General features: G+C 48.6%; 1 protein-coding gene across 1 annotated transcript; it reads right to left on the reverse strand.

Moving 5' to 3' along the window:
- Positions 1-4,542: 4,542 nt before the first annotated feature.
- Positions 4,543-50,260, reverse strand: LOC138504970 (uncharacterized). Its single transcript, XM_069625344.1, has 4 exons — positions 49,516-50,260; positions 45,742-46,668; positions 35,641-36,648; positions 4,543-4,550 (listed from the first exon to the last, which is right to left on the reverse strand). Exons 1-4 carry the CDS (start codon positions 49,787-49,789, stop codon positions 4,543-4,545), a joined length of 2,217 nt encoding a protein of 738 aa, XP_069481445.1. The 5' UTR covers positions 49,790-50,260.
- Positions 50,261-72,089: the final 21,829 nt, after the last annotated feature.

Here is a 72,089-nt window from a genome sequence, read left to right on the forward strand (position 1 = left end):
CCCAAGCATTATGAGCCCGGCGCTTCCAGCGCTGGGACTGGGCATATTTATGAGCCTGGTGCCGCTGGCGCCAGGACTGGGTCCAAAAGGTCCCAATTGGGACTGGTTGGCACTCGGAACCTGGGTTATGGATCTGCTTCCAAGGGAGTTGGGAAAACCCTGACCTCTTGGAAGCAGAGATCATGACAGTCGCTCCCAGAAACAGGGCCACCTGCGACGGCACCAGGTGGGACTTCGGGTAGTTTATGGCGAATCCCAGGTTTGTGAGTAGCTGGACGGTCCTCGCAGTGTGTTCGACGGCGAGTTCCCTCGTCCTTGAGCGGATGAGCCAGTCGTCCAGGTAGGGGTAGACGTGAATCCCCTGTAGGCGCAGCCGCGCCGCCACTGGTGCTAGGCACTTGGTAAAGACCCTGGGGGCCGACTTCAATCCGAGCGGCAGTGCTCTGAACTGGTAGTGGCGTCCCTGGACGACGAACCTGAGGAACTTTCAGTGACTTTTGAGGATGGGAACGTGGAAGTATGCATCCTCCAGGTCCAACGACGATAGAAAGTCGCCTTCCACCAGCTGTCCCAGTACGTGCTGGAGGGTGACCATCCTGAACTTTTGTGATCTGATGTATTTGTTCAAACGACGAAGGTCCAGGATGGGGCGCCAGCCGCCCGTCTTCTTCCTGACGAGGAAGTACCTTGAGTACACCCCGGAGCCCCGGAGCCTCTTTGGGACAAGCTCGATGGCGCCTTTCCTGAGCATCGCCCGTACTTCCAACAGCAGTTGCGGGACGTGATTTTCCTTCCTGGCCACAGGTGGAACGTGAGGGCACTTCTTCAGGAATTCGATAGAGTGTCCTCTTGCCAGTGTATCCAGCACCCAACGGTTGGTGGAGATGGACTTCCACACGCCGACGAAATTCGTCAGCCGGCCTCCCACCGGGGTGCTTCAGTGGGTGCCCGAGACCACGGCCGGTTCAGTCCTGCTTGGAGGTGGTGGCCTTGCCGCCCTGGCCACCTTGCCGACGGCGGCGAGGCGCTGCCTGCTTGCCGCGACCCCTGTAGGCCTCCTGAGACGAGGAGCGTGCCGCCTGGCGGTAGGACGACGAGCCACCGCTGGATCCCTTGGAGGCACCCTGTCTGCCTCCGGAGCTCCGAAAGGGCCGTCGTTGCTGAAGGGCTCCTAGGGCGCGGGCCGTCTCCGTGTCCGTTTTTATGGCTTGGAGGGATTCGTCCACCGCCTTCCCGAACAAGTTGCTGCCGTTGAACGGCATGTCCAACACCCTGGTCTGGACGTCCTGACGGAAGTCGGTCGCCCGGAGCCAACCCCGTCGTCGTAGGCAAACACCGTTGCCCAGCTGGCGGAACCCGGTATCGGCAATATCGGTTGCCACCGTTATGGCGTGGTCCGACGCCACCTCGCCCTCTTGCAGTATTTTCAGAGCCTCGGACCTCTTGTCGTCCGGCAGGAAGTCCAATATGGGGGCCAGCTTAAACCAGAGCTCCCTGTTGTAACGGGCCACGATCGCCAGGGCGTTGGCCGCTTTGATCGTCGTCGCCGCCGACGAAATGACCCGCCGCCCCATGGCGTCCAACTTCTTTCCCTCGCCGTCCGGCGGGGAATTCGACGTCGAGGCTCCTGACCCCGCCGCTTTCTTCTTCGCCGCCGCCGAGACGACCGAGTCTGGCGTTGGCTGGGCCCTGAGGCACAGGGGAGCGGTTTCGGGGACCCGGTACTTCTTCTCGTACCGGTCCCGTTTGGCTGGTGCCGTGGAGGGGTTCTTGAGAACCGACAGGCCCTCCTCCCAGATGTCATCGATTAGGGGCACCGCGATGACCGTCTTCCTCTTGGCCTCCCGGCGCTGATAGAGGAAACCTTCCTTTTTCTGCTCCTCCGGGCAGAGCTGGAACAATTCGGACGCCCTGGCGATCATGGCGTGGAATGAGCCAATCTCGTCGGGCGGCGAGGCCCGTGCGACGGGAGACCCGTTCCGTCGCCCTCAGAACCCGTCGTCGAGCCCAACGCACCGTCATCTCCCGACTCGTGGGAGGATGAGGAGGGAACTGTAGGCCTTACGGGGGCGAGCGGAGGAGAGGGTTGGGTCCTCCGTCGTTTGTTCTGAGGACTTCCCGACGGGCCAGGTTGCGGGTCCTCCGGCCTGGGCCGTGGGAATCTCGTCCTTATCTCAGAGCATAAGGACTGGATGGCCGACAAAATGCCGCCAAGCCATCCTGAGGCCTAGGATCCGGCTGCACCGGAAGGGAAGGCCGCTCTTCCTCACCATCGTCGTCTTCCTCGGTTATCTCCCGAGGATCTTCCTGACGGGATCGAATCTTCTCGAATTGGACTTCGAGGTTCCTCACGGCCTCGGTCAGTTCCTCCTCCGAGGTTGACTCTGAGCTGGAGGAGGGCACCGTGCCCCCCCCTCGCTTCTTCCATCATGGCGGCTACGACGATGGGCTGAAAAGAGGATTCCCTCCTTGGCTGCAGGGAAACTCTAGTCCCGGAGGCGGTCTCCGCTGGCGGTGTCTCTGCTAGCTTGGCCAGAGTCGCCGCGATAGAGGCCTTCGCCTGCTGGGTAGGGGCCTTGACCACCTTAGGTGCGTCCCGGGCCCTCTCCTTCGGGGGAGTGGCGACGCTTCGCTCCCCCTCTTCCGAGATCGGACGGGGCTTCTCCCGAAGCTTACCCGGGGTCTCGGACTTCCTCTTCCCCGAACCGGAGCGTTGGCTCGTGGTTGACGGTGCCGGGGAAGGTGCGCCCTGCCTGGCGACCGAAGAGCCCGACCTTTCGGCGCTCCCGGAGCCAGCGGACTCGCGGCGCTTGGCCTGGTGTTGGGCCCCCGTCGCCGGGGCGCCCGCACAGGACTTAGAAGCCCGCTCGGATCCTTTCTTCTTCTTCTCACCCGTCGAGCCCTTCTCCAACCAGCTTGCGAGACGGGATCGACGGTCCCTCATGGTCCGCTCCGACAAGTTCTTGCAGAACTGGCAGTCCTTCTCTACATGAGTCTTGTCCCCATGAAGACAGTAGAGGCATCGCGAATGTTCGTCTTCCTTAAACACATTCTGCAGCCCGCATCTAGGGCAGCTGCGAAACAGCTTGGGACCGGGTGACGAACTCGCATCCTGGGCCATCTCGAAGTAGGCCGCAAATCTTCTGGAATCCTCCAAGAAGTTGATTCGACGAAATCTTCACCCTTGAGGGGCGTAGGAAAATCCTGCAACGGGTAGCCATTAACGGGAGTAGAAACGGTGGAGCTTGAGGCTCGATTAACCGAAAAAATGTGAAAATTCACCTGAAAAAGCGCGAAACACGCAGTAAAAGCTCGAGAGCTAAGCACGAGGACTCCCAACACTTGAACGTGCGGTAAAAATCTGAAGATGGCTGCCAGAGGCGGGGCTTAGGTAGAGGGCAGTCATTGGCTGTGGTCAGTATGACGCAGAGATCAGTGATTGTTTACTACTAGGAAAGACAGATCAGAAACGAAACCGATACTGATTTTTTCTTTACCGAGGATTCCCAGCCTGACGACGGGGAATATTCATGAGCATGTGAATCCATGCCAGACCCCATGCTGGAGAAACAGTTTCCAACAGCACCCAAAAAATGTAATCATACCAGAAGCTACTTGAAAAAGTTCCCGGATAAAAGCCTAGGTAGATTACTCCTGAGATTTTGTTTGAACCAACTTAAAACGAACGAAATACAGTTAATAAAGAAGTGTTCAACAACGAACAAATGCCGATATTGCAAATCCTTGGAGAAAGTGGAAACAAGTCGCCACCTCCTCTTAGAATATGAAGGAACACAGCGTGCAAGATCATATTTCCTAGGAAAAATAATGCAATCATTCATTACTTTAACCGAGGACAATTGGTGGACGGACTTCAACGAAGGAGAGGACACAAGAAGTGTGTTGGCAGTGGCCTCTTTCTTTAAAAACATCGATCTGGACAACAAAGCTAACTGAGCACCGGGAAGATCTCTCTCATTGACCATAAATGTACAGTCGAAGAGTCCTAACTTGAATTTGTCTAATCATGAAATTCAATGGATTTACAAAGACTGGTTTCTTAAAGATGGATAAGGACAATAATCTGTGCTCTGGAACGTTTGAATTTCTTTATTTTGAAAAAATTGTAGATACAATTAAATCAAATATATATATATATATATATAAAAAAAAATTAAAAAAGCATATACATCAAGGACTCGGTTTTAGAGCTAATGGATGTATGCAGCATTATGATCCAATTATTATTGATCTAAATCTGAAGATTGCAAAGGCAATGACATGTTAGTAAAAAAAGGAGATTGTGGCAGCCGGACTAGTAAACCAATGAATCATTGTTATCTAAATACGTAAACATTTAAGAATATGTGAAGTTCCCAAGGAAGTTTGATTATCCACTGCAATACTTGCTAAAATGTCCATGTAGGAAACATAGAGCTCCATATATGAGATTAAGATTGAATGTTTAGTGCACTTTAGATAGCATGGGTTCGAGATGATTGATACAAAACATACTACAAACCCACCCTTTATGTAAAAAAGTCAACCATCTGGAAACAGTAAAACATCTCATAATTTACTTTAAACGTTTAAAGAAGGCGCGTTTTTTGACTTTTAAACTATTTTATATAACCCAAGTTTTATTTCTACAGAAGGGCTTTGGGATAGCATTATGATGGGTACACAAATATAATTAATTATTGAAGTAAAAATGTATGATCTATTTTCAGAAATGTATGTGAGATTTTGCATTGAGACTTAAGAAACAAATGGAAATATATATGAAAACTGAATATACGGAATGTAGGGATTATCATCATAAAAATCTTCTTCGACATTAGTCTTTAGCATAGTCCAGCCACGTTTGCAAAAGAACTTCATAAAAACAATGTACAAGTGATAAGATTTGATATTCGACAACAGCATGACAGTACTAAACTTAGATTAATTAAAGACAGAACATATATTCAAATTCTTAAAATAGAATATAAAAATACAGCTATGCAAAATCTCATCAATAATTCATGTAACAATGAAGATTGCCCAGGCTTAAAGCGCAGGGTAGTCTGGATTCTATTAAAGACAATCAAAGCTATCAATCACTCTATTAGCTATCTGCGAAACAGGCTTAAAATAGAAAGCCTTAAATGGGGATTCATTAGACCAGTCAGCTGATTTCATGATATCTTGTAAAGCTACCCCTGCTACAAATGCTCTAGACGCCATCGATACCCCTCGCTGAGTGCGTGCCAAACTGGGATAAATCAATACCTGCCCAGTGCATTACTTCTCTTACCCATCTTGTAATGGTGTCTGTCGCAACTGTATGGAAAGGCTTCCTGCGTGCAATTAATAGATGGGTGGCCCCTCTATGCCTCACTTCTGCTGTGGCTATCTCATAGTCTTTAATAGATTGCACTACGCACAGCTTAGCATTATTTGCAAAGTATGGATAAGAAATAATCGTTGAGTCAGATTTAGTTCTGTTTGCCATGTTAAAGGCTTTGCCTTCTGGGTAGAAAATCTTCCTGTCTATCTCCAGTGCCTTCCCGTCTGAGACTCTCCTACATGTCATCAGGCATAAAAGCATGGCTAGTTTTCCTGACAATTGGGATCGCGACAGGTCCTTGTTGTCAGGCCAGGCCAAAAATAGTTGAAATACTACTTGCACGTTCTAGAGCACAGAATATTTGGGCTCGGGGGGGTTTACGCATTCTCAATCTTTTCAGAAGGCGCAGTACATCTGGGTGCTCCATATCGGCTTCCCTTCCACCTTGTCGTGGCCCGCCGATATCGCTGATCTGCACACCCCTATCGTTCTGTAGGCGCAGCCTTCACTAAACCTCTGAGCTAAAAAGTTCAGCATGTACACTACAGGGGCCGAAACGGAATTAACACTGAAGCTTGCGCAGTAGGTGGTCCAGCGCCTCCAAGCGGCACCATAGCTCCTGATGGTGGAAGGCGCCCAGAATACCGTTGGCAGCGATCTGCGAAATGCCTGGCAACTGCCATCGTTGCCTGAAACCCTGCAAGCCATCAGGCGCAGGGTGCCCTCCACTACGAGCGGGTGAGACTGGCCGTTCGGTTCCCGAAGAATGTCCTCCCTGTGAGGAAGCACTCTCGGGAAATCCATAGAAAGTTCCACCACTACTGGAAACCACGGCTGGGACTTCCACATCGGAACTACGAGCACTAGCTCTGACTGCTAACTCCGCACTTTCGCTAACACTCTCGTCAGCATGACGAACGGAGGGAACGCGTAGTGAACCGCTCCCGTCCACTGTTGCAGGAACGCATCCGTCCCTGCTGCCTCTGGGTCTATGCTCCAACTGAAGAACTTGGAGGTCCGGGCTTTGACCCTGATATGATATGATATGATATGGCATTTGTAACGCGCCTATACACAAGGGTTTCAAGTGTTTCAAGGCGCAAAGTAAATAGGTCGATATCCATGGGTCCCCAGACTTGTTGAATCTGACCGAAGATGCACGGGAGTAGCCTCCAGTCCCTGGAGTCTACCAGATATCGCAAATTCCAGTCCGCCACTAAGTTTTGAGCGCCTGGTAAGTACTCTGCTGACACGGATATCTGCTGTCGCAGACAATGATGCCAAAAATCCTTTGCTAACTCCGCCAACATCCTCGAAGACGTTCCTCCCAGTTTGTTTATATAGCAAACAGCAGAGATGTTGTCCATCTTGAGAAGGACGCAACAGTTGGCTCGGTTTCTGGTAAATGCTCGTACGGTGAAAGACCCTGCCAGAAGTTCCAAACAGGTTATGTAGAACTGGAGCTTCTCCTTGGACCACTTCCCTCCTGTTTCTAGTCTTCCGCACCATGCTCCCCAGCCCAGTTCTGCTGCCGTCCGACTCTATTACTAAGTCTGGGGTGTCTCTGAAGATTGCCCTGCCGTTTCAGGCTTCCATGTTTTGCAGCCACCAATGCAGCTCTGTAATAGCTTCCTGATCTAGGGTAACAAACTGGTGATAGACTAGTCCTCCCCTGAGATGTCTGAGCTTCAATCTCTGAAGAGCTCTGTAGTGTAATGGCCCCGGAAAAATTGCCTGAATCGAGGCCGCGAGAAAGGCCACTATCCGCGCTAGATTGCGAAGAGAAATAACCTTTTTCGCTATCCCTGCCCTCAGCTCCTTCTTTATCATTCTTATCAACTGTGCTGGCAAATCCAGAGTGGCCTTTTTGGGTTCTATAACGAACCCTAGGAACTCTAGTCTGGGAGGGTCGAAGGTCTGACTTTTCTGCGTTTATGACGAAGCCGAGGGAGTACACTAGGTTGCATACCCATGTGGCCTGATCCTGTAGCTGAGCTGCGCTCTGTCCTAATAGGAGGATATCGTCTAGATAAATTATTATCCTTATACCTCTCTCGCGAATGGCCGCTGCCACTGGGCGCCTCATTTTGATGAAGGCCCATGGGGCAGACGCCAGGCCAAAGGAGAGACATGTGAACCTCCAGACCTTCATGCCCCACTTGAAACTGAGATACTTTCGATGCTCTGCCACTATCGGGATAGTCAAGTATGCATCTTATAGGTCTAGTCGGACGAACCAATCCCCCGTCCTGAGTAGGTCTCAAAGAAGGTGTATGCCCTCCATCTTGAAGTGTCTGTATACAACCCATTCGTTCAGACTCTTAAGATTTCTCAATGGTCTAACCTTCTCCCCTCTGTGGACAAGGAACATGTTGCTTATGAAACCTGGATCCTCCTGCAATTCCTGTTCTATTGCCCCTTTGACTGCTAGACTGCGCAATTCGCTGAAGAGTAGCGCTTGCTCGCTTTGCGGCATGAACATCAAGGCTGGTTCCTGCGCTTGGGAGGGGGTACCTATAATTTCTACACGCATGCCTGATACTGCTTGTAATACCCATGCATTGCTGGATAATTCGCTCCATACTTGCTAAAATCAGATCGTCCTGCCCCCCACTTTGGAGGTTGACGCCATTGTACTTACCCCCTGGCACGTTATGCTGTCTGTAGGCTCCTCTCCCCATCCTGTTTCTGGGGAAACATGCTCTATCTGGGAAGAAGTTATCCTGCTGGCGATTTTTCCAGTATTGGGCACTTGGTCCTTGGGGTCTTCTTTGTGTGCTAAAACAAACAACCACCCGACCCCTCAGCCGTCCGGTCCCGCCCAATCTGTAGATTTAGGATGCTTTATCGCCTCTGGGTCAAACATGTCTCTTAGACCCTCTTCATCTGGAGGCTGCTTCGATACCCCGGGTTGTTGAGGGGTTCCTCCTCCTCCCCGCTTTCGTCGTCCAGAGCATATCCGGCATCCTATTCTTCCCCTGTATTGTACACCCCTGGGGCAGGGTGTCGAGAGCCTGGCTAAAAAGGCTTCCTTCAGCCTGCTCACTGGGCCGACTGGCTCTTGGGGTCCCAGGTCTAACCTGTATGGATGGCTCAGGGGCGTCATAGAGTTTTTACTTTTCCGAGCCTTCTCACTGCCCTGTTGGTCAACCCCTGATTCGGGGTGTCGTGCTGAGGTTTCCTCGCCAGGGCTGAGCGCCCTCCTCTTCCTGGACTTTTCCTGTTCGGCCTTTTGTTTGTTCAGCATGGCTTCCAATTGGTCTAGCCTCTGTGTCAAGGGTAAAACTCCTTCAGACACAGCCTGTGATAATGAGTCCCCCAGGATTCTTTTAAAACTGAGGGAGAGGTTCTGATCCTCTCCTGTGGGTTCCTCTGCCCATTCATCTGAGCTCCACTCAGGGGATGTGCTTCTTGACCCTCTGGGCTGTTCATAATGTGCCATAATACAAAGGTGTTGTGGAACCTCAGCTTTGATCTGCCCATGAGATGTCTGGATAGGGAGCTGCAGATATCCTTACTATCTCTCTTCTTATTCTTATATCAATAGTTTGCGCCGTGCCGTTACAACACTCGCACTCGTGTGGTAGCGGTTCGTATGAACGTGATGGCTGCTGGGGCGTGACTGCTGTGAAAATTGCTCCCACGGGGTCCTAATGCCCTGCTGGGAGAAAACACTCATGGAGCTTATCAGTATAAGGAGGCGGTGCCGGCTGCCCTGCGTGAGCGTGTTCGCCTGTGGCTCCAGCCCCGGCTCCTGAGGTGTAAGTCAAACGAAAATGAACGCTGCGGAAAAGAATGGGACGCCGCTGGAGCGAGCGAAACAAACATTTGCTCTCACGTGTATATGCTAATGCTTCTGAGGTAAAGTAAACCTGTAGCGTATATCTAAATGGGCATTAACACGCCGAAGGCTCTATGAAATATAAACACGGGTGCGTTGGGGCTTGAATAATATAAATGCGTGCGCGTTCGCACCCTATAACATTTGTATCCCTCAAATAGAGAGCAAATACGGCAGTATCATGTCATCTTAACGTTACAAAAAAAGTACTTATCTTGTTGGAGCAGCAACAAAGAAAGAGGAGTTGAGCTTCTAAGGGGTCTCTCTTTTAGGTATGATCAGAGCCTGATTGGGCAAAGTGGACAGACCAGGACTACTCAAGCCCAGAGGATTATAGGGACTAGTAGTTTATGAAGACATTTTCCTTCAGTTTTAGAGCTATGCTACCCCCTGTTTGTGTTTGACCTCCAGAGGACCTGGGAGGAAACAAAAGATGTGTTATCAAGTTTTAAAGAAAGAAAAAATGTTTAAAGTTGAATTGCTGTGGGATTAGTAATAAAGAAGTAAAGCATAATAGTTGCCTCCTGTCTCGACACAGAATAGGACAAGATTGTTATCATTCATCTCATTTCCACTTCACTTGCGTTAGCTACAATATACTGTATAGTTCTTGATCTCTTGATCTAGGCATAATGAATAAGTTTAGCAACGTAATGAACTACGTTGAAATCAGTTGTAGCTTTGCAAGCTTTATTGCATCTTCCAAGCGACAAATATGGGAATTTCTGAATAACAGGTACAAGTACGATTATGGTTACGCCATGAACTTGTGAACTTTGCCACCTTTAATGTGTTCAATCTAAACTCAATATATAAGGCGCGTGCATATGTAGATAATGTCTAGATAAGCCTCAAGCCTGGTCCCTGCTTGGCGTCCAAATACAGGGACCCAAAGCTAAATGAGTAACAGGACTCTATTGTCCTGCCCCAAGATAAGGAGTGAGCAGCTTCCATTACATCACATTTACGATAAATTGAATAGCGCCAGATGCTGCTTGATATGAGCGACCCACGGAAGGGACCGTCCGCTTACACTTCAAATAACATATTTAGGAGCTTCCCTATACTTCCCCAATTCGGGAGTTGCCCAACATCTGACCCAGTACAAAACTGGTCTAAAGGCCACTTGATCGATTATTGGCCAGATATCACACTCCAAGTACAATGAGGCATCTGGAATATTCCCATATTTCTGCACTGTAAAGTGATGATGGCAATAATTGGATATTATATATCTTTATCGCAGGGGTCTCTACCCCCCACCCCTCTCATGCCGAGCATAACATTTCCTCACCCCTCCACAATTTCTTTCCAGAGTAGATGATGATTTGGAGAATTGGGCCGACCAAAAACCACTTTCAGAAAAAAACTCCCAAATAATTATAAAAGGAAAACTGCTCCAGCATTTGACCATCCACCTTGATCTTTAATTTTGAATTTTTGCCAGATTTCGGTCTGAACACAATACCCTTTGTTTTACGCTTGTTGAGCTCAAGACTCAGCTGTTTCCATTTGTTGATAAAACAACTTGAAGTATAGTTCAGAATCATAGGAGTAGTGGAGAGAAGTACTGCATCATCAGCAAAATATAATGCTGGGAATACATCACCCCCCAGTTTAGGAGAGTCAAAAGAGTATCTAGAGCAATTATTCACTAATTCAGTGATGAGATCATTAATATGTATGCAGAATAGCAGCGGGACAAGGTCACTCCCCTTCCCAAATCGAATGATGCCATTGTCTCGCCTGCTAGGCCCCAATGCACAAGGAACAAGTTACTTACCTGTAACTGTTGTTCTCCAGCATGGGTCTGGCATGGATTCACATGCTCATGAATATTCCCCGTCGTCAGGCTGGGAATCCTCGGTAAAGAAAAAACCAGTATCAGTTTCGTTTCTGATCTGTCTTTCGTAGTAGTAACCAATCACTGATCTCTGCGTCATACTGACCACAGCCAATGACTCTACCTAAGCCCCGCCTCTGGCAGCCATCTTCAGATTTGGTAGCCCGTGAAGTGGCAGTATGACCAAGTGAAGAGCCGCAGAGGGGTAGGCGGGAGGGTTCGCATGTGAATCCATGCCAGACCCATGCTGGAGAACAACAGTTACAGGTAAGTAACTTGTTCCTTCTCCAGCATGGGGTCTGGCATGGATTCACATGCTCATGAATAAAGAATACATAGCAGTACACACATGCACAACCACGGGAGGTGGCAAAGGCTCAACATTAAGCATTACATCAAACTCAACATTAAGCAAATCTTACCTCCTCACCAGGCTCACCTTAGGCGAACAGGTTGCGCAGCACTGCTTGGCCGACCCTGGACTCCTCCCTGGAATCCCGATCGCGCAGTAGAATTTCGTGAAGGTGTGCGTCGACCTCCACGTAGCAGCCCTGCAGATGTCCAGCAAGGGCACACCAGATAGGAACGCCGTGGTAGATGCGATCGCTCTGGTGGAATGGGCTCTCGGACGGCCCGGCAGCGGTCGGTTTGCCAACCGATGACAGTACATGATACAGCCGGAGAGCCATCTGGAAATGGAAGCCTTCGAGAGAGCCTTCCCCTGATTGACAGGTCCAAAGTTCACAAAGAGTTGTGACGTCTTCCGAAAACACTTCGTGCGGTCCACGTAGAACTTCAGCGCTCTGGCCACATCCAGCGAGTGCAAAGTCCTTTCAGCCGGCGACGAAGGCGACAGGAAGAAAACAGGCAACACCAAGGGTTCGTTGAGGTGGAAGTCCGACGGCACCTTGGGCATGAAGGAGGGGTGCGTCCTGAGCACTACCCTCGTGTCGTGAAAAGTCAAGTACGGGAGCTTGCAGGAAAGGGCCTGGATCTCTCCCACCCGTCGTGCGGAGGTGATGGCCACAAGAAACGCTGTTTTCCACGACAAGAACTTCAACGGAGCCGAGTGCAGAGGCTCGAACGGAGGTCCCATGAGCTTGGTCAGCACCACGTTGAGCTCCCACGCCGGGGCTGGAGCCTTCACCGGCGGGAACGATCTTAACAGTCCCTTCATGAACTCTTTCACCAGACGATGAGACCACAAAGACGTCCGTCCCGTGGTTCTGGTGTATCGGGAGATCGCAGCAAGATGAATCTTGATGGACGCGTGCGCCAGTCCAGCTTTGGCCAGCGTCAGTAGGTACGGCAGTACTTGGGGAGCCGTAATCCGTAGAGGGTTAATCTTCTGTGCGTGGCACCAGACAGAGAACCTCTTCCATTTGTGTCCGTAGCATTTAAGAGTTGAGGACGCCCTGGCCTTTGCAAGAACCTCTCTGCAGTCGGCCGGTATGTCGTATCCTCCAAACTCTAACGCTGCAGGAGCCAGGCCTGCAAGTTCAGCGACTTTGGGTCGTGATGGAGGATGGCGCCTCCTTCCCTGGAGAGAAGATCCGCGTCCACTGGCAGCTTGATTGACGGGGACGCTGACAAGTCCAGAATGTCCGGGAACCATATCTGCCTCGGCCACACAGGTGCGACGAGGATCATCCTGCACCGTGACCTCTTGAGCTGGTTGATGAGCCGGATCAGCAATGGCAATGGAGGGAACGCGTATAGAAACAGGCCCTCCCAGGGGAATGAGAAAGCATCGCCCATGCTCCTCGGCTGGGGAAACCTGCTGGCGAACCTCCGGCACTTGGAGTTCGTCGCCGTCGCGAACAGGTCGATCTGGGGTGTGCCCCACCGTCGGAAGAGGCGGTCCACTAGATCCTGTCGTAGTTCCCACTCGTGGCACGAGCGCAGCTCCCTGCTGAGTGAGTCGGCGATGGTGTTTTTTATCCCTGCCAGATGAAACGACACCAGAAACATCCCTTGGGCGACGGCCCAATGCCACAGATCCTGCGCCTCCCTGGACAGGGCTGGGGACCTGGTTCCGCCCTGTTTCCTGATGTAGAACATGGTGGTGGTGTTGTCGGTGAAGATCCTCACCACCTTGCCCTTGAGGGACGGAAGGAAGGACCTGAGGGCCCAAAACACTGCACGGAGCTCCAGGACGTTGATATGGAGGGACTTCTCCGTCGGGAGCCAAAGGCCTCTCGCGTGCAGATTTTCGGTGTGCGCTCCCCACCCTTCCAGGGAGGCATCCGTGGTCACTGTCTCCTGGTGGCCGGGGGTCTGGAAGTCCATGCCCGCCGTCAGATGCGCGCGGGTGCCCCACCACCGGATCGCTCGTCGGAAACTCTCGTCGAGTGTGATCCTCTCCTCGAAGCTGCCCGTCGTCTGGATCCAGCGCGCGTCCAAGAACTCCTGCAACGGGCGCATCCGGAGTCTGCACAGGGGGATGAGGTAAATACAAGAAGACATCATTTCGAGGAGGGACTTGATGGACCTCACTCTGGCCGCGTCCGCAACCAGCATCCGCTGCACCTTGCCCAAAATGGCCCTCGTCCTTTCCTCCGACGGAGAGGCCAGAAGCGACACCGTGTCGAGCTTCGCTCCCAGAAACAGTGCGTTTTGCGCGGGCACCAGGTGGGACTTGGCGTAGTTTATGGAGAATCCCAGGTCCGTGAGAAGTTGGACGGTCCTTGCCGTGTGTTCCACAGCGAGCTCCTTCGTCTTCGCTCGGATGAGCCAGTCGTCCAGGTAGGGGTAGACGTGGATCCCCTCTCGGCGCAGCTGCGCCGCCACCGGTGCGAGGCACTTGGTGAACACCCTGGGTGCCGACCTCAGTCCGAAGGGAAGGGCTCTGAACTGATAGTGACACCCTTGGACCACGAACCTGAGAAACTTTCGGTGTCCCTTTAGGATGGGAATATGGAAGTAGGCATCCTCCAAATCCAACGACAACAGGAAATCGCCCTCCTCCAGCTGACCCAGGACGTGTTGGAGGGTGACCATCCGGAACTTCTGTGCCTTGATGAATTTGTTCAGTCGTCGTAGGTCCAGGATGGGACGCCATCCTCCCGTCTTCTTCTTCACGAGGAAGTATCTTGAGTAAACTCCGGAGCCCCGAAGCCTCTTTGGGACGAGCTCGATGGCGCCCTTCTTGAGCATCGCCTTTACCTCCAAGAGAAGTTGAGGGACGTGATGATCTTTCCTGGCCACAGGGGGGACGCGCGGGCACCTCTTTAGAAACTCGAGCGCGTGACCCTGGGCTAGGGCGTCCAGCACCCAACGGTCGGTGGAGATGGACTCCCACACGCTGACGAAGCTCGCCAGCCGGCCTCCCACCGGGGTGCTTCGGTGGGGGCCCGACCCCACGGCCGGTTCAGTCCTGCTTCGACGAGGCTTTGCCGCCTTGACCTCCTTGGCGACGACGGCGGGGTCCGTCTGACTTGCCTCGTCCCCTGTAAGCTTCCTGCGATGACGAACGGGCCGCTTGACGGTAGGTGGAAAATCCGCCGCCGGAAACTTTGGAGGCACCCTGTTTGCCTCCGCCGCTCCGAAAGGGCGGCCGCCGTTGCTGGAGAACCCCAAGAGCCCGGGCCGTCTCCGTGTCTGCCTTGATGGCTTGAAGGGAATCGTCCACTGTTTTCCCAAACAGGTTGTTTCCGTCAAATGGCATGTCCAAGACTCTGGTCTGCACGTCCTGACGGAAGTCAGTAGCCTTGAGCCATCCACGTCGCCTAAGGCACACGCCGTTGCCCAACTGGCGAAATCCAGTGTCAGCGATGTCTGTCGCAATCGTAATGGCGTGGTCCGACGCCACCTCTCCTTCCTGCAAGATCTCTAGGGCATCCGCCCTCTTGTCGTCCGGTAGGAAGTCCAGCAGGGGGGCCAGTTTGTACCACAACTCCCTGTCGTAGCGGGCTACGATAGAAAAGGCGTTGGCCGCCTTAATCGTCATCGCTGCAGACGAGATGACCCTGCGTCCCATCGTATCCAATTTCTTTACCTCGCCGTCCGGCGGGGAGGTCGACGTAGAGGCCGCGCCCCCCCCGCTTTCTTCCTGGCCGCCGCGGAGACGACCGAGTCCGGGGTCGGCTGTGCCCGAAGGAACAAGGGGGCCGCGTCCGGGACCCGGCACTTCTTCTCGTACCGATCCCTTCTAGCCGGCGTCGTGGATGGGTTCTTGAGGAGGGCGAGGCCCTCATCCCAAATGTCGTCCAGTAGAGGTACGGAGAGGACCGTCTTCCTCTTGGCCTCGCGCCGTTGATAAAGGAAACCTTCCTTCTTCTTCTCTTCCGGGCAGAGCTGGAAAAGCTTGGATGCCCTGGCGATCATGGAGTGAAACGATCCAATCTCGTCGGGCGGGGAAGCCCGGGTGGGAGGTGACGACGACAGATCCTCGTCGTAAACCTCGTCGTCCGTAAGCATCGCGGCCGTGTCAGTCCCCGTATCATCCCCACGAGTCGTGGACGGGGAGGAGGGCTGAACAGGGCGCGATGGCTGAAAAGGAGGTGGAGGATGAATCCTTGTTCTCTTAGGGGGAGGGCTCCCAGAAGGGCCTGGCTCCGGGTCCCCCGTCGGGAGCGGTTCCTCTGCTGGTGGTAATGGCAGTCTCGTCCTTATCTCCAAGCATAAGGACTGTATAGCCAACAAAATGGCCGCCGAGTTGTCTTGCGGCACTGGTTGAGGGGAGTCCGACGGGCGGTCAGGGGCCCCGTCGGCAACCTCGACGTTATCGTCGTCTCCTACGTCGGGGTCCCTCCCGACGGGCTGGTCTTCTTCCACGCCAACGCTGTGGCTTAAGACTTCGATTAGCTCTTCCTCAGAGGTTGAGGCCGAATCCACGATGACCTCCTGCCCCCCCTTTTTCTTCTCCGTCGGAGGTTTCACGGGGGTCCTGTCGATGGGCATAAAAGAGGACTCCCTCTGCGGTGGCAGGGAGACTCTGAGCCCCGAGGTCGCCACCACTGGTGTAGCCTCCACAGGCTGAGCCAGGGCCGCCGCGACTGTCTCGATAGAGGCCTTGGCCGGATGGATTAAGGCTTTCACCACCTTAGGTGCGCTCACCGCCTTCTCCTTGGGGGGAGGGTCACTGCCTCGCTCTCCCTCCGATGGGGCCTTTGAGCTCGACCGGGGCCTCTCCAGGAGCTTCGCCGGGTGCTCGGCCTTCCTCTTACCCGAACCAGAGCGTTGGCTCGTGGTTGATGGTGCCGGGGAGGATGCGCCCTGCCTGGCGCCCGTAGAGCCCGACCGTTCGGCGCTCCCGGTGCCAGCGGTCTCGCGGTGCTTGGCCTTGTGTTGGACCCCCGTCGCCGGGGCGTCCTCAAAGGTCTTAGAAGACCGCTCGGATTTCTTCTTCTTCTCGCCTGACGGCTCTTCACTTCCAGCCAGTTGGCGAGACGTTGATGGCGGTCCTTCATGGTCCGCTCCGACATATTGCCGCAAAACGCACAGTCCTTCTCCACGTGCGTCTTGTCTTCATGTAGGCAGTAAAGACAAAAGGAGTGTTCGTCCTCCTTAAAGACATTCTGAAGCTGGCATCCAGGGCAGACCCTGAACAGCTTTCCGGGCGTCGAGCTTCCCTTCTCCTGGGCCATGTCCGAGATGGGCCTGAGAAACTTCTGGAGTCCTCCAAAAGCGTGGCTCGACGAAATCTTCACCCTTGAGGGGCGTAGACGAATCCGACACGGGTCCCCGTTGATCGGATGAAGAAACGGTGGAGCTTGAGGCTCTTTTGACTGAAAAAATCGAAGTTTTTGAGAAAAAAACATGAAAAATAGCACTAACGCTCGAGAGCAATAGCACGAGGATCCCAACACTTGAACGTGCGGTAAAAATCTGAAGATGGCTGCCAGAGGCGGGGCTTAGGTAGAGGGCAGTCATTGGCTGTGGTCAGTATGACGCAGAGATCAGTGATTGGTTACTACTACGAAAGACAGATCAGAAACGAAACTGATACTGGTTTTTTCTTTACCGAGGATTCCCAGCCTGACGACGGGGAATATTCATGAGCATGTGAATCCATGCCAGACCCCATGCTGGAGAACTGTGTTACTGCTAGAATATAGCTGTTTAATGATCGTAATTAGATGGTTTGACGCCCCTCTCATTTCTAAAATGTGCCAAAGTAGATTTCTCGAGACTCCATCAAAGGCAGTCTTGAGATCTATGCAAACTGCATAGATCATAACTCCCTTTAAAACAGCATAATTCTGTAGAAGCAGAAAAAAGCAGAAGCACTGGTCCAAGGTGCCCAACCCTAGCTGAAACCCTGCCTGTAAATGATTGATGGGCCCACATGAGAAGATACACACACCTGGAGATGGTCCAAAATGATCTTGGAAATGATGTTCCTTGCCCCATCTAGCAGGGATATATTTGATTTGATTTATTTATTGTATTTAGTTCTAAAAGAAATTTTACACACAACAAAAGGATTTTAAAATGTCCATCAATAAAAGAAAACAGAAACATGTATTTACAATTTACAATTACACGTATATTTAGAGCTGAGATATTCCATGGATCGAGATATGTTTTAAAAATGCACTTTAAAATACACTTTGAAATTCACTGTAGTTAGACACGGACACTAGCTTAAACTGTTAGCCTGCGCTTATTCATCAAATTCATTCAAATAATTACAAAACATTTCCTTATCCAGGCCTCTACAAGCTACGCGTGTCTCAATGCTAAATTTATTTAATCTGAGAGTTTTAAAACAGTGTAGGATCTAAAAACTATCAATCTAAAATAAAAAAACAGGTTCATTATTCCGCACTATCAACTATTAAAAGTTTCAAGATTGCACGCCATAATCAATACAAAGCAATGTGAACACTTTCCGTTTCGGTGTTAAAACAATAGTTCCGGAAGGACTCATGTTTGATTGCATCAGGGTTATGGACATATTTGCCAAGGGTATTACCCAAATTGACCTTTTACAATTGACCATTTGCAAAATTGACCTAATTATAGTGGTCCTAATTGACCTTCTGCACAATTGGCCCTTATATTATTTTAGTTATTTTATATATGTATTGGGTTGGTTCTGGATTATAAATAATATAAGGGGATTGGGTGGGGGGTTGCGGGGTATTTTGGATTGGGTGGGAGGTTGCATATATGTCCTAATTGACCTTCTAAATTATGTCAATTCTCCCGAGGTCAATTGTGAAAAGGTCAATTAGAATACAACCTTGCCAAGAGTGGTCATATACACTGGGCCCCGTTGTTTACACATTCAGTGAATACATGCTTAGCGGTTTCAATGTTCCCTGGGATTTTACATATTTGACAGACCCTGTCAGTTGGGGCGGGGGAGTCCTAATATAGGAACCCTTAAACACCCGTAGTGGAAGTTGGTTAGTGCGTAGTCTAAGCATCACGTTACGCACTACCAGTTTGGGACACCGTAATAGGTAATTTTGTGTTTGAAGGTATCTGTGTGTGATGTTTGAAACATATTTATAAGTGCTTAAGGTCAAATGATGTACATCATTGTTAAATTGTTACTCCAATCCCACTGCATCAATTTGTGTTTAAACATGCATTTCAAAGTAGCAAACCTGGTTCCACATGCAAAATCGGGATGCCAGTTAGTATAAATGTATGTTTTATTATTCAAGCAATTGAACTCTGTACCGCTATGCTCTAGATCTGGTCCTCTGGTACCTTCCGCTAAAGCTAGCATTTGGCTTTTGGGGTGTGAATTAGCGCTCTTTGCCAGGCCAACAGACTACTTCTAAGGGAGACAAGACCTAACTCCAACCTCAGGTGCTCAACCGGGGTCGAGGAGGGAAGTTTCAGTAGCCTTTTCAAGCAGTAGCCTTCTAGATTATCCAACCAACTGAGGGACTGCATAATCAGGGCCTCCAGTCCATACAAGACCATGGGACAGAGAAACTGGATTATACTCTCCAATGAGAAGCCTGCCGTTTGCTTGGCAAATTGCTCAGTCAGTTGTGTCAAACGACGAGCTTTAGTCATTTTGGTCTTGTTTTTGTAAGGGTATTTCACGACGTAATCTAATTGCCACAAACAGGTGGTAAAGGTGGGGGGTCTGACCCTCTTAGAGGCTATCAGCATTACCTTTGTCTTCTCCATATTGATGGTTAGATCACTGTCTACTGCATATGAGACTAGCGTATCAAACATTATCCTGGCTTTCCACGAAAGGTGTGATTGAACATTACCAGGTCATCCACGTAGAGCATGCATGGTAATGGCTGTCCACAAATTCTGGGACAGCAGCTGATGACCGAGGAGAAGCAAGGAGGAAGGTCCGCCATGTGTAAGTTATAAAACAGGGGGGCCAATGAAGATTGTCCAGGCTTACAGCTCAGGCAATCTTGATTCTATTAAAGACAGGGAGGCGAGCATTATGCTTTACTTCTTTATTACTGTTCCCACAGCAATTCAAAGAAAAACTTTATATATACGGATTTATTTATTTATTTTTAACTTTGTAACATTCTGTTCCTTCCAGGGTCTCCTGGAAGTGTAGGCATCCAAACATAAGGTTAACACAGTTTGAAAAAATGTCCATAACTTATCAAAACCTGAAAGAAAAATGTCTTTGGACTACCACTACCCATAGTCCTGTGGGTCCCCTGTAGTCCTGCATCCTCCTCCTTAACCAATCCAGGCTAACCTGCCCTTATAAAATGGTCTTGTCACCTTCCCTACTCCTCTTTCTTTGGCCGCTAATCTGTGCCTGAAAGTCTTTAACTGATAACTTGAAAACCATTGGAACCACAACTGCAACTGTGCATCTCTCCCGGTGGATATTTGGCTGTACTCAAGACATCTTCTGATCTTCCCCTGCAATCAATAGAGACATGATCATAAGGGTGGGTCCTTACTTGACACATGGTCATTATACAACTCATGACTTAAGCCAGGACAATCTTCATTCTATGACAAGACGGAGGTGAGCATTATGCTTGTTTGCAATTTGAGAGACAGGCTTAAAATAGAAAGTCTTAAAGGTACATTCATTGGACCAATTGGCTGCTTTCATAATAGGAAACGCCTGCTGCAAATGTGCTGGATGCCATCGCGCCTCTCGCTGAATATGTGCCAAATTGTGCTAAATATACTCCAGCCCACTGCATCACTTCTCTGACCCATCTTGCTATGGTGGCTGTCGCTACTGCATGGAAGGGTTTCCTATGCGCAATTAATAGCTGTGTCACTCCTGCAGGCCTTAACGGTGCTGTAGCTTTCACATAATCCTTGATACACTGTGCTATGCATAACTTTGCGTTGTCTGGGAAGTACGGATACGAAATAACTGTTGAATCAGATTTAGTTCTATTTGTTACATTGAACGATACTCCATCCGGATAGAAAATGTTCTGATCTATCTCAAGGGCTTTGACATCTGATACTCTCCTACACGCTATGAGACATATAATCATAGCTAGTTTGCCTGATAATTGTGATCGTGAGAGATCTTTGTTCTCTGGCCAATCTGAGAATAACTGAAAAACTTTGCATATTTCCCAGAGAACCGAGTATTTGGGCTCGGGTGGCTTCCTTATCTTAATACCTCTCAATAGTCGGACTACGGCAGGGTGCTCGCCTATCGGATGACCCTCTAGTTTGCCATGTCCTGCTGAAATTGCGGACCTGTAGACTCCTAACGTTCTGTAGGCGCATCCATCTTCGAACCTTTGCGCTAAGAAATTTAGCATGTGCACTAGAGGGGCTGAAATGGGATGAACACCGATGGTCGCGCAGTACGACTCCCATTGTTCCCAAGCGGCACCATAGCTCCTAATGGTGGAAGGCACCCATGAGCATCTGATGCAATCTGCAGCGAGCTGCGAAATTTCTGGCAGCTCCCAACGTTGCCTGAAACCCGGCATGCCAGGAGGGTGAGTGAGCCCTCCGCTATGAGCGGGTGAAACTGGCCGTCGGGGTTCTGTAGAATGTTCGTCCTATGAGGAATCACTCTCGGGAAATCTGTAGAAAGTTCTATCACTACTGTAAACCACGGCTGGGACTTCCACAATGGGATTATGAGCACTAGCTCCGCTTGCTCTCACCTCACTTTCGCTACTGTTCTCGTCAACATGACGGATGGGGGAAATGCATAGTGGCGAGCTCCTGACCACTGTTGCAAGAACACGTCCGTCCCTGTCGTCTCTGGGTCTATCCTCCAGCTGTAGAATTTGGGGAACTGGGTGTTGAGCCTGCTGGCGAACAAATCGAGATTTAAAGTACCCCACATTTGTCGGATGCGCTCGAAGACGCTCGGGAGCCGTCTCCAATAAGAAATAACTCTCTTTGCTAAAACTGTCCTCAGTTCCTTCCGAATCTCTCGAACTTTCCGAGCTGGTAGTTCTAGAGAGGCTCTTTTTGTGTCTATTATAAACCCCAGGAACTCTATCCGCTGTGCGGGATGCAGGTCCGACTTTTCCCCGTTGATGATGAAGCCGAGGGAGGTCACTAGGTTGCATACCCAGGTAGCTTGCTATCGAAGGAGCGCCACACTCTGTCCTAGAATCAGAATATCGTCTAGGTAGATAATCATTCTTATTCCCCTTTCCCGAATAGCTGCTGCTACGGATCTCATGAGCTTGGTAAACGCCCACGGGGCGGACGCTAGTCCGAAGGGAAGACATGTGAACCTCCACATCTCCGCGTTCCATTTGAACCGAAGATATTTTCTGTGATCATCTGCAATAGGGATCGTAAGATAGGCATCTTTGAGATCTAGGCAGACTAGCCAGTCTCCTGTCCTGAGTAGATCCCGTAGAAGGTGAATCCCCTCCCTCTTGAAGTGCCTGTACACCACCCATTTGTTCATGCCTTTCAGATTTATTACGGGCCTGACTGTCTTATCTGTGCACCAGGAACATATTGCTGATAAACCCTGGTTCGTTTCGCGTCTCTCGCTCTATCGCCCCTTTGCTTGCTAAGTTACATAACTCGCTGTGAAGCAGTGTTTCTTCGCTCTGCTCCTTGAGCATAGGGCTTGGTTCTAGCGCTTGAGAGGGGGTACCTATGAACTCTAAAGTCATGCCTGACACTGCTTGTAGGACCCACGCATCGCTGGATAAATTGCGCCATGCATGCAAAAAGTTGGCTGTCCTGCCCCCCACTTTGTGAGTTACATTCCCCTTACTCACCGGTTGGCGCGTTTTGGTGCCTGTAAGCTCCTCTTCCTCTCCTGTTTCTTGGAAAACGGCTTAGTGCCGGGAAGAAATTATCTTGTTGTCGTGTCTCCCAGTACTGGGACCTCGGCCCTTGGGGTCTCTTTGAGCGGCGAAGCAACTGGACGTCCGACTCCTTTGACATCCGGTCCTGGAAAAAACAGTACCGGGAAAGATTTTTCTGATGGAAGATTGGGCCTTCTCCAGGGCGGAGTACGTGCCCACAAACTGACTCATCTCTTTGGCGAACGCTTCTCCAAAAAGCATGCTTTTGCGCCTTCCCCTTCCTCGTACGAGGACAGGTCGCTCAATTTGCTGTCTATTTTCAACAGCACCCCGCGTCCCCTCTCTGATGAAAGGGCGCAATTCACGTTTCCCAGAAGGCAGACTGCACGCTGGGCCCAGTTGGCCAGTTCTTAGGGATCTGCTGGAGTGCCTGTATCTATAGCGCTTTCGGCTAAGTCCATAATGTTCGCCCAGGGGGCCGGAAAGGTCTAAAAGCTTATCTTGACACCCTCGCCAAGCTCTGTCAACTCCTTTTCTTCTGTCCTTGGCGGATTTCGTGACAAAAGTGACCATATTAGGGCCGAGATCTGGGGTTTCAGTGACTTTACCTGGCAACTCGGGCCCAGGGCATTCCGCTCTCATCTTTGACCTGATCTCTCAGTCGAGGGGTTTTCTTATGTGGAGGGTCATATATTGGGCCACCCTAGGTGATGGTACCCAGTCTGTAGATCTTGGATGCCAGATTGCCTCCGGATCGAACATATACCCCACATTCTCATCTTCTGGGATCTGTTCTATCGGCTGATGGGGGGGTACTTCTTCCTCCCCGCTTTCCTCATCTGGTGTGTAGCCAGCATCCACTTCTTCCCCCTCATTGTACACCCCTGGGGTCAGGGGTCGGGAACCTGGCACCGTTGACCTTTTTAAGAAGGCTTCCTTCAGCCTACTTACCGGGTCAACTGGCTCTTGGGGCATCAAACCTACCCCTTCTGGTTGGCTCAGGGGCATCCTAGAGTCTGTACTCTGCTGAGCCTTTTTACTGCCCTTGGGTTCAACCCTTTGGTTAGGGTGTCTTGCTGAGGTGCCCTCGCCAGGGCTGAGCGCCCTCTTCCTAGATCACTCTTGCTCTGCTTTTTTGCGAATTCAGAATAGCCTCTAGGTGGTACAGCCTCTGTGTAAGAGAGAGCACACCCTGTGCCACAGCTTGAGAGAGTGAGTCTCCCAGGACCATTTTAAAGCTCTGCGAGAGATCTTGTTCACTGTGCGTGGGTTCTTCCACCCATTCATCTGAACTCCATTCTGGGGTAGTAGACCTAGACCCCCTGGGCTCTGTAAACTGTGCCATAATCCTTAAGGGCTGGCTCCTCAGCTCTTTTATTAATATTTTTATTTTTTTATTTACGCCCAGTTAAACGTGCCTTTTATAAGACCTCTCCACTAGATATTTATCAAACCAGTCACTTAATAGTGTGTATTCTGCAGCTTCCCATATACAGATGGTCTGACTGCACCGATGCTTCTCACGCGCTCACCGGAGCGAAGTCAATATGCTGAAGCACTGAGGCGAAGAGCCTAGCTGCCGCAGTTATTTCCTTAGGTAATTGCTTTCGAATGCTGATTGTTCACGTTGCACTCCACCGCTCTCGAACTAATGAATGGAATAGTGGTTGAGCGTGCGCGATGCCTTCAGGGGCGCGATCAGCGCCTGCTGGCTCCCGCTGGGTCCTAGCTCCACCGAGCAGGCATCTGCAGGGCTATTATCTCATAGCGCGAGTAGGAGGAGGGGCCGGGAGCCTAACGCGAGTGCGTTGGCTCGCAGCTCTGGCCCCTTCCCTTCTTTCTCTCCTGAAAGTATGCGCTGAGTAGGGTACGGTCGCGGAGTGACAGCGCCTAAAAATGTTACTTCTTGAGGTAATGTTCTAAATCACGGCTTGACTACGCGCGCATGCGCAATGGATACATAATTTAATGTATCTAAAATGTTGAAGTAATGCGCAACGCTTCATACACTGTCTGACAAACAAGCTATTAACGTGAATGTCAAAGGTACTTATCTCTGGGGAATCAGCAACAAAGAAAGAGGAGTAGAGAAGGGGACAAGACCATCTTATAAGGGCAGGTTAGCCCAGATTGGTTACAGAGGAGGATGCAGGACTACAGGGCATCCAGAGGACTATGGGTAGTGGTAGTCCAAAGACATTTTTCTTTCAGGTTTTGGACATTTTTTCAAACTGTGTTAACCTCATGTTTGGATGGCTACACTTCCAGGAGACCCTGGAAGGAACAGAATGTTATAAAGTTAAAAAAAAAAAATATATATATATATATATATATAAATATATATATATGGGATACATTACTCACCGTAATCGTATTTCTGATGCTTGTATCTGCTTAGATTCACATGCTGTGCATAGGCCGACATCTAGTGGAAGCTGCGGAGTATTACAGTTTGTTTTTCGAAACTCGAAAATGGGCGTCGACACAGGCGTGCCAGTAATACTATCCCTAGTGTGACGTCCACTGTACCCAAGATCCCTCACGCGTCTAGGATCCTCAGATTGTATTTTTTCTGACATGAGGAAGCATGAGGAGTAGCGTGAGTACAGATAATCCAAGCAGATAGACAGAAAGGTAACACTACAAGCAATCATGCGCCTTCTCTCGGAGGGGAGGAAGGGTGGGTCGCATGTGAATCTAAGCAGATACAAGCATCAGAAATACGATTACGGTGAGTAATGTATCCCTTCTGAGGCTTGTGGAATCTGCTTAGATCACATGCTGTGCATAGATTAGCGAGCACTACCCGAAGAAGGAGGTGGGATGTGAGAAGGGTCATGAGCAAATAGGTGTCTTAGAACCGCTTGTCCCACTTGTGTATCTGTCTTGGAATGAGTGTCAATGCAGTAATGCTGAGTAAAAGTGTGAATAGAGCTCCAAGTAGCTGCTTTGCAAATGGTGTCGAGAGGAACATTTGCAATGAAAGCCAGAGTGGCCCCAATGCCTCTAGTAGAATGGGCCCTTGGCGTAAAAGGCAGAGTTTTTTCAGAAAGAGAGTAACACAGCTGTATACAGTTGATAATCCACTTCGAGATCGCGCCTTTAGAGACGCGATCCCCCTCTCTGCCTGTAGCTACGGAGACAAACAGTTGATCTGTTTTCCTTAGCGGTCTGGTTTTATTTACATAGTAGAGGACCGCCCTACGCACATCAAGGGTGTGTAGTTTCACCTCAGCCGAGCTTTGCGGGTTCTGGAAGAAAGCCGGAAGCTCGATGGACTGGTTTACATGGAACTTAGATATAAATTTAGGTGAGAACCTAGGGTGTGTGCGTAAAACCAGTTTGTCTTTGTGGATAGTAAAGAAAGGATCCTGCACTGACAGAGCCTGAATTTCACTAACCCTTCTTATAGAGGTAATGGCTACTAAGAAGGCCGTTTTATAAGTCAGGTGTTTGAGACTACTTTTATGCATGGGTTCGAAAGGGGGGCCCATGAGCTTAGCTAGCACCACATTGAGGTCCCATCCTGGCGGTGGGTTCGAAATAGGAGGGTGAAGTCTCTTTACTCCTTCCATGAAGGCTTTAACTACTGGTACTTTCCACCACGATACTCTGTTATGGGATGTGGTGTAAGCCGAGAGGGCTGCTAGGTGTACCTTCAGAGAGTTAAAAACCAAACCTGCGTCCAGCAGGTGGAGCATGTATGTTACAACGTTAGAAGGAGTGCAATCAACTGGGTTGATTTGTTTATTCTGGCACCAAATAACGAATCTCTTCCACTTGTTAAAGTAACAGTGCCTTGTGTTTGGTTTCCTGGATTCTTTTAGGATGTCCATACACCTCTGTGGTAAATTGAGATGCCCAAACTCTATGACCTCAGGAGCCATGCTGCCAGGTTCATTGAGTTGGGTTTCTGGTGCACTGTTTGACCTTGTTGCTGGGACAGAGGTTGTACCAGGCTGGGAGTTTGATGGGCTCGCACACCGCCATCCTGCGTAGGTGTGGAAACCATGGTTGTCTCGCCCACATGGGAGCAACTAGGATGAGAGTCATCGATTCTTTGTTCATCTTGTACACCACCTTCCTGATGAGAGGAGTTGGTGGAAAAGCGTACGCAAACATCCCTGACCAGTTCATCCACAGGGCGTTCCCTTGGGAGTCTGGCTGGGGGAACCTGGATGCAAATCCTAGGCATTGTTTGTTTTCGCTTGTGGCGAATAGGTCTATAGTGGGGAAACCCCACTGAGAGAAGAGATCTTCTACGATATCTCTGTGAAGGACCCATTCGTGTTCTTCTGGGAGGGAGTCTCTGCTTAGGGCATCCGCTAGGGAATTGAGCTCCCCTGGAACATGTTGTGATGATAGGAAGATGTTCCGTCTGAGTGCCCATATCCAGATTTTCTGGGCAAGCTTGGACAGATTTGGCGAACGAGTCCCTCCTTGTTTGTTCAGATAGAACATGGCTGTCGTGCTGTCCGTCCGGATCTGCACCGACAAGTTTAGCAGATGGGGCTCGAACGCCTGAAGCGCTCGGAATACTGCCAGAAGCTCTAGCAGGTTGATGTGGTTCTTGGCTACTGAGTGAGACCAGAGACCCTGAGCTGTGTGGTGGAGATGGTGAGCTCCCCACCCAGTTAGGCATGCATCTGTAGTTACCACTGCCTGTACTTCGGGATCGTAAAAGGGTTTTCCCCATGCGAGATTCTCTCTTGTCCAGCAGTGTAAGCTCTGTACGAGTGTTGGCGAAACGACCACTAGATCGTCCCACTGACCACTTGCCTGAGACCACTGTTTCGCCAACCATTCCTGCATGGGACGCATGCGCAGACGCGCGTGGGGGACGAGGTAAATGCATGACGCCATCATGCCCAGTAACCGCATTGCTTTGCGTACCGTTATTTGTTGACCTGACTGATAATGTGGAATTTGCAGTAGTATATTCCGAATTCTCTCTTCCGAAGGGAAGGTCAACCCTTTCTGAGTATCTAGGATTGCTCCTAGGAACTGTTTTGAGGTGCTTGGCACCAGACTTGACTTCTTCTCGTTGATAGAGAAGCCTAATTCGTGGAGGAGGTCGATAGTCCTCTGAATGTTTGACCTGCAAATTCCTGGGGTTTCCCCCGTTATGAGCCAGTCGTCCAGATAAGGGTACACTGGGATTGCCTCCCTGCGTAGGTGTGCAGCTGCCACCGCCAGTACCTTGGTCAATACCCTTGGTGCTGAAGCTATCCCAAAGGGCAGTACCTTGAATTGGTAGTGGCGACTGTCCACCTTGAAGCGCAAGTATTTTCTGTGCGCTGGGAGCATGGAAATATGAAAATAAGCATCTTTCATATCCAAGGTTGCCATGTAATCCCCCTTTTTTAGGAGGGGGATTACCTCTTGTAGCGTGGTCATACGGAATTTTTGGGGCTTGACATACTTGTTGGCAGGCCGTAAGTCCAATACTGGGCGCATTGTCAAATCTTTCTTTGGCACAAGGAAGTAAGTTGAATAGATACCCTTGTTTACCTGGTGTCCTGAGACGAGTTCTATCGCGTCCTTTTCTAGCAGAATGGCGATCTCCTCGAGAAGGATCTTCTGATGTTCTAAGGAGTGTATTCTTTGTCGTGGAGGGTGGTTCCGGGGACGCTGCAGTAATTCTATACAATATCCTGTGGACACTGTTGACAGCACCCATCTGTCTGAGGTGATCCCTTCCCAAGCCTGGGTGAAGTTGGAAATGCGTCCCCCTACTGGGGTTGCGTGAGAAGGGACCCTGAACTGAGCGTCACTGCTTTGGTGGAGGCGTGCCACCTCCCTTGTTGGGGCTGCCTCTGCCTCTTCCACGACCTCTCTTGTTACCCCTGCCGTAACTCTGGGTAGACTGCTGGTTGTTGTTCCATTGTGTACCCTGTCCTTGGGCATAGTTGCCTCTTTGTGAATTTTGGCCGCGTGGGCGACGAAAATTACTGTTCCCCCTCTGGTTAGGGGGTTTGTTGGTAAGCTGGCCAAGGGATTTGAGAGTCTCGTATTCGTCCTTGGCATTCTTAAGTGCGTCTTTGACCGCTTTCCCAAACAATAGATCGGGTTCCACCGGCTTGTCTATTAATGAAGCCTGGGTTTCTGTTTTGAACCCCGACTGCCGTAACCACGCATGTCTCTTGATAACAGTACCTTCTGCTATCAATCTTCCTGCGTTGTCCGCGGCGTCGAAAGTTGCTTTCAATATGCAACCAGACACGGCTCTCCCTTCTGCCGAGATCCGAGCCAACTGGCCCTTTAACGGTTCAGGAGCAGAGGCTATGAGCGCCGCGACCTCTTCCCATTGATGGCAGTTGTAACTTGCCAACAGGGTGGTGGAGTTTGCAATCCTTGCTTGGTAGGCGGACGTTGAGGCTACTTTCCTGCCAAACCCGTACAGTTTTTTGCTCTCCTTGTCGGGAGGAGCTTCTGACGACGATAAGGGTGTCCCAGCCCTCTTCCGAGTGTTGGTAACCACTAGGGAGTCGGGTTTAAGATGTCCTCTTATATAAAGAGGGTCAGACTGGGCTGCCCGAAAAAGTTTTTCGACTCTGGGGTTGACGGCTCTGGTGAGGTTAGGATTCACCAGGGATGGATCTATTCTACGTTGGATGGATTTAAGGATAGGGATGGTCTGAGCGACCGGCCTCCTCTCTCCCACCAACTCTTCTGCGAAGTCCCTTTCCTCCTGTACACCGTGGGTGTCGATGTGAAAATGTTCTGCTGCGCGAGCGAGAACTTCATTAAGGAGGGGCTGGTTATCAACTGGCGAGTCGGTAACTGGGGCTTCGCTCTCTACCGGGGAATCTACTCTGTAAATTTCCTGCTCATCTCCTACCTCCTCCAGGTCCTCATCATCCGCATAGTATTCAGTCCCGGTTTGTTCCTCTATAATTTCAAACTCCTGGTCCCCTTCAGGGAAAGGCTGTCCTTGGTATCTGGGGTGTGCAGTAGAGTATGGAGTAGAGTAAGGCTGCACCTCGAAGGGTTCAGGTCTTTCGAACCGGGCCTTTTTACTTAGGGGGATAGGATCAGAGGAGCCTGAGGGTGTGGCCCCTTGAGGGTCATACGAGAGGAAATGTTCAGGGTTTTTGTCATAAAAATCAGCTAAGGAAGACATCCTTGACATGACCCTGTCTATGTCTTCACTGGACCATTCTTTGGAACAGGGTATGACTTTAGTAGGCAACTTAGGGGACTTATCAAGGGTACCCTTGCTGGATGTTGATGTCCCAGTAGATTTGTGTTTGTCTGTCTGCTTAGGGTGGAAGGATGGTCTTACAGGAGTGGAAGGCTGTGCTTTCCGCTGTTTCCCCCCCTCCCCGTGCGTGGAAAAATGTTTTCCCTGCGCCTTGGAGGCCCCAGAGACTTTCGACGCCTGGCGTCGAGGGTCGGGAGAGGTATCTGTGTGTTTCGAGCGTGGGGCCTCGCTGGTGTTAACTGCGGCCTCGGTCTCCTGGAGCGCGGCCTGGGGGTGGAAGTCGTCTTCGTCTTCCGACGATCGAACTTCCGTTAATCTAGGGAGCGAGGCACTCTTGGCAAGAGTGGATGATTGCCTTGCGTCATGAGGCGATCTCGATCGAGAGCGCCCAGAGGACACCGAGTCGGACCGTTCTATCTGTGCCTCTTTCCGAGAAGTCGACGTCGTCGAGGTTCGGTTGGACTTAGTGTGCTTAGTGTGTGTAGGGTGTGTAGCGCTTGCGTCGCCGGGGGTCTTCCCCATAGCCGCCCTGCCGGACAACCTTCCGAGGTCGGGGACCTGCGCTCGGCAGTCTTTCGACACCGTAATGCCCTCGCCGTCCGAAAGTACGGCGTCGCTGCAATCGCTGAAGGCGCCCTCCGCTGCCATGGCCGCCTGCCTGGCGTGGTGGGCCCAACGCTTTGTCGAACGGTCCTTAAGTGTCTTAGGCTTAAACCTACTACACGCTCTGCAGTTCGCTTCGGGGTGGTCCCTCGGCAAGCAGAGATTGCACGTGGCGTGCCTGTCGACCCAAGGGTATTTGCGGTTGCACTTGGGACAGAATTGGAAAGGGGTACCCTCCATACGCACCTTGAGGCAGCGGGCTGGTAAGTGTAGGAAATATATAAGGTGTACCTATATACCAAGAGTGAAGAGTATGTACCACCCCCCACTCTCCCTACTTGCAGGGCCGAGGCCAGCGGCCTACTAGGCCCGGGCCGAGGCCAGCGGCCTTCCGAGGCCCAGATCCGTCGTGCAGCAGCCGACGGTCGATGTCTTCTCCAGCCGTCGTCGAGTGTCGAGGGTCGACGTTGGGGTGGGGAAGGATGTCAATAAATAATTTTAAACTTCAATAATTAGCAAAAGTATGGCTAAGGCCAGGGGACTCCGCAAGATGCTTCCGACCAGTATGGCGGAAAAAAACAATCTGAGGATCCTAGACGCGTGAGGGATCTTGGGTACAGTGGACGTCACACTAGGGATAGTATTACTGGCACGCCTGTGTCGACGCCCATTTTCGAGTTTCGAAAAACAAACTGTAATACTCCGCAGCTTCCACTAGATGTCGGCCTATGCACAGCATGTGATCTAAGCAGATTCCACAAGCCTCAGAAACATATATATATGTATATATATATATATAAAGTTTTTCTTTGAATTGCTGTGGTAAAGCATAATGCTCGCCTCCGTCTTGTCATAAAATGTACATCCCTGCTTCACCCCTCCTGTACTGTGGTGCAGACCCATCGATATACACATCAGCCACTTAGGGCAACCCCAGCCTTCCATTTTGGCCCATAGTTTTCCCCGATTCACACTATCAAAGGTAGCTCGAAAATCGACAAATATGGTGTAGAGTGCTGACCCACCTCTTGCTGAGGTCCTTCCAAACAGGGTGTTCATTACCCTCAAGTTATGAGTGGTGGAACTACCCAGACGAAACCCTGTTCGAGTGAATTCAAGCAACTAGCTATCGTCCACCTATGACTGCAAAGTCTTTAAAACAAGGGTGGAGAAGAATTTCCCTGTGGAGTCCAGAAGTGACAACAGTCTATAATTGTCCAGTATAAGCCTGTCCCCCTTTTTATAGACCAGCAGGAGAACAGACTGCTGCTACAAGATCAGAATTTCCTGGGCAATACACACTCTATCAAAGAGGATTTTTAAGATCATGGCCCACCTGCTGGGATCTTGTTTTAGAACAATATTGGCAAGCCCATTAGGCCCAGGGGCCCTAGAATTCTTAAGCTTCAAGATTAGTGCTTCTATATCTTCCTTGCTGGCCAACATACGCCAGCCCCCCAGGATATACTGCAGAACCGTCCCCCTTATAGAATTATGGTCAATATCTTTCAGATTCTGAAGCCAGGCGCTTTCATTTATCGGGTTTAAGGTTTGCCTCCTGCTGTCTGCCTTAGCATTTGCCAGTATTCCCCAGATATTTCTAGACTTGCCAGTGCTCAGTGCGCTGATCATTGCTTGCCAGTGTTTATATACTTTCTTTATTGCCACTATCTGAGAACATTGCACCTGGGCACTGCAAACAGACCTGCTCATCGCTCTCAGTTTCCATTACATTTCTCTCTTAGCATCACGGATGGTGCAATCGAATTGGTTAGTATGTTTTCCAATCATCACTGGGTACCTTGCTGGGAGAGCTCCGATTAGGGAGGCTAGTTCTTTTAGCCACGCTTCGATTTCAATACCGTTTAGCCTACCCAGATGTTCAAAATCGCCACTGGTGAGCAATCCCACCGTTACGCTTGCCTTTTGGACATGCCTACCCGTCCAATGTATGGAGCTACCAGCTTGATTTACTTGTATACCGGGGCAGCAGGGAGGAGGATTTACCCCCATGGTTACTAATAGTGAGGGCCAAAACATTATGGTCACTATGTTCATTGGGCTTCACCTCGAGTTCTGATACTGCCATGAGGCATGCATTATTACCAAAGAAAATAACGTAGGGTTGCTCTACTATTGTTTGCAACACATGTATATTGCCCCGGGATATCACCTCTAGTTCTGCCATTCAACTGAAGTCCCAGTGTCTCTGGAAATGTATCCATTTTGAACCCTTGCAATTAGTAAGGTTCTGGACCATTTCACGTTTTTTGGTTATGTTTCGATAAGAGGCCCACCGAAACTCATCGGAACATTGGCATTCAGGTCGCCACCCAACAGTACTAATTGGTTATGTTGGGGGCCCCCCGTGTGCTGCAAAGATTTCATCGAGTTGGGAATGGATTTTTTCCAAACAGGACATTTCAGGTGGGTTATAGAGGTTTATTAGTAGTGCCTTCCCATCCTCTGCTTTCAAGTATGGCCATAGTTCAACCGCTTGAACCATGCCCTCACTGAACAGCACCTCCACTTGGCTAGAGTCGCTTTCCTGTCTCGCTCCAATAATTAACCCCCCACGTGGTATGACCCTGAGCCCATACTTGGCCATGACTTGGTATAGGTGGCACACGTCCACACAGAGGGGAGAGTCAAGCTAGGTTTCCTGGAGGAGGAAGATGTCATAGGTGGTTAGCATTTGCATTGACCTTTCACTCTGTATAAGGTGTCTGTGTGCCTCATTACAAGTTTGCATGGTCTGGAAACAACGGTACCAGTACGCTTGCCGGTACAGTTGTTTCCGGACAGGCAAACTACGAGTTCTGCGAGCAGGTGCCTTTCAGCCCGCCAGGTCTGACCTGGTGAACGGAACGGCACCCGCTCGCAGACCTCGACAAATGCACTGGCACCATTCATGAATGGTGCCGGTGCATCCGTCCTCCCCATTCCCTCGAATGGGAATGGGAAGTAATATTTTCCGGCACCCAGCAATGGGGAATTACTGGGACCACTGGGGCTGTAATGCCCCGGTAAGTCCCCATTGCCGGGTGCCGGAAAGAAAATACTGGCACGGCTACCGCCAGAGTCATAATGAGGCCCTATGAACCCTGGTGTTCCAAATGGCAAACCTATACATCAATTTCCTCTAGTCAATTGAACCCTAGGTGGCATGTGTAAGGAAGGCATGGAATCAACAGTAAGACAGACACAAGTGACCACAGTATAAGGGTTTTTATTGAACTTCAACAAAGGGTTTGATAAACGCCTATCTAAACCTAAATCTACCGATGGGAGCAAGCTACGACCATCAAATTATAATAACGCAGTCCTAGTGCTGTCTTGTCAAAATAAATGGGCCTATAGTAAAACAATGATTGCCAATCCTTACCTCTAAATGCAAATAGTGTGGGGAACAATGTTATGAAAAGAAAGAAGTGTTCAAAATGACATGTCAGGTTGTTCAGGCCATTGGCCTCCCTTCCCCAAGTTTTCAGCACAGGATAAGACGGTTCACTTGAGCATAGCACAGTCTCTGGATGCTTTAGTGTGTGAATACAGTTAAAAAAATAATACGTTTTATTCCTTCGATTTGCACAAGTATTCATTTCGGGTAACTCACCATTCACCCCAGATCCCCCTCAACCGGGTTCAGATCCCTTTTACAAAATGTTCGTCATCTTAGATCCCCCTCATCCGGGCTCAAATCCCTTTTCACAAAATGTTTGTCACCTTAGGTTCCCCGAATCTGGGCTAAGATCCCTTTGACAAAATGTTCGTAGTATATTCTTTTTCTCGAATGACTCACGGCTTACCCCGGATCCCCCTCAACTGGGTTCAGATCCCCTTTCTCAGACAATTAAGTCTCCCCCAGTGGGGCTCAGACCAATGTCTCTTTTACATCAAATATTGAAGATTTTCGAATTTCCCCTTGGTTTGACTTGACCCGTTGCAGGACCACTTCGATTTCAGAATTCCTCGTTTTAACCTTTTGTCACTTTTTGTTGGATACCTAACAGAGACTTTTGAATGAGCACCCACGTGGTGGCAGACCACTCAGTCTATGGTACTGTATATCACAGCTTCAAAGTTCCGTCACTGCTGTAAAATTATATTTGTGGCACTCGCCACATACGCTTCATGCACTGTTCTCTTTAATATTCTTTACACAATGTTGCTGAATGCAACCTTGGTTTCCACACAGACCGGTTTGGTATCAGTCTCCCCAACTCACTGGCTCTGCTGGCTTCACTGGTGCTGCTTTGTTGTAGGAGCCAAGGACAGTACCACAGCGGCAATCGATTATCCCCGCCTTGACTGTTGATGCTGGAGAGTCACGGGTACCTCAGACACACAATACAGGATTTATCAGTTTTTAATTCCAGGACTTACGTTTCTTGTTCTTGAAGGCTCAAAAAAGATACATGCTTTCGGTGAAAAGGTCAGGGGTACTTCCCTCCTTGCAATCCTCTTCGGTCTTGCCGTCTCCCGCTTGTATTAAACTGCCATCTCGGAACTGCTGTTTCCTTCGTGTGTTTTGCCTTGCTCAGAATGTGCTGTTGTGCTCCGCCTTTTATCTGTGTGGGTAAGTGTGATGGAAGTCATGAGTGTAATGATCAGTAATTGCCTGACCCTGCCTGACTATGGGAGTGGGACACGTCAGGTATACGGCTTGGGTGTTTTCTTTCACAGTGAGCTGTCCATGGGAAAGTGTTTGTGTTGGAAAAGCGAGGGGGGGGGTGTTGAATTCCTAAGTATCCCACCGGGTAGGCTGGGGTAAAGAAGTTAAAGGAAAAGGGGATATCGCGTCTCACCATCTGGTGTCCCACTTCCACTCCCCGAACACCCCCAATCCAGGTGATCCTCCCGCACTGTCCACCCCCAGGAACGGGATCCAAAAGCGATGGCCGTGTCCAGGCCACCTGGTTGACAGATCCCCGGGGACTAGAGGGTGAGACACCTTCAGGTTTCCCACACATGTTAGCCCGGTACTCTGGGGGGCGAAACCCGAGGTCAGGCCCTGACTGTTTATGTCTGCTTGTGGTTCTATTAGTGTATGGCCCGGGCTGTGTAAGCCCGTTGGGGGGACCATAGGGTTCGTTTAAGTCATCAAATACCCTTGTGGAAGGACAAACCAGCAACCTTTCCATATACTACTTCCCAGCGGTTGTAGATGTTACTGCGGCGTCTGGGTACTGCTCATGGCATACAGTTAGTGAGACCCAGGTTACACACTACATCAACACTGGAGCATAACAAGGATACCGCTAAAGAGGATACAAAACGTATTAGAAGCCAGTTAGTTGGTATGTCCCGTTTAGGAAGTTCAAGTAAAATGTCTGCTGAAGAAATCATTGACAGCTGAGGGATCGTAGACCACATACGAAGCAGGGATAATCGATTTAAGAAGGGACTGGTTGCAGTTGGCTGGGTCTCTTCAATTTTCACTAATACCCCCAGCTTCAGGGCTTCGGTGTCAGAGCCATTTAAATAGGGGTTATACTATCCCTGTCCATTATGCCACTTATTTTGTGAAACGGGTAGACCGGTTCCATCGGGTGGCATTATGCTTGGTTGACAGTGTACGGTGAACCCTTGCTCGTGCCTGGTAAAACATGACCGACGTGGGGTGATTCAACAGATTTGAACCAATGGACTGACTCTTACCTGTGTGGCACATCCTAACATCAGGGTCTATTTTCTGGGCCCATCGAGAGAGACCCGTTTCCAGTCCAACCTGGACCTTTACTATAGGTTGCTTTGGAACTACGCAAGCCCATTTATCCAGTGGGCTGCTCAGGGTTACTTTCCTCTTTGTACCATCACCCTGTACACTAATAATCGTTCTAGGTTCCGGAGGAGACTTTCTGCTGGCTAACCTGCGGGTTAGGGGTAACTCGCTGGTTTTATTCAGGACACAAAAATGCTTTGGGTTTTTCCAGGAGGTATCAGAGGTTAGCCTTGTGGGTGCTGTATTTGTGTTTGACCTCCGTAGCTGCCTCGAGATGTCAACTGGGGAAGAATTTTCCATCATTGATATTTCATTGCATAATGCTTCCAGGGCATCCTCTTCGTTACATGCAGCAATGTTGATTGAGTCTTGAGGGATTACTGAGGCCGGTGAGCTATGCATGATGAGGGGAAGGCTATCCCAGTGCTCACGTAGGTCCTTTGGGTCTTCCTCCATGACTAGTACACTTCGTGGGGGGTCCTGGGCCCCAACAGTAGGTTTATCCATTCCCTTATTTTCCGGCTTTTGATACCGATACGAGGCAGTATTATCTAAGATAATGTCCACTATCTTTGCAGTTATTGACTTTAGGTCGTGTTGTTCAGCAGCCAATGATGTGCAAAGGACCAGTAGGGTTTCGATTTGGGAAAGAATAGAGTTGAGCTGGTGTTTCAGGGGTACCACGTAAAGGGCAATGGCTACACGATGTGAGATACTGATGGATTGCTCTCCGTAACTTACATCTCCTGAAGTTTCCAGGGTGGCAGCTAACGCTTTGGTGTTTGGGGTACTGGACAGATTTCCTCCAATAATATTTTCGTGAGATACCACGGGGGGACCCAAGGAGTTGCGTTTCAAAGTCCTACATAATTGTAGCAGGGAGCCGCTATTGTCATGAGACTGTGGCGAATTTGGCACTTGATCGTTGAATTCATCTGCGTTATCTGCAATGGTGTTGGATGCACCAATAATGTTTTTCGTTGGCTAGCACATATTAATGTCCTCCTTGAGATTGTATAAGGGACTGTCTCTCGCCCGTGTGACTGAAAGGCACAAAATTGAAAATTGGGCACAGAGCTGGCTGACACCCTGAAAGTAGCCAGTAATAGGTGCCTGGTCACTGGGCACTAGTTTTCTCCCATTACCACAATCATTTCTGCCCTTCTTTGTGGAGGATGCATCTTGATTGCCTTTGGGAGGATTTAGTGGGCTCCGTGCCCATTTCCCCGTTTTTAGGGATTCGCTGCGCAGACTAGACTTGCAGGTCAGCTTGTTCTTCATGGTAGGGGTCATGTGCTCAAGCAAAGAGAATGGGTAAGCAAATAAGCAAATAAGGGATGAGTGCCAGGCACAGCAATCAAGGTTAATTAAGTTGGAGGGAAGGCAGAGGTGGGGGGGGGACTTTAGAGCAAGAAGAAGGGGGCAGCAATGGTAAGGCCCACATAGGAATGAAATAAGTAAAGGATGTAGTCTTAGACTAGGGTTGGCTATGGGCACCATTTATTCCATGAAGTACCCACACTGCGTCACACACTCCACCCGTAAAGTCAATTGTTTGTTTCAAAATTTCCCTTGCATGGGTCGCCGAACAGGCTACATTGCCTTTGCTCGTTAGCCGCTTGGTGATAGTCACAAGGACGACCCATCAATGCTTACTTTACTGGTTACTGTCCACTCATACTTGGCACACTTGTCGATGCCAGGGAGGGGGGCTAACCACGGGTTCCGCTGCATACTCCCGTCAACTGCCGTAGACTGCCAGACTGCAGCCAACTCTACGACCAACTCTGCGGCCGCTCCGCGTGGGCCTAGGGATTAAAAGCACTTCCTCCGCCGACGTAGCTCAACGTGTAGACAAGGAAACACTGCCAATGCTGCCAGACTGACTGCAGCCAACTCTACGACCAACTCTGCGGCCGCTCCGTGTTGGTCTAGGGATTAAAAGCACTTCCTCTGCTGATGTAGCTCAACATGCAGACAAGGAAGAAACACTGCCAATGCTGCCAGACTGCAGACAACTCTACGACCAACTCTGCGGCCACTCTGCGTTGGGCTAAGGATTAAAAGCACTTCCTCCGCCGACATAGCTCAGCATGTAGACAAGAAAGAAACACTGCCAATGCTGCCAGACTGCAGCCAACTCTACGACCATCTCTGACGGGATAGCAGGGATATAGGCCGGTAGTTGCCTGGATGTTCCCTGTCACTTTTATATATATCGGGACAATCTCAGCTTCCCTCCAGGTGGCAGGGACATTATTTAACTTGATTACTGCATTATATAACCTTTCAATACAGGCGTCCAAACCATGGGCTCATCTTTGAACAGATCAACATGCATCTTGTCCAGCCCAGGGCCATTCCACACTTTAGATTTTTTGATGATAGCATCAACCTAAGGTAAGAAGAGGCAAACATTCTCAATCTTCCCCTTCTGGGTAGGATTAAAACTTGAATCTGCGTCGACAGCGACTGAATCTACATAAGAGCTATACAGTTCTTCAAAGTGGGTGTGCCACGGTTCGGGCCAATACAGCAATGTAGCAGGTTATTCCCTGGCATTTCCTTGCCATGGACAAGCTCCCAAAAGCAGGATCAATCCTGACATTCTGCTGCCTCTCACAAACCCTCCCATCTGGCTTAAATAAATGCTTCCTCCTTTATTTTAACCACTGATTTATAGTGAGTTGACATGCTTACAAAAACGTTTTATCTGCCTGGGGGCCATTAACAAAACATAGCAATATATCCCTTTAAGCAGCTCTACATGCTTTATCATACCACCCCTCTTGTTTTAATGCTGCTTTCTTTACCTTAGTCGCTGGGTGGGTTAACATAAGTAGAAGAGTGTTCACTAAGTTATTGAACTCATTAATAACACACTCCTCTGTGCAGGTTGCACTACGTAATATCTCAATATTTCCCAACACAGCTTGATAAATGCTGGGCCTACTATCAGCTTCTAAGATCCCTGCCCACCTAACAGTGCGGCGAGCATGGCCGACTACATCAATATGCGTGATCGTTTTTGCTGGGGCAGTAATGTCAACCATTTGATTCAAAAGCATCAGGGAGGTAACTAGTGGGTTGTGATCACCTTCACTGCGGGCCAACACTTCAAAGTTGTGAATACACCTCCAATCGCTGGCCAAAACCAGGGAAAAATCAATGTGTGCTGAATTAGCATGGCAACAATCAATGTTTTTGGCTGGTTGGTCTGATGTAAAATGACCACTGCATGCCCTTAAATTGAGTCCATGGAGGATCCAAAAGGAATCAATAGAATACTTATGTGTCTTGGGAGGATGTTCTGCTACTAGGTCAGGTATATCCCAAACTAGGTCCAGCTCTTCCCATATACCATCTATGTCCACAAGGGGCTCAAATTGTAAGTTGAAGTTGCCCAAGACCAAAATATGTATGGAGCTGGGATCTGGATTAATTCCTGAAGAAAGAGCAATGTTCCCAGCAGAGTTTTGCCGTATGGTCAATTATATAGGTTGAATGTAAGCAGGCTCCAGCCATCATTGGATTTAGCTATGATATGTTTAAGGTCCGGAGAGCCTGTCTCACAGACCTTGATCGCCCACGAAAGGCTGGCTGCAACCCAAATCAATAACCCACCACTTGGTCTTCCTTTTGGCCCCTTTTTGGCTGGACTATTATAAGTGTTATACCCTTGAAGCTCCAACAGGGTTAAAGCCCAAGTCTCTTGAAGGCATATTAAATCAAATTCCTGAATGAAGCTGCACCAGCCTGGGTCAGCAAAAGGCTTTTCCGCACCCGCAATATTTCATGACAACGCTTTCCATAATACAGGAACAGGTGCAGCCAGACCAAGTAAGGGACACCATCAATTGACACAATCAAGCCCTGCTTCATTTGGTTGGTGACCCTCCCCCCTCCCATAATGGTTTTGCCCTAGGTCTCTCACTTGTTCTCGGGGGTTGATAACATATGGCCTTAGGGTAATCCTGAACCCTTGTGGGGAATAGGTTCTATCATTGAGAATAACTTTAATGTAGTCATATCGTCCATCAGACATCACTCTTCGCTCACAATTTACAATATCTGCTCTAATTACAGATAGACATCGCCTAAACTGTTGTATCCAATGGATGCTTTTGTTAATCAGGGCTTCTTGATTCTCGGGGTGCTAGTTTCGAAACACCAAGCATATACACACACAATGTATCCCCTTAGTGTCTTTGCTTATTATGGGTCACTACATCAGCCATGCTCCCCTGACCCCCTGTCATTTCCCTAACCAAGAGGCAACTAAAGGGCCGTCTATGTGAATTATTGAATGCATATTTATGTATTGTATCACATATATCTTTAGACCAATCAGGTTGTCCCAACTTACCCCTTACACATAATGATGCAGAGTTAGGGTTAGCTCTATCTCGTGGGTTCAACATTACTACATTTCAAATGTCTCTCTCTTGCTCTGAGGAAGTAGCACAAGGAATACTTTTAGAATAACGTACTTGACTGTCTATCCGAGAGGTATGAAATGCTGGTAACAAAGTCAAGGCTGAGGCGAGGACTGAGGGGGCGACTATGATCTTCGCTTAGCAGGGGTTTTCCTATCCAAGGAACCTACCTTTTGAGCAAGCATGTTGATTAAACCCCTCAATTTTCTTAGGTCATCTAGCACTTCTTGGAACCCTACTAACTTTTGGCAACCAAAATCCTTCCGTACTGGGGTATTTGAGCTAGTCTCATCTGGTAATATCTTTATGGGATACTACTCAAATAATCAGAATCATGTCCGGTGTCAGCAGCGATGGTTAGGCTCTGGACCAAACATTCCAATGCCAATTTATCAGCTAGGGGTGTAAATCTGTTGTTCAAAGTAATGTCTGGAGTGATCATCACCATCTCGTCAAGGACTACAGAGCTGTCCAAACATCCGCCCATAGTTTTCTGGAGAAAAGGGGAAAACAATAGCACACTACTATTAAAACCAACTTGTGCATACGTTAATCATAATGTTGAAAGGCATCCCCTTTGGGCCAGCTACCAGTATTTGAAAATTCCTACCCCCTTCCTGGACATTCTTTTCCCCACTTCGAATTTGTCCATGGGATCTTTAAATAGGGTTAATTTATGTGGTACTGTATTGCTTAATCTACTCTTAGTTCCCTTGGCTGTGTCATCTAACGTCAATGCCGGTCCGATAGCACAGCGAGTAGAGCGCTCGCTTTGACATATGAGCAGAGTCTGCTGATGCAGGTTTGAATCCCGGCAGGGCCGAACTCAGCCTTTCATCATTCCGAGGTCAATAAATGAGCACCACACACCGTGGGTCTAAGCAGCGCTCAGATGCCTGAGGGGTCGTAGCGCTATATACATGCTAAATTATTATTATTATTATTATTATTATTATTGTGCCCGATATTGTTAATTCAACTTTGTCTACAGCACAGTTAGATTAAATCCGGCTATCTGGTACATCACTGCAATTTTCCTTATCCCTTTCATCACCCACTCCACCACCCCCTCCGTTTGATATCATGTAACAAGTCCTTGATTTCCGTGATCAGGACATTTACATCCTTAATGGGCTCAAACAATGTATACATCTGTTTGGGCCACCCATAGGGGAAATAGAGGCATTAGACTTCCTTTTCACCAGTTTCACAAGGGTGAAGGGGGAGTAATAACCCCAATCTGCTCCCAGTATCTAGGCCACTAATTTATCTCAAATTGGCTACAGTTTAACCACTGAATCTCAAGTAAGCAGTATGATATATGATAGTTTATTTATATAGCACTTATACACAATGTGTTTCAAAGTGCTGCAAGGCAAGGGAGGGACCAAGGGAAAATACAATGACATTCTTTCAGGCCATGAACAGTAAGGATGTGAAAATAACTATCGTACTCGGCCTGACGACATTTCAGATAGTCCAAGAGATAAGACATAGATAAGGAAGGGAGGGGGAGAGTGGGAAGGAAATGGAAACAGACAGGCGACTACCGTACTAGGCCTGACGGCATTTCTGGTAGAGCCGGAGAAAACAAAAGGTAAGGGAGAGGGGTGCAGAAAGGGAGGGGAGGAACAAAACAACGACTTTCGTACTAGGCCTGACAACATTTCCGATAGTGCTGGGTTGGGGAAGGATGAAAACAAGTAAGGAGAGGTAGGAGGAGACAGACGAGGCTGCTATCATACTAGTTCCAGGGACAATTCTGATAGAGTAAGTGCATAGAAGAAAGTAAGGGGAGGAGGGGAGGAGATAGGAAAAGGGAGAAAGGGAGAGGCAGAGAGAACAGAGAGTAAGCAGTCAAAAAGAGTGGAGAAGCAAGAGGGGAGAGCGAATACAATTGCAGAAGTCAGTAGTTACACATAACGTTGCAAGCCTGGATACAAGATGAAGATGGGAACAGCATGATTCAGGGGCACCATGAGAAAGGGTGACACACCGTGAATCAATGAAGTCCATTAAAGTCAAATCCAGCATTGGCCACAAGACAGTGATGGTGAAACCAGAATGTATCAAGCAGAAGTAGGCTTGGGGGTGGAGGGGTGCAGGGTAGAAGAATCATGCAAAACAGGCAACAGTGACAAAAAGCAATCAAAACAAACAATGATGTGCTTAAAAACATGAAACGTGAAACAATGAACAGAAAAAGAAAAATAAGGAATAAACATTCAGATGCAAAAGACAGCTTTCTCAACTTTTGCCTCAGAAGGAGCAAAAGGGTGGGTGAGGGACGCTCGACTGCTAAGAGGGCAGCCTTAGTCGTCTCCCTCTCCCTGCCCCACCAAAACACTGCACTGAGGTTCTTTGTTAGGCGTGTTACAGTTAATAAGTGGCGAGGATCGCACAATCGCTTCAAATGAACCGTGGCAGAAAGTCAGAGATTTAGTGTTCTGTGCAGAATAGGATAGAATGGAACACCAAATCCAGCATTTTATTAGGATAATCCCACTGCCACTCACCGAGAGCTAAAGCTGATGAGTTAATACGTGATAGACAGCTGATCCAAAAGTCAGAGTCCAAAACTCGCTCTGGGGCAGCTTGCGAGCGCAAACATCCTGCAGTGCCAACACTCGCGCCCTTGCTCCCTCGTGGGCTTACACCACTGTGGGGATTATCTGAAGTTTACATAGATGGGTGCGTGGCCTGCTAGCCGTCACCACAGCTTCCTCCATGACTTCTCTTCCACTCAGCATTTGGCTTAACTTCTGGGCAATGCTGCAGGCACCAAGCGAGGCTGGGTAACCCGTGCCCCACGGCAGCCAGACAGGGGAGAGGGGCGAGCAACAGCCCAACAAATGGGGCAGTGCTCCCCCTCACCCCCTCTACAACTACAAGGCGTCACGCATTCGCCGGCCCGGGAAGAGAAGAAGGAAGGGCGGGGTGTTAAACAACACCTTGCCCTTCCTTCAAAAAGAGGTGCTTAGCACCCAGGCTTGGCGGGTAGGAAGCAGGCAGGGCTCCAAGAAAGGATAGCACCACGGAGTGCTGAGGCCGTCGGCGCCAGCCGGCTTGGGGGGCTGGCAGCATAGCCCCCCACACAGGCACAACAAGGACCCAGGGCCAGCCCTGGGTCCAATATAAGGAGCTGCGATACAGCAGCAAGCCACAATCAGGATGCTTGCTTTTTCTTTGAACATAGCTCTGTTCAACTGCTGCACTCGGACTGGAGTTTTAACTTACTCTGGCACTAAAGGCTGCAGTAGGAATTTCATGCAAGAACATAGCGGGGCTAACCCCTACTCCTTGGCCCCTTACATCACATTGGTAAAATCATAACACCCCCCGCTTGCGTGCCCCAATGATGGAGTCAGAGACATTCTGAAAGTTGGAAACATATATAACATTTTATTTGGAAAACATATGGTCGCATAATTTGGAGTCATCTTATGAGGGCGGCCCCACCCATGCCTGCTCAGGTCTTATGACTGCCTGGCACCAACCATGGTCCTTAGCCGGGTGGCTCCGCCAATCCCGCCTTACAAGAAGTCCCTTGTCCAAAAGCCTGTGAGCCATCTCACACCAATCCGTTCTTGCGAGAACGGCCCGCCCTGGATTCCACTGCCAGTTCAGTCATTCCTCCAGAGATTATGGAGCGAATAAGGCCACTGCATCGGTTGTTGAGGAGTCCCAACCGTCCCTAGTGGAATCAGCGCCCGTGTCACCCCATCCTGCCTGAAGCAGCCAGTGATTGTAGCTCACGGACCAGACCGCAGCATGCCTCCTTCTCTAGGACCGCCCTCGTAACTCCGCCTGCGACAGAAACATTCGTTAGTACAGTAAATTGCCACCATCATCCCTGAAAAACAATTTTGTTCAAAACATTCAATTCGTGCCACCTTCCCTTACTCCACCCTGTGATTTACAAGACAAATCCTTCTTCCCCAAAAACACACTAAGCCCTTTATCCCTTCCCGGTGGACCAACCCTTGGTCCTCAGTTACCTGTCGCAGTTCTCAGCAGCTTGGGTGGGAGGGTGGATGTCGCTGCTGCTGGGGCTGGATGAGAGGACTTGCTCTCTCCGCCCTGGGCTATTTAAGCCCCCAGGGGTGCAGGCCGTTTCCGGCCGGACCCCAGAGGGCACCCTGACTGCGTCCTCCATAGAGGAGGCGAGTCCACGCAGGGGGCGGCCAGAGGGGCGGCCCGCTATGTGAGCTGCGCCTCTAGCGCCCCCTGCGTGGGCTGGCGCATCTGCTTAGCGGGGCTAACCCCTACTCCTTGGCCCCTTACATCACATTGGTAAAATCATAACACCCCCCGCTTGCGTGCCCCAATGATGGAGTCAGAGACATTCTGAAAGTTGGAAACATATATAACATTTTATTTGGAAAACATATGGTCGCATAATTTGGAGTCATCTTATGAGGGCGGCCCCACCCATCCCTGCTCAGGTCTTATGACTGCCTGGCACCAACCATGGTCCTTAGCCGGGTGGCTCCGCCAATCCCGCCTTACAAGAAGTCCCTTGTCCAAAAGCCTGTGAGCCATCTCACACCAATCCGTTCTTGCGAGAACGGCCCGCCCTGGATTCCACTGCCAGTTCAGTCATTCCTCCAGAGATTATGGAGCGAATAAGGCCACTGCATCGGTTGTTGAGGAGTCCCAACCGTCCCTAGTGGAATCAGCGCCCGTGTCACCCCATCCTGCCTGAAGCAGCCAGTGATTGTAGCTCACGGACCAGACCGCAGCGTGCCTCCTTCTCTAGGACCGCCCTCGTAACTCCGCCACGCTTTGGGGTGGCCCCCCCCGCGACCCCAAATGCCCCCACACCAAATTCCCACTCCTGCTAATTCTCACCAATCCCTATTTACACCCAGTTCTTGCCATCAGTCCCCATAGTCCCAAATTGAAATGGCCCATCCCGTGCTCTGAAAGATGCACTCCATCTGGTGCAAAGTCTATTGGTTTTCCCTCACATAATTCCAGGTGTCTGACAAAACCCAGCCCTTCCTGCTTCATGAAGCGCTCCATGCTCTTGTTCACCCTCCTCCTAGACCTTTCCATTGCAGCGTTGGACTCTGCTCCCCGCCATACTTTCCTTGGGATCAGCTCTGACCAGGCTATTTCCGTTGCAGGCAGCATTCTTGCTAAGATCCTAATGCCCTCCTGCATTACTCTCAATAATCTGCCCCTTCCCAAGTCTGCAAGGTCATTCCCCCCAAGGTGCACCAACAACAACCTTGGGTGGGCCTTCTTGGTGATCTGCCTGCGCAGCGCGGGGAGAAGTGAGTGCCAGCGCATGCCTGGGGTGCCTAGCCACACCAGCTCGGTGTCCCGAAAACCCAAATTGGCCCCCCGCACCGGCTTCGTGCGGGCGCATTTCTCCGCTCTGCTGATAAACGAGTGGCCAATTATCCAGACGGTACTCCCAGCTGCAACAAATCAAAATTGCATAGTTGTTACAACCATTCTCCTTTCCTCCACCCGAGACCCCACCCACCCCCATTCTGTCGCCCCCTTGTGACCTGACCTATTCAGCTGAAGGGGCTGGGTTGTCCTGCCCACCTGGGCGAATGTACAGTTTGTACCTGTTGGATTGCCATCTACCCAACCTCTGGATTGCCGAGCCGTGCATCCCCGCTTGAAATGCTGTAGTTGCTGCCCCTATCCGTAAGCCATGCGTGGACCATCCTTGCCCATGACACCCTGCTCTCTTAAAAGCCACGGCCAGTACCTTCCGGAATTGGAATATTGTCAGTGGGGACCCGTCCCTGTGTATTAAGAGGTACTTCCCCCCGGCTGGCCTCATTGTCATGTAGTGGGACAGTAGCCAAGTGGGGCAGCTGGCCTGTTCCGCTGCCCTTCGCAATTTGATTGAGGCGCCTTTTCCGGCCTGATCGGTCTTTGATTTCCTGACCTTTACCATGAGGCCATCTTCCATGAATGTGACGTCCCCTGGCGCCAGTGCCCGCCCAGAGTCATCAGCCTTCCCTGTTGCCACCAATTCACTCACCCGGAGGGCCCCAAAAAATGCCAATGCACATGCCGCCCTGAAAAGGCAGAGCTCAAAACCGTCTGTGCATACACCTTCCAGTACCTTAAGTAACTTCCCCAGCACTTCAAAGTTAATGGGCTTACGTACATCCTTCTTGCGCCCTTCGAGTTTCCCCCAACCTTTGATTGCTGCCCTTATTGAGAATTCCCTAGTTGGGTCCCCCTCTCCTTTTAGTTTGGAATGGAATGCTACAGCGGCTAAATGGCTTGTGACCCAGCTCCTGCTCTGCCCCTGGTTGTGTGCCCATAGCACGAACCGTTCTACCTGTGCTGCAAGACCCAGGTTTGAATGTCCCTCTTCCTGAATTACCCTTACAAACTTACTGTAGCCTTTTTGATACCTGGACCGCACTCCTGGTGAGAGCGACTGCTCCCCAAGTTTCCAGAGCGTCGGGTCCACGACATCAGGTGCCACCATTCCTGCATGAACTCTGTGCCCCTCTGTTGTGCCCCTGGGTGGGCCTTCCGGAATCGCTCCCACTGAAAACGAGAAAGAGCGTCAGCAGCCACATTCACAATTCCTGGTACATGTCTCGCCCTAAATTCAATATTCTGGTACAAGCATATTTCCACAAGTTTCCTTAGCAGCCCCAGAACCACCGGGCATGAAGCGGACTGTAAGTTGATGGCCTGGACCACTGCTTTGTTGTCCGACCAAAAGCGGACCCTCCTGTTGCACAACTCACCTGGCCACAACAGGAGGGCTATCACGATTGGGAACAGCTCTAGCGCCATAATGTTCCCCAACCTCCCTTTCTTTCTCCATTGTGTTGGCCACCTCTGCGCACACCAGCGCGTGCCCAAGATCACACCAAACCCTTCCTTTCCTGAGGCGTCTGAGTACATTTGCAACTCCCTGCTGGTAACCCATGCGTCCCGCCAAAGGCTTACCCCGTTGAAGTTCTTCAGAAACCCCCGCCACATGACTAGGTCCTCCTTGAGTGCGGCACTCAGCCTGATGTGGTGGTGTTTGTTAGTTACCCCCGCTGTGGCTCTTGCTAACCTCCTGGCAAACACCCTCCCCGCTGGAACCACCCTGGCTGCAAAGTTGAGCTTCCCAAGCAGCTGCTGCACTTGACCCAAAGTTGTCTTTTCTTTAGCTAGAATACTGGAAATCAACTCCGTTAGCCCTTCCACCTTTTCTGTCGGTAACCTGCATGTGCCCTTGCAAGTATCTATTTCTATGCCTAGAAATGTGAGGACATGAACTGGGGTTTGTGTTTTCTCTTTGGCTAAGGGTATTCCTAATTCTTTCATTAGAACCTGAAAGGATGCTAATGCCGAACCGCAGTCCTTCGTACCCTCCCTACCAATGAACAAAAAATCATCCAGGTAATGCATGATTGCCCCCCTTGGTTCTTTTTCTTTTGCTGCCCATTCCAAAAAGGAGCTGAATTGTTCAAAGTAGGCACATGAAACAGCACACCCCATTGGCATGCATCTGTCAAAGAAAAATTGGCCTGCCCATTTGAATCCCAGCAAATGAAAACTATCGGGGTGGACTGGTAGGAGCCTGAAAGCAGACTCAATGTCGACCTTTGCCAACCATGCCCTTCTTCCCATCTGGTCCAGTAGCTCCATTGCTTTGTCAAAGGAAGCATATGTAACGGAGCAATAGTCGGGGTCCAGCCAATCATTCACCGAATCCCCATCTGGGTAAGACAGGTGGTGAATTAACCTGTACTTTCCTTCCTCTTTTTTAGGGACAACCCCCAATGGGGACACAATGAAGTTAGGGAGGGGAGCCACCCAAAATGGACCCGCTATTCTCCCCAATGCTCTTTCTTTGGCCAGTTTTTTGCTCACAATCCCTGGTAGCTTGTCTGCTGAAGGTAGGTTCCTTGCCCCTCGTGAAGTTAGGGGTCCTTCGTAAGGGATCCTAAACCCTTCCCTGAAACCCTGTGAGATCAACCTTCCTTCGCCAATTTTGGGATATTCCGTTAGCCATTGTTGTAATGTTGTGATCTTTATGGGTGAGGGTCCCTTCCCCCAGCTCCCCTCATTGGGTGCTCTTACCTCGGCCCCTGCCCCGTGGTCCCCTGGACCCTTGATAGCATGAAGAGGCGGGGTGGGACCCTTTGCATTTTTCACAGGCATGGGCAAATATACATTCCCGGCCGAAGCGGCAGTACCCTGCATTAAAACCCCTGCACGTGCCCTTGGGTGTGTCGGCCCCTGAGGTGGCCCTGCCGCTCCCCCGTGCCCTCGGTCTGATCCCGCCGTCTCTCCCCCTGCCCCTCTGCCTGTTCCGAAAGGGCTGCCAAGCTTCCTTCTTGTCCTCGTTGTACCTGCCCGACCCGGACTTGGTAGTATCCCTGATTGGCACGCTGGACCTCTCCTGGCCACCCATGAATGCGAACCAACCCTCCGTGTCCTTCTGAGCCCAAGACATTGAGGGCAACTCCTCCATCTTATGCCTGAAACCCCTATCATAATCTATCCATCCCGTCGTCCCATAAGTCTTATGCTCTGCCACTATGGTATCCCTGTAATTCCATAGGTCAGTCCCTTGTTCTGGGAACTTTTCCATCATCACTGTAGCATAGAGGGAGAAAGCTTTTGACCAGTTATCAATGGTCTCCTCCGGCCTGTACCGTTTTTGCCTCTTTTTCTCCTCCTCTTTTGATACATTAACATCTGGGCCCTCACTTTCAGATGTCAGCATAGAAAATATATCAAAATAATCCCTCGCCCATATCCGTTCTTTTACCTGTTTATGAATGTACCAAGACAACGTACTTCTCCCTGTTAGTACTGGGGCTATTGTTACCAATGGCACCCCACCGCTTACAGTGGATGTCCCCGCACCCAATGAGGTCACTGGTAGTCCCTCAGGTGGTGCCACCCTATTGGACCCCAGGGAACCCGCGGGCAGCCCCTCTGGTGGTATTACCTCTGCTGCTTGGGGTATCCCCTTGGCTGGTGCCCCTGTCCCGCTGACCTGGCCTGGGCGTCCTACCTGTGCCTCTGCGACTGCAGCCGGCCCTGATGGTTGCCCCCAGACGGCGAGTGGGCCCACCCCGTTCCCCACCTGCGGCGCCACTGGTACCTGTCCCAACCGGAGCATCATCTGGTCCATGAATCTAGTCATTTCCAATTTTGCCCACTCCATGGTCTGCCCGTTTACCCCGGGCTGTGCCACCTCCAGGGCGGATGTCCCCGTGTTTGCTACCGTCCCCATAGGCCCAGTGTTTACAAATACTGCTGGCTGAATCCCCTGGCTTGCCCCATGTGCCTGGTCAGTACCTGTGCTTGGGGAAATTTCTGTAGTGAGCGGCGGAATGGATACATTTGGAGATGCATTCACTACAGTGTTATGCTCCTTACCCTTCTGCTTCCTGGGCGCGCGCTTTCTCTTGGTGGGAGTGGGCGTCACTACCTCTGGTCCTGTTGGAGGTACCCCTGTGTCTGGTGATCCCGTTGGTGCCGATCCTTCCAGAGACTGCTCCACCATTCTTTGCGCCCATTCCGCACCTTTATTCCGGACCCTTTCTTGGAACCATGCCACCATCTGAGCCTCTTCCTGGCTCTCATAGGACCTTCCACTCTCGGAAGTGCCCTCCCCACTGTAAAACAAACTTGGCGATCCCAGGCTGGACATGTTGTCTGTTGTCACTGGGTAAGAAAGTAAATAAATTAGTGCAAACAGATTTTGTCGGTTAATATATCGTTGACTAGTTTTTTCTCTTTAAAACCCTTTCCGTTACTCCTTCTGGCGTCCCATGTTATTGCTACCCTGTATAATGCCAGTGCCGTGGCCCTTCGCTCATGCCAGTTGTCCCTCCTGCCCTTGATCACGTTACCTGTGGCAGTCCATTGGCTGCCTGTTTCAGTTGCTAGCCACTTCCAGCCCCCAATAGGCCCATTTCCTTACCACAGCTCTTTTCTTTCTTCCTTCCAACAAACCACCTCTGTTGCCGTACCTGGAAGATACTAGCTGTGATCTGCAAATACAGACATAATGTGTTAAACATTGCACTTTGGATTGAGCCATATGCGTGCCCCCGATACCTTGTACCTTGTCTGTGTCTTGCCGCAGCACCCCTACGGCCGCCCCAAAAAAGTGGAGGTGAAACAGATGTCCTCCTAGCCACTCGCCGCGCATGTCTAAAAATTGTACTGCTGTGTGCATGAAATCCCCTCCCCACCGCAACCCCCTACTCTGCTCCAGCCGGTCCATCTTTGTGTATATGCGCGTTATAAGTAGTTTTCTGGAATAACCCGAAAACTCCTGACAAAAGTTATTAATTTCCTCGTCCTCCTCCAATAATATCAAACAAAACAGTTCCTTCCCCATACTGCGTTGTAAGTTCCTTTCTGAAAATAACCGGGACATTCCTCATCTTTCCCAAAGTATTTCTGCAAACCAACAGTTCCTTCCCCATGAACCGTGCATTTCTGCCCCCACATCGTACGCTCTCCTGCGTAAGTACATTGCCCAGTCCTTCTTTTTTAAATTGTCCTGCGCATTTAAAAGTTCCCTGCCTCGCCCATGTTGTACTTTATGCGGCGTCCCCGCGACCAGCGCGGCTTCCTACCGCTTATACTCCTCCCCGCACATTATCATTCGGGAACAAAGGCAACCTGTTTCAGGCAAAAGTTCCAAAGTTGCTCCGGGTGGGGCCTGAAATCACAACCTCGGCATTGCTCACTGCATGTCTTGCTGTATAAGTACCGCACGCTAACCGATTGCCCCACTGGAGCTGTTAAATAACGCCCGAAAGCAACACAAAAAATTGGCCACTCCTTGGTGTGCCTGGTAATTGCCCGGTGTCACCTCGTAGCACTTTTATAAAATTAAAAACTTTAAACAGCCCGCCCTGCAAAACTTGTGAATTCTGACTGCTGCCTAGAACCTTCGACCTCATGCACCGTAGTCAGCAGCTCTACAGTTACACCAACGCTTTGTATCCCTATGAACATTACTTTTTCATTTTACATCAAATTTCCCCCCTGCTCGGAGACATGCACCCTTCCCGGGGCCCCCCATAAATGCAACAAAAAGATATGTACCCGCCGGGGATTGAACCCGGGGCCTCATACCTGCACCGCGTGCGCTCTTACCACTGCGCTACCTCCCCTCACGACAACCACCCCTGTGCCCTGCGCACCAGTAAACAACCTCCATTTCCGGCCCCTTTGTGCCCTCCAACTACCGAGGTGGGAATGCCGTGAGTGAGGTCCATAAAACAACGAAAGAAGACATGCGCCCGCCGTGGATTGCACCCGGAGCCTCATCCTTGGAAAGCGTGCGCTCTATCACTGAGCTACATCCCCTCACGAAAGTATATCTAACAAGTATATGTGCTGGGGAAGCAAGCACCACGCATCCATAAATAAAGTAAATTTTCAACAGTAAATTAAATAAACCTCCATTCGCGGCCCCTTTGTGCCATCTAAGCACTGAGGCGGGAAATGCCGTGAGTGGGCCCCATAAAGTTATCAAATGACATGCAACCCCCGGGGATTGAACCCGGGGCCTCAACCTTGCAAAGCGTGCGCTCTACCACCGAGCTCCATCACCTCGCGACACCTATCCGTGCGCCATGCGCCTAAGTAAATCAACTTCCATTCCCGGCCCCTTTGTGCCCTCTAAGCACCGCGGCCGGAAAGCCATGCGTGGGCTCCATACCCCCGGCACGGACCAACAACTCTTTGCAAAGCGTGCGCGAGTAAATACCTCCCTTCCCTGCCCCTGTGGCGGGAATGCCGCGAGTGGGCTCCATACAGCAAAAAGAAATGCAACATAAAGAAATGCAACCTCCGGTGATTGAACCCGGGGCCTAGACCTTGAAAAGCGTGCGCGAGTAAATAAAGCCTCCCTTCCCGGCCCCCTTGTGCCCTCAAAGCACGGAGGCGGGAATGCCGTGCGTGGGCTCCATACAAAAAGAAATGCAACCGCCGGGGATTGAACCCGGGGCTTCAACCTTGCGAAGCGTGCGCTCTACCACCGAGCTCCATCCCCTCGCGACACCCATCCGTGCGCCATGCGGCACCCATCCGCACAGGCAAATAAACTTCCATTCCCGGCCCCTTTGTGCCCTGAGGCACTGTGGAGGAAAGCCGTGGGCTCTATGAATTAAACCGAGGCCCACGGCACAGACCAGCGCCCCCGCGCTGTCCCTCTACTCCACACCTTACCGTAACACGATAAAATTCACTCGTCCTGCTCGTCGTGTCGCGTCCTCGTCCTGATGTCGCTGCTGCTGGGGCTGGATGAGAGGACTTGCTCTCTCCGCCCTGGGCTATTTAAGCCCCCAGGGGTGCAGGCCGTTTCCGGCCGGACCCCCGAGGGCACCCTGACTGCGTCCTCCATAGAGGAGGCGAGTCCACGCAGGGGGCGGCCAGAGGGGCGGCCCGCTATGTGAGCTGCGCCTCTAGCGCCCCCTGCGTGGGCTGGCGCATCTGCTGAGCATTGTCATCGCTCCCACCGACCCCTTCGCAGGTCCGGGAAGAGGCAGAAGGTGTGAGGAGCCGGGCTGCATCGCCCATTAAACCGACATGTCCCAGCGCGGTACAGAAGGCACGGCTGGGGGAGACGGACCGAAGGAAACTCCACTAACCTCGGGGAGCCCCAACACTGAAGAAACGGGAGAAGCCAACCTGTGTGAGGAGCCGGGCTGCACCGCCCATTAAAACGACACGTTGAGCCGCTTTACAGAAGGTATGGCAGGTGGAGACAGACCGAAGGAAACTCCACTAACCTGGAGGAGCCGCAGCACCGAAGAAACGGGAGAAGCCAACCCGGCAGTGTGAGCGATACAGGCTCCAGTGAGTGAACTGCAAAGGAACGGAGGCAGAGTTTTAGATCTGAAACGCGGACAAAGCAAGGAACATGTGGCAACTTGCAGAAGCCCTGGACAGGGTTACTAGGCAACGTACTTACAGAGACAAAAGTACGTTGGAAGCCGGACGATGTGGAGCATTTTGAAAGACATTACAAAAGCGCATTACGAACGTGGTCCAAGGCAGTAATCAAAATGTCACGGTTGATATAAAAAAACACTGCGAAAGTGCAATCCTGAGGCGGATCATTTAGGACGCACAGAGCGAGCATTTTTCGCTTGATTAAGAAGTTTTAAACAGTGTAAGGATCCATCAGATTAAGCTGGAAATAAACGAAGGAGGAGCCCGGAGCTCAACGCAGTCGGAGCAATGTGCATTGTAGCAGTGTGCAGAAAGCCCAGCCAAGGTTACAGGCAACAGGCTTTCTGAAACGAAAGCACGTACAAACATTTTGGAAGCAGGATGACGTGGAGTGTTTCTGGTCACATTGAAAAAACAAAGCCTGATATAAACGTTTCAAACAGAATAACCAGGACGATCGTGGAGCAGGCAAAGGTTTCTTCCGCACTGTTCGATCGTTCAGGAAACGAAACATGGAAAAAGCGTAAAAGAAGATGCAAAAGGGTACACATAATTCAGGGCCAGGACTAGGTGGCTCAAGCATAGAAGCAAGCTGAAAAACAAGTTTAAACTGAAGCAAGCTGCAACTCCAAATTACTCAGTACCTTGAACACAGGGCAAACGGAAGTACTAATATAACAAGACAAACTTGCGCAGCCACAGTACCCTGAACACGGGAAACAACACACACAGTTGTAAACCATGCCACCCAAGAAAATACCACAAAAACCAAAATCACAACTACTACGGCTAGCAGAGGAAGCAGCTGAACATCACGGTTGGCCATGGGTCGGGGAAAAACTCTATGGAAAGGCAGAAGAGGAACATGCTGACAGAATAGAGGAGGAGGACACAACCCCACCAGCAAGAAATCCAAGATGCAGGATTGGTAGAAAAAAGGTAAAAAAGTAGAAAAAATGTCTCTATATTTGATAACTTTACAGAAAAATATTTCCCACAACAGACTGAAAATATAAAATAAATGGAATAAATGATGATGGAAATAAGGAAAAGCAGCAGGCACCCAAAGAGCCAGGAGTAGCTATTGAAAGCAATGTCCCCCTAGGGCTCATAGTGATCATTGAGAATGGAGCTCCCCAATACCAGAGCCACTGGGGATTTTAGTAGGGCCACTTAAGGCATGGACTGCACAACAACAGCAGGGACAATGGTGGCGAGCAAAAAAGGGCTGGCAGAACCCACAGCAGCCATCCCATCAACAGGGGGAACAATGATTACCAGTGCACAGTTAGAGGAAAGATTAAAAGCATTTGAAACAGAAATACTAAATAGATACAAAAAAATCACTCACATGGAATATCGACCAAACAATAAAAGAGGCAATATGGGCTAAGGAGTACATAGAAGTGTTTTCACTTATTGAAGCACAGCGAAAAGGGCGGGACGCTTTCAGAGACCCCCAAAAAAAAAAAAAATCGAAGAAAAAGCAGTAGCTAGAAATGCGCATGTGGAGCAGAATTGGGATAACTGGTTAAAATACTTCATCATATTAGCAACAGTTTTCCTGGAAAAGTACCCAGAAGATGGGATAAAAATGTTAGCTTACATAGACAAAATCTGGGAAGTCAAAAATGCATATGAAGGGAATGGTTGGATAGGTTCAGGAGAAACATGTCAGAAAGAACAACCATTGAATAGGATGAAGTTCAAAATGACCTATACCCGATGAACAGGAAACCACAATCAGAGGATGAGATAGCCAAGGCATCCAATAAAACAAATAAGAACATCGAAGGGGGCAACAGGACATCAGAAAATGATAAAAACAGGAAAGGGGAGCAGCCCTTTTAAAAAAAAACAGTCATGGGGGGCTAGGTCAAATACCCGCAGCCAAGCTAAAGCACAAAACTCCAACAAAAGTATGTCCACCTGTTGGAATTATTGAAAAAAATAAATCAATCCGCATGGGGAAAAGAGTGCAGGTATAAACACAATTGCTCAAACTGCGGGGGTGACCACCCCAGCAGCAACTGCACCCGGATACCAATTAAAAATGCAAAAAAAGAAGACCAGTAGTACAGGGCAAAAAATAAAAGTGAAACCAGGTGGGACTCCCATTAATATTGAAAGTTTCAGAGATGCATTAGCTGCCTACCCAGACAGTAACATCAGCACAGCAATAGAAGAAGGGTTCAAAAAGGGGTTCCTAATTCCATTCAAAGGACAGGGATCACAAAAAATCCCCAAATACTTGATTTCAGCAAGGGACAACCCAGGAATAATGAGAGCAAAAATAATAAGTAAAGAACTAGAACTGGGGCGAATAGGGGGCCCATGAGACAAAATGCCATTTAAAAACTTTATAATATCCCCTTTAGGTTTGGTGCCAAAAAAAGGTACCAGGGAAAATGAGGCTGATGCACACCATTTATCCTACCCCAAGGGACAGTCACTTACTGACGGCATCCTGGAAACAGAATCAGCTGTGAATTATACACATTTGCAAGATGCCTTGAGAATAATACAGAACTGCGGCAGGAAGGCTCTGATGGCAAAGCTGGACATAGAGTCAGCTTTCAGACTGCTGTCAGTCCACCCAAACTCGCAACAATGTTTAGGTTTCTCTTTTGACAACAAATTCTATGTAGACAGATGCCTGCCATGGGCTGCGTAGTATCATGTGCGCTATTTGAACCGTTCAGCTCATTCTTCCAGTGGGCTTTTCAGAAACAAGTGCCAGGGGCTCAGGTAGTGCACTACTTAGATGATTTCATGCTAGTAGGCCCAGCTGGTACAAGGGAGTGCAAGAGAGCACTATCAGAAATGATAAAAATGGCAGCACAGTGGGGCATACGGCTGGCAGCTGATAAAACGACCAACCCAATGGCCAACATCATTTTTCTAGGAATTGAAATAGATACTGTTGCAGGGATTTGCAAAATACCAAGAAAAAAAGCAGAAGAGCTATTAGACAAAATTCAAAAGATGGTTAAAAGGGAAAAAAGCTCAGTCAGGGAGATACAATCACTGGCTGGTAGTTTGAATTTTGCAGCCAGGATAATATCACAAGGGAAGGTTTTCGCTAGAAGTTTGGAACTAAGAACAAAAGCATGCAACAAACCCCACTTACACGTCAGACTGGGGGAAAACGTGAAGATAGACTTAAAAGTCTGGGAAGAGTCCCTCACAGACTTCAACGGGGCCGCACTTTGGCACACACCATTGAATTTAGGGGACAAAGGGGTACTGATGCAGCAGGGAGCAAGGGTTTTGGGGCCATGCTAGAAGGAGACTGGGTGGCTGGAGAATGGCTTGAAACATGGCACCCAGCAGGATGGACCAACAACATTACCCTTTTAGAGCTCATACCGATCTGGTTAGCTTTACGCATGTGGGGCAGGAGCCTAGCAAACACTGAACTTACTGCATGGTCTGACAACATGGCAGTGGTGGGGATTATCAACAATAGAACGACCAAATGCCATTTGATACTGAAAGTCCTAAGAGCCATCACAAAAATCACGCTGTATGAGAACATAATTGTCAGAGCAAAACACATTGCAGGAGTGGATAATAACATTGCAGATGCTTTATCTCGCTTTCAGTGGTAAACATTTAGAGAAATGGCACCTCATGCACGGAAAGAAATGTCACAGACCCCAAAAGACTGCTGGGAGATTCTGGAAGAATAGAAAAATGTGCATCAACGCCAATGCCGAACGGCCGGGGCGCGCAACACCATTCAAGCACCTAAAACACGGGTGCAAGCAGTGATATTCTGCCTACAGAAAATTCAGACCCTGACACAGGGTTCCTCGTAGATATGGCCAAAAAAGCTTTGGCGAGCAACACTACATCACAGTACAGTAAGTGTCTACAAACGGTACTAAATGTGTCAGGGCAACATCATGTAGAGTTGTTGGCAACTAAGGACATCAATGCATTTTTGAGGTGGGCTTACAACCAGGATTTTAAGCGGGACTGGGCAAAATGACACCTCACCGCAGTATCATATTTTTCAAAACTGCAAGGTGACTGAGACCCCACACAGAGTTTATTAATCACATATGCCCTAAAAGGCTGGGGCAAAGTGGAAGGGCCACAAATAGATAAGCGACGCCCTTTGGATTTTCAAAAACTGATTAGAATAACAGGGTTATTAGACAGCATATTCTCACACCCCTATGAAACACTTTTGTTAAAAACGGCTTTCTCACTCGCATATTTTGGGGCATTTCGGGTAAGCGAGCTCATAGCATTCAGCACCAAAGCCAACAATGGCCTGGGGATGATGGATACAAGGGTGAGAGCAGAAAGCATCACCACTGATGTACAAATATCTAAAACAGGTGCAAAAAGAGAAATAAACATTTATTGTATTGACAATGTGAACAACTGCCCTGTGTGCATAACCAATCTTTACTGCGCACAGCGCCCCCGGGTAGGGGGAAGATTTCTAATACACAGGGATGGCTCTGCCCTGAGCCACTACCAGTCTAAGGGATTCTGCTGAAAGCCATAGGTAAAGCAGGTTGGGATCCAAAAGAATTTGGCACACATTCCTTCAGAATTGGTACAGAAACGATGGCATGGCATGGAGGTTTGGGGACGCAACAAGGTGAAAACCATAGGAGGTTGGAAATCAGATTGTTTTAAGAAATACACAAGACCTGAACTAATACAGAATTTCTTGCCCCCCACCACCTCCTTGCTGCAAAAAGATCAGGCCACGCCCTTAAAATCAGCCTGGATATCGGGGCACTCCTTTGTATTCAGAACCGGGCGATGGGCCGAAGAGACAAAGGAAGGGCCAATGTTTAAGAACACAATTTCTTCATGGTGGGGTTACAGAGGCCTCTGTTGGTCGGAAATCCATGACAAACTGGCTGATATAGTGGCCTACAGGGACCCGTCTGAATTCTTAGTCATTCACCTGGGGGGTAATGACATAGTATCCATGGGAAGGAGAAGATTGTACAAAGAGATATGCACATCTTTGGCGGGCATTTTCCACAACTGGAAGGACACAGAAATGTTCAACTCCTCAATTTTACCCAGGAAAACCTGGCTGGGAGCAAACTGTTACATATCCATGGACACGGCTAGGAGAAAACTAAACAGGGGTGTAGAAATATTTTGCACAGCCAGGGGGCTTGGTTTCATAAGGCACAGCGCCATAACACTGGGCAACCCAGATCTGTTTCACAAGGACATAACTCATCTATCAGGACTAGGTATGGAACATTTTCACAAATAGATAACAGATACCCTAGCTAACAGAGGTTGTCACTAACTAATATTTGGGAGAACCTGGACAGCCGGTAACCAGCCCAGGTGTGGCGGCACAGGCCAGAGGGGGTAACCTCAGGACACAGTGCCCAAAAGTACAGCATATTATGGTTATGTAATTATGATTATGTTTTGTTATGATTATATCTGTACAAATAAAAATTCATCTGCCTTTTTATTTGCCAACAACAAAGCAATGTGTCGTGTTCTTCTTGGGGTGGGGAGAAAGCCTGGAACACCCAAGGTAGGCTTATGTATGTTTATTCTGCCTGCATATGGGTCCACTGGTTATGGATAACGCTGTAGCCACCAAGCGAGGCCGGTTAACCCGTGCCCCATGGCAGCCAGGCAGGGAAGAGGGACGAGCAACAGCCCAACAAATGGGGCAGTGCTCCCCCCTCTGCCCCTCTACAACAACAAGGCGACAAGTAGTCGCCGGCCCGGGAAGAAAAGAAGGAAGGGCGGGGTGTTAAACAACACCCTGCCCTTCCTTCCAAAAGAGGTGCTAAGCACCCAGGCTTGGCGGGTAGGAAACAGGCAGGGCTTCAACAAAGGATAGCACCCCGGGGTGCTGAGGCTGTCGGCGCCAGCCGGCCTGGGGGGCTGGCAGCACAGCCCCCCACACAGGCACAACAAGGACCCAGGGCCAGCCCTGGGTCCAATATAAGGAGCTGCGGTTCAGCAGCAAACCATAATCAGTTTGGGACCCTGCACGAGGACCCAAACCAATGAGTTCACTGCGCACGCAGAGTCTCGCTTTTTCTTTTCCCAAGAACCCTCCCACCCTAGAAAAAGGGAGAGAAGAAGGAGAAAGAAGACAAGACACTGTACGGTGACCACACTGTCGTGGGACAAGGAAGGCGGCACGGCCCAGAGGGGGTAAACTCAGGACATGGTGCCCAAAAGTACAGCATATTATGGTTATGTAGTTATGATTATGTTTTGTTATGACCATATCTGTACAAATAAAAATTCCACTGCCTTTTTATTTGCCAACAACAAAGCAATGTGTTGTGTGCTACTTGGGGTGGGGGAGAAAGCCCGGAACACCCAAGGTAGGCTTATGTATGTTTATTCTGCCTGCATATGGGTCGACTGGTTACTCACACACTGTGGCGACAACACCCATGCATAGTATAGAAAATGGTTCTTCTGGATATTGTGCTATGCAAATGTTTCACCCATTGTATTAATGGTTTATTTTGCGCTGAGGAGACTCTGTTCCTACCAGGGTTGCAGCTGTAGGGAAAACATTAATTTTCCTTCCTCAGATCTCAATGTAGTGCGAGGAAGAAGTTGAGTTCTCTTTTTGTATTTGATTGTTGCACCACTTCTCCCTGTTGACCTGAGTGTTAAATGAGAGAGCGATGTGTGCCCCATAACTGTTCTCTCCAGGGTTGGAAATGTACTTCTTTGGGTTGATTATAGTGTCCCCATAGGTTTCCTGCCTTTGGATCAGCAGTTGAAGTTCAAGGATCCACTTCAGGTTTTTTCATTGTGAAAAAGCAGAATTTAATGAGATGCAGTCCTTGGGCAAAACTATTATGGGAGGGGGGAGGGGCACCAACCAAACGAAGTGGGGCTTGATAGTGTTGATTGACGGTGTCCCTTACTTGATCTGGCTGCTGCACCTATTCCTGTATACTGAAAAGCATTGTCATGGAATATTGTGGGTGCGTAAACGCATTTGTTTGGTGCATAAAAATAGACTGAGAAACTTGTCCTTAAGAGTAATTCCTTGCTTCCATGACCTGGTGATGTGACAATGACCGAAGGTCATATCATCACATCCACCAAATCCTGTCTAAGTTGCATCATCTGCCTGCTTGAAAGTTATAAGTTACATTGAACAAGCAATGCCATGCTCTTTCAGCTAGTATTCCAGCCCAGAATCTAAAATTCCCAAACCGTTGTTAATATAATATTTATTGGGCAAGCTTTTGGAAATAATAAAAATATAGCTGTTTTTATAGTATTTTAGGTTGGTGTGCTTCAAACTGAGTACATAGCATATGCATCATCTAAATCCAAACACAAACTTGACTAGTCTACAAAACTGCTCAAGATAAAGTTTCAGTAGCTTACCTCAGCAAATACTTCATTTTCTGTCACATGGGTTTCTCTGTCTTCTAAAAGATATTGAAAACTTAATTCTTGAGGCACAGCAGATACAAAACAAGGCTCATAACATATAACAGTTCATAGGAGATGCTGAGCCAAGCATGAAGCTCTGCTGTAGCACAAAGACAAAATGAAAACAGCACTGACAGAGTCAAAAGTATTGGTTGCTGGGTTTGGGATAGTGGAAGAGAGGGATGGCACATAAATGCAGGAGTGGGACAATGGGTACAAAGGAGAGAGTATACAAACAGTAGAGACGGTGAGTGCCTGAGAAGCGAGGTGCACTGAAATAATACTGAGGGGGGGGAGTTACAAGACATGATGCACTGTTGAAAGGACAATATAGCGGGAGACATTGGAAGTGAATTATGGTAAGTTTTAAGCACTGATTGGCGCACACATCACTATTTTCCAAACAAACTCCACACGAGGCATTGTTACAATTCCTGTGGTCAAAATACAAAAGTTCAGAGGGAAAGATCTGGGAATAGGGTTGCACAGGGTTGAAGGACTAGCTGGAGCTGTCCTGTATGGCTGTGTTATACAGTACCTGTTATTTATTTATGTTTTATTGTATTTGGTAAAATTACAAACCTTTACAATTTGAAAAGGAAAATAACATATAAGATCACTACATTTGAATCATAATCCAACAAATATCAACAAAATTTGTTTCATACATAATATAAAAAATGATAAATACATCATTAAAAACAATCATATTCAAAATTCATAAGAAATGTTTTGTCTACTTTGGGCATGATCAACCCTGATTCAAGATCTTAACATAGAGAGTTGATTTCCTTTAGTTTAGTATCTAATACACGTAGCAGCATAGTCAATTTAATAGTCAGCTTCAGGCTATTGCCCCAAATGCACCGCGATCATAGAGACAATCTTGACATTACAGAGTGCGAATTAAGATAAGTCCCAAAAATGCGACGTCTTAAAAGTTCAAAATATTCACAAAAAATAACCAAATGTTGGAGAGATTCAGTTGCATTTACATTATGACAAAATCTACAAACACTTGATTGAAATAATTTGTTGCATCTTCCCCATTGGACCAATCTTTCATAAGTTTTGAATTGGTTCAACCTAAAGCGAAGATAGAGGTTGCGTCCCAATAGAGAGGGGAACTATATAATGTAACTGGGGCAAGTTCTCCATTTCCTACGAACCAGGGCATATTCGTGGTACGAATTGTACAAGCCAATACGATCAGACTGACAACACCAATAATAGATTCTCATTTTCCTTTTACAGCTAGGTAACTTCAATATTAAATCTTCCTTAGAAATAGCTGTGAGTGCCAATATGGAATTCATTTTTTCGGCAAAGGCTATTAGTGAGGGAGGGTACCCTAGAGATAGATGTTTATTCAGGTCTTCATATAGGGAGTTTGAAGGAGGATTTAGAATCTTACAATAATTAACAAGCATCTTCCAGTGCCATTTTACAGATAAGGGAAGAAGCCCCAACTTGTGTCTAATAATATCATAGGGAATTGATAATGCCAATCCCAGCACTTGTTTCCATATACAACCCCTGTAAAGAGTCAAGCACATCTGATATTTCATAAACACACATGTCAAGGAAATAAAGAATACAAGGTTCAACTTTTAACAAGTAAAATTGTAGAACAGGTAAAAGAGAAAAGCAACAATATTTCCTCGTAATTATTCTCATCTGGGATATTAAGGGCCTGGCTTTTGCATGTAATTTATTCTTCCACCAATACAAAGAATACTGATCAGACAAAATATAACCAAGATATTTGAATGATTTTGCTTTTTCGATGGAGAGCCCATCCATAGTCCAAGTAAATTGGCATGTCTTTATTTTTTCCATCCACAAAGACAATTATGTTTGACTTTAGCTGATTCACCTTTAAGTTATGAGCGGCCGCAAATTGTGAGAAAGAGTGCAGCTTACTCTGGAGCCCATAGGGGGTCTTGTCAAACAATAAAAGGTCATCAGCAAAACCTACATAGTTGAGTTTGATATGACCCAGTTTAACCGGGAAAGTAATTGAATCGGCCCAGCAGTTTTCAATTTCACAGATATATAGGTTAAATAGTACCGCTGCAAGGGTACAGCCTTGTTTAAGCCCTATTGCAGACGGTATTAAATCTGTGAGAGCACCTGCCCTATTTAATCTTACTCTATAAAGTGTCGATGTATGTAAGAGAGCAATAAGTGAGACCAAATAAACCGGAAAGCCCATATGCAAAAAAAATTCCCACAATATTTCTCTCACAACAGAGTCGAAAGCTGCACTCAGCTCGAGAGCAGCCATATATACAGGACCTGCATGGTTGTGTTTAGTATTCCATTGAATGTGGGTTACTAAGGTGGCATTAAGAGAGCACCCCATGAAACGGCGAAAACCAGTTTTATATTTAGAAAGGGTAGAATTAGCTTTCATATATTCTAAGAGCTCCTCCAAAATAAGATGGCAAAAAACTTTGGAGGAGGCATCTGTCAGGGCTATCGGTCTAAAATTGTTGGGATCATTTATAGGCCACTTCTTATAAATAGGTATAATGGTGGCCGTGCACCACAATCTAGGTAGCACTTGGGTGGAAAATACTATCGATTTTATATTTTATAATTTTTGCCCATAATTGTACATCAGATTTGACAAGACAAGCCGGTAATCCATCAGGGCCGACTGCTCTAGACACCTTTATTTTTGTAAGTGCTCTCGTAATATCATCAAGGGACCAAGTAGAGCTAGCTGGCCACATAGGATCAGGTTGTTTTATCATGGTAAAGTTAGTAGGCATTTTGTATTTCAGGGTAATATAGGTTACCCATTCAAATACAGCAATAGCGTTTTCATTTAGACCCACATTTTCCCTATTGATGGATCTTAAGATTGCCCAGATGTTACGAGTGTCGCTTTTCAATAAGAGATGCATCATGTTTTGATTATCATTTAGATATAAATTAAGTTTAACACTTTTAAGTGAATTTTTATATGTCTGGAGAATTCCCTTTCTATGGTAACATGTGAAACCACATATCATCCTGTTATGGTAGGTTGCTAATTTCACCCAGTCAATGTCATCAGAGCAGAGATTTATTAAAAAGGGTATAGATTGGAAGGCTTTTAGCAAAAAAGATCGGTTTAAATTGGATTTACCATTTACCTTAGGGTTGCTCTCCCATCCCAAGATGAGTGGCGTCTCTGAGGTAATCAGATATTCTCGAATTTAAATGGCATTCGCATCGACAGTCTGGACATATTGTCCCACTTCTTTTCCATGAGCTTGATTGAAACATGCTTGTTGGGGCGCCTCCTGTACAACATTTGATGGAATCACATCATTTATAGCTGTTGAAATAATAGTTGTGACCTTATCAGTTGCACTAGTTGGGTCTGTATGTGTGCTAGATACAGATAGTTGTTTATCTTTGACTAGTGATAGAGTCTCGTTGTTAACACTGGGCGCACTAGGTGTGGAGTTTTTAGGAACGCTAGTTAGAATCGTCTTTGTAATAAATACGGATGGTTATTTATCTTTGCCCAGTATCCCCATCATCCACGGCTCACCATTTTCATTATGGACATGAGGAGCAACCTTATTGGGCAGGTGGTCCTCCAGTCCCTTATTTTGTTGTTTCATAGAGGTACTCTTAAGAGCCATAGGATAGAAATGGGAAAGAGAGGATTGGAAGCTGCCAACTACCACTCCAGATGGAAAGGATATTTTTTTGTTTTTGTTTTTACTGATATCATTTGACTTAATCGAGTTACAGAATATTTATTTTTTACAGTAGTATTTTTTGGGGATTTTAAGTCTTCCATTTTGTCATCTGTCTTAAGGTCTAAAAGTACCCTTGATTCTTCATCTAATTGTGATAAATCAATTACCACATCATCAAATGGATGGCAGAAAATGCTTGACAAGGGGGGCTCATTTGAATTCTTCTCCGCCTTTTTAGCTAATTTTTTCTTTAGGCAGTTGGCTTTTGCCCTTCTTTTCTGAGCTCTTCCCGCAAGCCTTTTTTCTCTGTGAGTGTAGATTTTACTTCAGAATTCATTTCCCTTTGATCACATACCTGGGAATCATCAACTGTTAGACAATCATCAGTGAGAACAATCAAATCTATCAAGGGCAAGGGGCTATCAAGAGCCTCCTGTCTTTTGGTCATCTCATGTACGGGTGAAACGACCAATCCCATAGGTCTTGAAGACCCATATCATTCTCTCAGTTCTTGAATGTCATGTTCAATTTTTATGATTGAACTACATACATTACCGAACCCCTCGCTGTCATAAGGTAAATAGTCAGTCTGACTGTAGACGGTTATCTTCACCTTGGGGGCAGTAACCTCAGCAAAGGTTCTCTTTTCAGTATCCATCCCACCCCAGTCACTATGGGATTGAGTGGATTATCAACCATGACTTTAATTTTTTTGAGCTTCACGGATAATGAAGCCACGGCATCACACGTGAACAATAACTCTTCAATCTGATTAGTCTTATTCATGAGTTCGCCGATTACTGCCCTCAAGTTGCCTATCTCATAATGTGAGCATTCGTGACCTTTATCTAATAGGTCTAAGATTCTTGCTATTCCTGGAAAATGAGCAGTCAGAGATGGTCCCTCCAGTATGACTGTTTTTTCAACAAGTGGTGACAACTCCTTGTCTTTATCATTTATACCTGAATGAAACTCTTCAATGTCAAGATTCATTCGAGCTTCAATGACCGCTTGGGGGCAAGACATATTGGGAGAGCTCATCGTCAGTTTCTCTACCATATAATCAGGAGGGTGATCCAACTCCCATGATTCAGCTGTCGTATCAGTTTCCTGTGACTTCAGATGGGGCGAGTATGCCTTAGGATTTCTTAATGGGGGGTTGGTAAGCATGAATACATCTTCGCGACCTACAATACGAAGGTTTGCTGGTGTCGAAGGGCCGAGAGACAACCATACTCTCTTCCCCAATTCAGCTCCTATTGTAGGCCCCATCATAGAACAGTCTATAGTATCATCGAACAGGGACTTCGTTACTCTATCAGGCATGCCATTTGAAGGCTGCCCATGAAATTCCACATCTTGGTCCTCAAATGATATATCTGACTGTAGTATATCATTTAAGTCCTTTACTGCAAATTTGGTTACAGGTAAACATGATTCATAACTGAATTTTGGTGTATGGATCATAGCAGTTGTCAGTTTTTTTGGGACAATTCCTATTTCGTTCATGACCCCCTCCTTATCATCCATATACAGAATTTTCTCCTTACTGTGGGATTCTCCCTCAACCCCACCTAGCGAATAGATGGCGATACTGCATCAACCTCGGATGTGGATATTACAACCACGTTAGTAGGAGGCGGCAGTGTGGAGCTTTGTGGGTCATTGAGTTTTCTCCCACTCTCGAGGCCATTAACCATGTTAGCAAACAAGAAGAAATAAGATGTCCTAGGAAGAATAAATTCAACAACTTCATTGTATATAGGGACACCTTAAGCTAACTTGCACCATTCAGGAATAATGAACCAAACACAACACAAATGTGCACACTTTAGTTTTCAAAGTGTCAACACGAGAGACAAAAACAAAATCCGCTAAATATCCCCTTGTCGCAACAACGCATATACCATTTATGAGTTCTAAGTGCAGAGGCCCCACACATCCGCCGCACAGCCGAACAGCCACTTTCGAGCCCACTTCCGATGCACGCGCGCGATGCGCGAGCACCAATCTTGAAATAGGAAGTGATGCAAGGGTGGGGCGGGCAGGCGGGAGACAGAGCCAGCAGGAGCTGCAGGCAAGAGAGAACAAATGGGCTCAGGTAAGCAAAAGCGGAATGTGTATCTAAAGCACAGTGAGCTGCGGTGAAGCCGCGGCTCTCTATATAGTAGTGAGATGGAAACAAGAACAGTCTTAAGAACCAATTACTTGGTTGATGTTCCAATGGGGTTCGGGGTTCATGTTACGCCAGCAGGGGAGCTTCCTCTCGCGGATGGCGAGTACAGTCCAAGGCAGTTCACAGATCCGCAGTCAGGTGCAGCCCAACAGCCACTTTCGAGCCCACTTCCGAGGCGCGAGCACCAATCTTGAAATAGGAAGTGATGCGAGGGCGGGCGGGCGGGAGGTGGAGCCAGCAGGAGTTGGTTGATGTTCCAATGGGGTTCGGGGTTCGTGTTACACCAGCAGGGGAGCTTCCTCTCGCAGATGGCGAGTACAGTCCAAGGCAGTTCACAGATCCGGAGTCAGGTGCAGCCCAACAGCCACTTTCGAACCCACTTCCGATGCGCGGAAGTGGACAGTGCCTGTTATTAACAGTTGTAATATCGGAAAACACACAGTGTACCGATTGGGCTATATGATACACTGCACCTCTGTGGGCTACCTTATATGCATGTACTTATTTCTTTTCATTGCCAAAGCGCCTTACAAAAATCTACCTGCACCTCTTCACAGTGTGCCGTCAGACAAAAACCACACTGCCCATGCACAAGGTTTAGCCAAACCAAACATGTGCATTACCTACTGTCCTTTGGTGAAGGCACTGATTGGAATCCCCATGATGGCGCCCGCACATAGAGACCTACTGTGCTGTGCTTGAGCATAAACGCTTGTACATTCTCCATAAAAGGAGCACTGGTAGTGAAGAGGAATGGACAGGGACTTTGAAAAAAGGGATCATACTTGTGATCTGGATTCTAACCTCTCCATCAGTGCTGTACTTTATTTTATTTTTAATTAATATTGTTAGGATATGAAATTAAATACAATATAAAATAAAATATAGTGTTTGATTGAAATTAGATCTAGTGTTATTGAACAGATTGGCTGAGTTGTGCAAACTACTGAAAAGGATAAAGGGTATGCCACTGAAAGAAGGGTGCAGCATTGAAAGGTGAGATAGAACGTCTCGGCCAGAGCTCTATCGTTTTCTGGTTCGACAAAAGAGAGCTTCATATCTCTGCCAGAGCTCTCGTAGCAGAATTGAGAGAAGCTTTGGAGTCAATCAACCTCTCTGTTATGCATAAAGTGTGTGTTGTGGTCAATACTCTTGTTTCAGCCATTTTTTAGAAGCTAGTGCAACTAACCATGCTGAAGAGACAATTGTAGATTATTATTTATTGAAGATAGTCATTTTTGCAGTGTCAAATTAACATGTTCATGCAATCAAAATCATTCCATCTTAATTGTAGAATATTCCAAATTCCTCCCCTCGACACTCACTTCAACCAGTAGGTAACAAATTACAATAACCATTCTGAAAGGGACATTAGATAAAGGGAAATGCATCATGCATAGAACAGCTTTAATGAAGAGAGTCTCAATATTTCAGTTAAAGTTAGGCTGTTTGCCCCAATAAAGCCTCAAAGGAGGACCATCCATGTATTGTTTTAGCTGATTCTGCACACAAAAAAGTCACCCTGCCACATAGAGTTTTCCAAACTCTGTTCTACCAAATTAATTTTGCAGGGAAAGCATGTTAACCCGCTGTTAGACGTAACATAACAATACGGCTACTGTTAGGAGTAAAGGGGATATATTTCACAAACCGGAATAGAGAAATACCACCCCTGGCAATGCCATGGTGTCTATCCCCAGAGATGCCTCGACTGTTTGCAAGATGATCTCCCGGAATTGTTTATTTTTTTAGTAATTCCATAATACGTGACTGCGATGCTGGGAATGCATTGGAGGGACAGGGCCTCCCTGTCCTTATCCTCTACTCCCTGTGAGAAACCTGAAGGTGTCTCCCTAAGGGGGGGACCTTGGGGAATGGAAGTGGGACACTGATGGGTGAGACGTGATATCCCAGTTCTTTCAACACCTTTTCCCCATCCTGCCATGTAGCATTATCCAAAGCACTGCCCTCCTCAACCCCCTTTTCCGACATGGACACTTTCGCACACCACTAAAGACAACTTGACTAACACCAGAGCCATTTACCTGACATGTCTCAATACAAGGGTCAGGCAAAGTCCGGCAATTGACCAGAATCACACACACACACACCTGACGGCCCTTTCGCTTCCCCACAGGGATAAAAGGTGGAGCACAAGAGCACAGGACAAGTAAGGCAGACCGCACAACAAGGCTGCTATCCAGGCACAGCATTTCAAGAGGAGGAGAAAGGTTGCGAGAACCGAAAGTGTGGCAAGGAGAGAAGCAACTTTGCCCTTTCTGACCCAGGCCCACAAAACCTATGTGGAAGGAATCGTAAGATAGCGAACAATAGCTCAAGTGTGTTGCAGCAGATGCCAACGGTACATGGAGCATGCCTACGCTTATATGCAGGAACGAAGGAGGCGCCTGCTACCATGATACCGGCCTTGACTCCAGATGCAAGGAAAGTCAAGCGGTTCATCACAGCCGATGAGTCGAGGAGGGAATCGATAAGAACCCGAACTGTGTTGAATGAAAGTCGCAAAGTGGCATACTGAGGAAAGTTCAAAGATCTGTAAATCATTAAGGTGAGACCAGCTGCAGAGGGGGTCGGCATCAAGTGGGGGCTCACTCGAGAGACTCTGGTTAATCCTGTGCTGATTGAAACTACTGATATCAGAAAGGCCGTAGGAGAGCCGCCAAGAAAGGTCAAAGTGGTCATCCAGGGGTCTAGCAAAATCTCTGTACAGTCGAAAGTCTTTGACCGTCAAACCATTGAGAACGTAAGGGAAGTGTATCCCAGCAAAAGGACATGCAAAGTGGCAAGAGTGAACCCGATGGAGGGATACCAATAAAGAGGGGCGAAGTCTAAAGTCCCAAGAAACAGTATGTTCACAAAGGTGAACCCGGCAGAGGGATGCCCACGGAGAACTGTTTAAAAAGACATTAAGATTTGTGAATACCAAGAAGAAAATATCTTTGCAAAAGCCAGAGTGAACCCGACGAAGGGAGGATGACGTTCAAGAACTTGTTTAGGATCTGAGACCCAGAAGAGGGGCAACCAGGGGGTGAAAGGGACCCATCGTCCGTTTGGAAAGGAACTTCTTTTTAGTTTATTTGTTTGCATCAGGTCTTGGAAGGCAAGAGATTTTTTAGGAGAAAAGAGACTTGACCATCGACACTCCTGATAGCTGAGAACAGTACTGTCGTCTCGTGCTGGGAAAGCTTGAGAGTGTGCTGTGCTCAGAAGTACCACCTTGTCCTGTGCTCAAAACGTGGGGAAGGAAGACCCCCGATTACACATCCTGACTTATCATTTGTGAACAGTTCTTTCTTTTTTGTGAACCTTATCCCGCACTCTTTTGATATTTAACTGTAAGGACTGGCAATAGGTTTTTTAGTATAGGCCCTTTAATTTGAAAAGACGTCATTAGGACTGCCTTATTTTTCATTTGATGTTTGTAGCTTGCTGTCATCTTAGCTTTAGGTTTAGATTAGGCGTGTGTCCAACGTGTATATTAAGTTTAATAAACACCCTTGAACTGTGATCACTTGTGTCTGTCTATTCTTGATATCATGCCTTCCTTACATATGGTGTCAGAAATGGGATGTCAGTCAATTGAAACTAATTGGGGAACCCTACAATTTTAAAAACTTAGTCAGAGAGCCTCTAACCCTTCCATCGTCACCAAGGAATCAATAGGGTTTGATATCTGTAGCAGTAGGGAAGCTATTATCCCCCCTGGGAAAAGAGGAATGATTCCTACAGATTTGGTTTTGATACCCCCTCCAGGTTGTTACATCTGATTGGCCCCAATATCCGGCTTAGAATGGAAGTTCGGGATAGATGTCTTAGCGCGCGTTATTGATCCCGACTTTCTGGGAGATGTGAAGGTTCTCTTACAAAATCATGCGAGATCCCTTTTGAGGTACCTTGGGGAGATCAAATTGCCCAGGGATTTTTGGAAAGAGCTCTATTTCCTCAGTTTAAAGAAAGTTAACCAGGTCAAACAGGTAACTTAGGCTTTGGGTAAGCTGATAAATCACGTAACATCGAAGAAAGGAAGGGTGAAGAACCCACCATCTATCCCGACCTAGCCATCGCCCAGCGAAAGGATCCAGCTCTCGCTGAAGCTTTTCTACAAGCAATTCCGGAAGAGGAAGGCTTAGAGAAGGGGTGTCTGTCATGGCCACAGGCCCCAGAACACAAAAACCACACCATCTAGTGATGGGGCAATGGGTTACTTGACTCACTTATGTCCTTTTGGGACCTATAAACACAGGGGCCCTGGCTGGACTCAGTCCTGGCGCCTTTGGTGCCAGGCTCATATAGAGATGTGAGCAGGAACACTTTATTTCAGTGCAGGAGTGCTTTTACTTTATTTCAGTGCAGGAGTGCTTTTATTTTACAAGAACTTTCCAGGAGCTGAAAGCCTTTATTCCAGAGACCATCCTCATGTGCTTACTCATTGGGTGTTGCTCCCTAGGCCTGGTCTTCATGTGCTGACTCATCGGGTGTGGCAGGGTGTGGCAGGCAGGCTGAACCTGGTGGGCGTGGCTTCAGAAGCTCAGCTATATAAGCTGTTCCATCCTTAAGGCCGGTGCTTTGCGTTACTGTGCACTTGCGTGCAACGTGACGCTCACAGCCGCTGTTAGGGAGAATTTGTTACGCTCACCTGGCTCCCACAGAGGCGTCGATCTGAACTGGACAGCTGCGGTCTCCACCAATGTGACGCGTAGGGCCGAGATGACGGACTGGACTGGCCCACCCAGCTTCATTTGCTTGGCCCATAGGAATATTCTTCTGCAAATGGAGAAAGGGAATTAACCACCCGTGGAGTTGAGCATAAATCCACCCACCCCTGCTGTTCTCCCCACAGATCACCTTTGATGTCCCCTTTTATAGTCTCACCTGATGGTTTGAAAAGATGAGCTCTCCATCCTGCATTGAGCGCATGGGCGTGTTGATAACCAGTTGCTTCACTGGCTCGAAGGAATTGGTGAGTTCCAGAACAATATTGACTCCGAAAAGTATGTAGTTCGTAAGAGTTCACATGTCTGACTTTCACTCTTGTCCGATTCCTTGGAGTTTGCAGCTTGACCCCAGCGAAGAGTTCCTCGTGGTAGCTGACGAAGTTCAGGTAAGGATTTTTCTTATCCTACACAGTTCAATAAAATAAGGCCAGAATGTAACCTGTTGCTTGCTCCCTTATTCAGGTGTGGAGAGAAACTATGAAGTTCGGGGAATAATGCCTCTGGCGGTAAAATTAGGTAAGTCTATTGTGGTGAGAAGAGTTCCCCTTGTTTGTCCCTTTGTCTCACCTTGTTGTCCTTTTGTTCCCCTTAGGGGCTGGGGTACGGCGAGGATGCAATGGAGACTGCGCCTACCCGTGAAGGGGAATAGTACCCCCGGCGGTAATCAGGTAAGTCTATGGGGATAGTTACTATTTCCTCTGTTTATTCCCTTGGCTCACCTTTGCTGTTCTTGTGTTCCCCTTAGGTGCCGGAGTGCAGCGGAACGTGCAGAGGGATGCAGTGGATCGTGAGGATGCTGCGAAGGCCGGTGAGTTCAGCGCGGCACTGCAGCAGGCGAGGCGGCGTGCGTAAAATACTTCTTTCTTCCAGCTCGAAGGTGTGGTGGATCCGGAATTCAGATAAGGATCGAAGGTTTTGCTCTTATTCTAACCTTTTCTCCTTCTGTTCCTCCCTTTTTCTAGGAGCTGCAGACTCGAGGCGAGTGTGGCAGAAGACTGG

The sequence above is a fragment of the Ambystoma mexicanum genome, chromosome 11, assembly GCF_040938575.1.
Source record: "Ambystoma mexicanum isolate Mex_15411 chromosome 11, UKY_AmexF1_1, whole genome shotgun sequence".
NCBI lineage: Eukaryota > Metazoa > Chordata > Amphibia > Caudata > Ambystomatidae > Ambystoma > Ambystoma mexicanum.

Bases quoted from the DNA above. Each gene is read 5' to 3' on its own strand.
- LOC138504970 (XM_069625344.1), bottom strand. From the start codon at position 49,789: ATGTCCAGCCTGGGATCGCCAAGTTTGTTTTACAGTGGGGAGGGCACT. The intron at 46,669-49,515 runs GTAAGGAGCATA...TCTCGTTTTCAG, and splicing joins CGCGCCCAGGAAGCAGAAGG to TGGGAGCGATTCCGGAAGGC. The intron at 36,649-45,741 runs GTAGATGGCAAT...ACACCATTGCAG, and splicing joins CTCGGCAATCCAGAGGTTGG to ATAACGCAGATGAATTCAAC.